Below are 67,051 nucleotides of genomic sequence, written 5' to 3'. Positions count from 1 at the left end.
TCAATTGTTTCACGAGTCTGATAAATAAATTAATGAATAGCAAGCTGAGAAGTTGAATTGTTTATATTATTACCAAATCTATCAGCGATTAAGAATTCAATGGTATCGAATACGCAGATCTCGACCAGATGTTTCAACGTCGAATAATTTGGTCTGCAGTAAATCTTATTTGAAATAAAGTATTCGTGTATTATAAACACTGAATCTGGGTAAACATATAGACAGGTAAATCAGAACCCCGAATGACTAACTATAATATAAATATCTGAAATAGAAAATTAGCAATAGCGTCTGGAATCGTACAATCTTTCGATAGTTTCCACAAAGCTCAGAATTTTAAAATGATCCGGTAAAGATCGTAAAATATTCGATAAACAGGGCGGGTATGTTTGCTTTCGCCAAGTTTAACATTGCTATTAAACAGTCATGAAATGGACAGAAATAATCGGGCCGATCCGTTATATCGCGTCATTCGTATGATGTCGGCGTGCGCGCACATTGCGATCGCACTCACGGCCTATTGCCATGCTAGTCTCCTCTCCCCGTTTTCCTACTTTGCCATTCACTCGATCGTTAATTCATTTAACATTACTTCATTACATTTGGCAAAAGGTAGTTTTAAATTAATTACCATGTCGATTGCTGTAGCGATCGTGCGTTTGGCATGCACGATGTCATGCATTGTATGTTGTGATAATGTGATGTGGCGTGACGGCGCGGCAAGTTGTGTAGGAAGCTCTCAGTGCGAAAGCTCGATGCGCGTGCGCAGCCCCAGAACTGCAGACGGTGTTTTTGTGAGTCGCGTCGCGCGCCGACCGACCTTACATTGAGGGATTGGCCGAGTCACTCATTCTATACTCAGAACTAGAACGTTTAGTCTTCACCGCATTTTTTAGAGCTATAATAACATACTCAGAATTAATATTTAAACCTTTTTTTGTCTTGTACAATTTATTAAGTTGACTTCTAATGTATGCAATATCTTGAATGGTCTGCATGTGAAAATATATAAAAAGGCTCGCTAATTTTGTTGCATAAAAAATTTAATCGTATGGTTACGTACAATATGAACGTTGGTACATTAGCAATTTGCAAGTAATATTAGTCATGCAGAACAAATATCCTCATAAGGTTATGTAACTATCATATTATGAAGCACATTTGATACGACGCAGACACAGCCGGCAGTTCAGAGCCTCCCGTGGCGAAGTCCCGGCGACGCAACTTTTTACCCACACATGCCCGGCTCGTGTCTTTTTCGCTCTTGCCGATCGGAATTCGTTGAGAGATCGCCGCTGCCGGTGGCAGACGTCTTGTGACATGTCAGCCACTGTACGTGCATTGCGTACGCAGCAATTAGCCAGTCATCTCAGCCTACCGCTCGCCCGGAATCTCCCCTGTTACATACGGATTCTGAGGAGCGCTGTCTTCATTCAAGGAACGACCGTAAAATGATTGAACAGAGGTAATGTGTTAGTAATTGCCAAAAAAGGCAATCTGATCAGTTTTTATAGGTACAAGGATATTGCTCAATTTAGTTGCAATTTAACGTAAGGGTTCTATTTCTTTTGGTTGTTTAATTCGATGATAATGTACACATATCCCGATAAATTATACGAATAAACAATTTCTCTTTATTAAAATAATACCTATATGAATATACAGGTACAAACTTCAAAAACTGATATTTTGATTGATCTTGGCATTTTTTTATTAAAATTGAAAATGACATTCACAAAATACATTCGCGTTACAAGTACAAAATTACTTAATTTAAAGTAATGTATATTTAGATATGAAAATAATTATCTATGCAAAATTCACATACTAGGTTTGTTAATAAGCATCCTACAATTTTCATTAAAGATATTGAACAATATATTTTCAATAACATACCAGACTTATTTTATACTATTAATAATGTAATAGCTAAATAAAAAATTATACATTTTCTTTTTGTTTAATTAACTTAAATTGAAAAAGAAATTAACATTATTTAGGACATACTATACTAGTATGTATTTGAGAAATAGTAAGAAGCTATTTTTTGGTATTCTAAGCAAGGTTTCGATTATTTTTTTTATGAGTAAATTTGCATCAAAAACATGTAATCATATTATAAATATATCTGATACCAGATTTTCGCTTAGTAAAGGGAAAAAGCAGTCTCGGGTTTTCCGTATACAATGTCCGTGGAATTTACGGGATAACAATTATTCTGTCCTTTACAAATTTCATCCAAATCGGTTCAGTGGCTAAGTCGTGAAGATAAGACAGACAGACAAATAATAGTATTAGTAACAACAAACAGTACAAATAATAATATAATATTAGTTTATATTATAATATTAGTATTAGAGCATAATTTTTAAACTATTTACTTATAAGTAGTATATATATAACAGTGACTGTGGAAAACTGCTTGAATACAATGCTATTACAAAAATAATATTTTCACATTGCGTCAAAAGGTTATATTTCAAAATCTGATTATATATAATAATATAAATTCATTATTGAAATTTCTGAAGTCGTGGGATGGCTGTCTCCAGCAGTGCCAATCTCTGCAAATATAAACACTATTTCATGGTACATAATACTTATGCAATACTTACATTCAAAACGGGCAATAAATCGTCTCTACTTGAATTGTAAATGACCAAATATTATTTATTAGTCAAAAACTGAGGCGAACATTTACACAGGAACAGAATTTCGTTAAAGTTTACGCAGTAAATTGTAAGTATAATATTGTGGCAATTATGGTAAAGGCTGGTGAAGGTGTCGCGATCGCAGCTACACGTGTTACCGACCACTTGCATAATGCTTTTAGGGCTACCTGTGCTCTCTGCTCTTATAATCGTATCCCACATTCATTGTAGCAGTAATTTTGAGCTTTTTTGTGTTATTGAAAAGGTAAAGTCCTTATACTTTGTCAATTAGTTGAAATGTGTAATGGTTATGAGATAATTTGCATTCGCTGACCAACGATTTAATGTTGGTAAGGCTGTTTATCTCCATTTCCTATTACATCTCCTGTGCAATTAATACGGACACTAAATATTTATGTGACTTTATAGTTATGAATGTTACTAAAAACGAAATATCCTATTAAAATACAGTATGAACACAGAACACGAGATACAATTTGGGTTGAACAATGTAAAATGTGTTTTGAAGACGAAACAACAGGTTTATAAGTCTAAACGAAACGGATAATAATGCTCAATACAAGGTGTCATTAATATTTATCTCGCTGTTTCCAAAGCAAAATATGACGGAATATTTCTTCAGCTCCTGCATAATGTATCCATATAAATTATTAAAAATAGAGAAATTAGCAAACGAATGCCCCGGTGGCAGCCCTTCCCAACAACAGAAAGAGAAGCCGCTTGCTCCTCCATTGAATCAAATTCATATATTTTGAGATTCAGTCGCCAATTTTATTTGTACCGTTAGCACAAAACGTTCCAATAAAGTTCATGCAGTGCGAGTAAAACTCGATGCATAATTAAATCAAATGTTATTGGAAATATATAATTAACATTCTTAATTACGCACAGCCGATATGCGATCGATGGTGCAGTTGGTGTTTAATATGACAAAGTGGTCTTTTCTTGCAATCGGTTGACTGCGCTGAATATAAATATCGAATAAGTATTACATTATACAATTTTTAGTGGTGATTATTTTAAGTATTCAATTAAATACTTTCCCATGCAGAATTACACTGTACCAGCAATGTCACTGTTTATTCCCATAACATGTATTAATACTTATATAAAAAATATATAATTCGGCTTTGCAAATAGATACAAGGCATTCTGACTGTACAATAACATTCCGTGAATTGTTTTATTGGATTATGCGACGAAGCCGCGAAGCAGCTATAACTATTCAGTGTCGTCTTTTGTGTTATGGAAAAACTTGTTCTTGAACCCATGTAGTGTGAAAGTGTCGTTTATTTTTGCAGTTTAATGTTACATATGTACACATATTATCACCTTCCCTGCGACTGTCATCACATCGCGCGCTGCGCTCAACAGACTATACGTTGTTAGCGCGAACAATGCAATGCTGCTCATTTCAACATTCACTATTTTGTTATGTTGATATTAGCCGCCATTGTCAGCCCATATCCGTACTTCACGTTGTAATTAAATTAGTTTTACATGAGTTCGAAAGAGAATGTTAATTAGATTCAATTACGATTGGATTCAACTTTTTTATTTTTGCGCTCTTATCGTGTAACGAATCCCGGCGTTTCTATGAATCCTTTCAACTCTGTCGATTCAATTCAATCATGAGGTATGAATCATATACTGTTGATTAACTAATAAATAATAAAATCGGTAACGGAAACGTGCAGAACCCTATCAACGCCTACACCACTGATCGCTGAAGACTAATGTTTATTTGGACATATTTATGGCTATAGTTCCGCTTTTTGTAGGGATGGAAATATGTGTGGCGGATCGCACGTCTGCGTGAGATTTCGGACACCTCTCCGCTTACTAAATTTAATATCGTCAGCCTTTACGGCGAGGACGAACCAAAAAAAAACTATGAAACCGCCATTGTGTCGGCGACACGAACGGCAGTTCGCGCCTACCGCCACTCATGAAAATCATTTTGTTTTTATTTCAAAATGTATGTTTATGATAACACCTGTTTCGCTGATGCCTCCGCGAACGGTGTCAGTCGAAGCTTGTCTCGATTTTTTGCCAATTTAAAGTCTATAAAGACGCCCGCATCGCGAGCTAATTTAACCACTGTTCACCGAATTAACGTATTCCCTTCGTCTCTGCTTAGATGACATAGGTACTTTTTACGCCTTGTTTTAACAAGTCCAACAATAGCTTTTTCTGAAAGATGAATAAAGGTCCTGCTACGTATAATAAATGTTTACAATTTTCATTTCAATAAAACCCGTTGCAGTTTTTAACCTACCTGCATGTTTAGTAACACAAGGGAAATTTTAAAATGTTTTAAGTGCACTTCACAATAATTATTAAGTCGGTAATGCATAATCACATCATGACTTTGGTTTGTTTTGGGGTTCCGTTTTGTTGTATCTCTGCTTTCTTAAATGCTTTTAGCCTGTTATTGTTAACAATCTAACAAAACAAAAAATTAACAAAAAATAGGACACTTCTAAAAATTTACATTTGTACCGATAAACTTACAAAAATTGTCAATAGATAAACCGTATTCCAATGGATTATATATTAAAAAAGGTTAAATACATTGCATCAACAATGTAGTTTCGATACTTACGCTGGCCTATTTATTTATATTGATTTATTGATTAAGTGAAGGCGCTTTGAGATTCAATGACCTTAATATAATAACAAGTAGCATATTTCATATTTACCTTCTAATAAATCAATCGCATAAATCTTAGTTTATGTCAACTATAATGATGCTGTTGTCAAAGGGCGGCCGCCTCGGCCATGGTCCAGCTTTTTGCATAATTACGCGGATGGAATGTCGTCCTTTTAATATAATAACAAAGAAAGATGACCGATTTTATATCAAAACAGAATATTATTCCTTTGCTTTATTTATTAATTTAATCCTTGTTGAATATTTTCTCTTTATATTTTGTCAGAATGAAAGATATTAAGGAGATTTTTTTATTTAATCTGCTCTCGCATCAAGTTATGGGTTCCGTAATTCTAAATATTTGAATTCAACATTTTTTTACAAAAGTGATAGCATTATACATTTGTAGTCGAGGCCTATTTCCTTTGTCGAATTCAATAATTTTACGGCGAAATCTTTCAATTTATCTCGTAAATAGCACAAACACGGACTAAGAGAAACAAATATGTCTATAGGGCCGTTCAAATTGATAAACCACATGAAATCGCAGATAGTGAGCCCTCCTCAGCGAAACCACGGGCTGTATATTATCGTAACACAATCCATAAGAAAGCGCTACAATAATCGTACATTTCTCTTGACAATGTTCCTTTGAATATAGAGAGTTAAGGCGAACAGATACAATGTCGAAGATTTGTTTACTTACCTCTATGAAGTCGGCGTCGTGTGATTACCTACAACGCGATCGCTTGAAAAATAGACTTTCATAGCGCGATATATAAGAAGCAATCCACGAACAGACCGAAGCCTCGTAACTCTGCTATGATAGCGCCTACACGAGTACTCATACTAAACTAAATTAGCGGTACTGAAATATCATAGCATTCATCGCTCACTTTGTTATCGCATTCAAAATTGACGTGGGAAATATACTCGTTTGTGAGTGAAGCAGAACTCGCGTCTATAAATTTTACAATGAATTATAGAACTGGTCGGCTAGAGATATACATTGCATAATTTAATCATATTATTATTAAATGCATGACCGTGAATACAGCCGGCCGATTGGGTTCGCATATGAATATTAAAAGCATCGAGACATCGTTTCATAGAAATAGGATTCGAGAAAAAGTTGACTGAATGTCTTATTAGTTAAAGAAATCTATGCAGCCATATGTAAAGCTGGGCAAAAAACATATGAGCATGATATGTGAATAACTGGACATGTTGAACCAGGTGACATATAAGTGTCCGGGTACGCATACATACATACGGGATGTGAACGGTATGACGAGCTCTAGCTTCCTGTTTTTAATTCCCAGTTTTTGCAAAGCGTGTGAGGTCGCATGCATTGCGGATGTCGACATCGGACAAGCTATCATAACTATACAGTACTGATGTATATATTCCTATCGAGGCAATCCTTTTGGCACATGTGATGCACACAACAAAACACCGTTAATGAGCATGGAGTTTATATTCTATCTTCGTTTAACCCGTTTAATTAAGAATCCAAATTCGATCGTTTTATCAAAGAACAGAAAAGAATGTATCCATAAACCATTTTATGACGGTTTACGTACCTGAACTTAAATATTTTAAACAAAAACAAATACAAATCCATCATTTTTAATAAGACAAAATGACGAACGAATAAATCTTCTTTGTTTCCATAACGATGGTATCTGAATGGCAAAAGGAATAAGTGTATATTTTGCATTACACACGGGAAGACAGATATACGCCCCGATGATATAATATATACATGATTATGCGAAAACGGAATGCATAAAGCTGAAACGACATGATTGTATTTTTTTATACAGCGACTGCACTTTGCTTTCAATATTGACATTCAAATCAGATTAATCCAATCAATGAAAATTTATGACGCACCCGAACCGAGTGTGTGCCATTCAGAGATCTGCGGCCCCACTAATCAGTTCTTTGGTAACAAACTGTACCCATTCCGGTTGCCATCATTTATATTTTTATTTTAGCGACTCGTTATAATTAACGTTTTTTAGAAGGATGTCGTGTTGTAGCATTGATTGACTCACGCTGAGAAAGTATACCTTAAAATTGAGATTTAAAAACTGATCAAGTGCGATTGCGGAGTGGCCACACTAAGGGTTTCGTACAAATAAGCTATAAGGCTATAGGGAAACTAAAAAATAATGTCAACTATTCAATTTTTTATCGTGCTAAACGTTACATAACCTCGATTTTTTATTACTTATTTTGTATAATTTGTCAATAAGATAAAAATCTGGTAACAGATAGACAGAAAGACATAGAGACAGACCGATGGACAGTGATGTTTTAGTAATAGGGTTCCGTTTTTTGGTTCGTAACCCTTAAAAGTATAAAAGGGTGCTAAATCCTTTTTGTCACACACTTAATTACTTCATCCAGATAATGTTATCTCGAATCATTTTAACTAAAATTTAACAAAATTACTATCCACTTCCGATATTCTACAAACAATTGATGAATTGTTTTATATTAAATCTGTTACATTTCAGGACATTTTTTAATTTCGGCGAAATTATTCAAAAATTTGCCATCGACTTCAAATATCACCCAGGGTGTGTTTTTGCAGCAATTACAAAGACGCGTGGAGCGGTCGCCTTCTTCGTAAACATTCTTTGATTTATACGTCTGCTTTCGACCGCAGAATGAGAGTAAAATATGAGCGGAGCCATCAAATATTCAGCCTTTTTAGGACGCAAAAGCGAGCCTCTACGTTCATTATAATAAAAATACGATAGTTCATTGTGAAACTTAGCTACCTACTTTATCTGTATAATAACTTCGTTTTTTATGCAACAGATGGGTTCGTTACAATAATTAAGAATAGTTGAAGAGAGAGGTCTATTGTCATTTTCTAAATCGATGAAAGTGTACATAAATGCATATATTAGTGTCTGTTAAAACTGTCACTATACCTACAACTAAAATACATCTGTTATACAAAATGATTGCTATAAATAGTTCAGAATAGAAGAAAATTTGATCACAACGTAATAAAGAAATGGATTATGTAAAGAACGACTCATTAGTTATTAGTCTATACACGTTATAATATAACGATATACAGTTATCGTAAATGAAACAAACGAGATGTTATAAAATATCTCTTGATAATATTTAAATCACCGTGAGCAGTGTGTCGATGCCCGTAAGGCCGTCGACTGCTGTTCACAGTGGGCATATGTCAATCAATAACCATTTATGAAAACCTCATTGCTTTACTTATTCGTATTGATTCAAATTATGATAATTAGTTAAATACGTTGATTAAATCTATCCTTATGCTATAAAGTACATGTCGTTTGTAAGTTTTGAGTTTGATTGTAGAAAATAATATCAGCATTTAACTAGTTTTTTTTACCACTACAAAAACTAAGTGAATAAAGGTATATATTTTTGTATTAATTTAAGGGTAAATTGCTGGAAGCAGAGTTATCAGCTAGAGATGTTAAATATAGAGGTAATACTGAACATATAATTATGGTATTTTCGAGGTTTATTATGAATTTTATCACTGTTATTTAAATACGCAATGATATAGAAACCAAAGTTAAATAAGCCGCGTTACTTTATATAAATTAAAATTTTTGATGTTGTATCTAGAAGGAACTGCATTTTTAATAAAAATCTCAGACACATAACTCTATACAAGAACTTCGCAACATCTTCGTCCGATATAGATTAATGACGAATTTTTTAAATTATTCCTTCAATAGTAAGCAATAATTTCTGCAAATAAGAAACTACGTCTGAGTCTTGTTTATAGTATGAATTAAAGATATTATCAGAAAGGATGACAATAGTACATTGATAACGACTCTTTGCAGCAGTTTGAAAATATTTAGGTTCGTATATAATATAATCATAGATTTGAGATAGCTGTTTCAACGATTTCACAATTCAAAAGAACTTTAATTAAGTAATAATAATAAAACACTTTATTGTACAGCGCAAAGATAAAAACATATATGATATAAATACTATTACCTGTACATATTGGCTCTCTTAGTGCTTCTACGAATGATCTACTTGTGATAAGTGTTACATAAAGTAACGACCCATGGTTAATTATAAAAAAAAAAATTAAACTTAAAAGTCAAAAACTAGTCGCTTAACCTTGATTTTTTTTTATTTGTTCTGATAGCGACAATAGAAATATCATCTCTGATAATTTAAACTGTCTTACTATGTATTAGTTTATGAAACGCAGTCTGGTGATAGACCGACGGACAGAAAGACAGACTGACGGACAAAAAAGACTCAGTCATAGGGTCCCGTTTTTACCCTTTGTATACAGAACTCTAAAAACTGACCGTGCTTTTATACACGACTTTTACATATTTGCATCATTTTCCTTTAGCTAATAAATAAACTTGCATTTTTTCAGTTCAAGATATCTTATGCACATATTTCCTTATAAACATGTAAAAAACGTTACGTATATCATTACCATATATTAAAACTTGCTACATGAAGTTACATTCATCAAAGATTAACTAGGACGATCCAAACGTATGAAGGTTGTAAATTAAACATCGCTTATTCAATTAAAAGAGAGATTAAATAACATAAAACTTCTGAGATGGTGTAATAAAATACATAGCAATTACTAGTCAATATCAGCTGTACACATATTTCACTTGTGAGACACATTTTTTCTGAAAATGGAAATCGGACGTTTCCGACCTATTTAATTGATACATAAAGATATAAATGGTTTTTATTCTATTTCACAATACTCAGGTAAGCACATAAATTGATCAATGGAATAGTTTTAAATTCTGTGTAACAAAATTTTGTTTACTGTATCTGCTATAAATGTTAAATTCTTTGCTTTAAGTATATATTAAGCCTGATTGGCTGGAAAATTTCATTGTATGTCATCTATAACTGATCTGTTCTAGGCAAAGTTACTAAGTTAAACAACAAGAGGATATTTATAAAAAGTATAAACCATAAATATTAATAATATTATAAAAAAACATTTAAGAACATACACTTATATGAATATCCACTTACAACATTTAAAATTAATGATTCATATTTCATTATTGAATACCAGGTCAAATACAAGGCTTAAATGAAGACCATGGGCAATTTATTGCCTTTTATATCAGAGCGGGCAACTAAGACTCTCAACTGAACTCCCAAAATAAACTTTATTTACCTTTAATTATCGGCAATATCTTAAAGATATTTGAATAATTATTATCAACACTAATTACTTTTAGTATTCGTTCAATACAGTATGAATACACAGTATACATATCTGTACCGTAGAATTCCCATATGGTCATTTACCTATTAGTCATGTCAAAACCGGGTCATATCAGTGCGTATGAATATTTTTACGATATATATGGAAATATTGCGATGCAAAAAAGTATTTAAAAGTTCAATATAAGATGTGTTCAGTAATAATTAGCATGTGTCAAGAGAAAGACAGCTATTTGTGAGCAAAACGTTAAGGCAAGTTTTTGTTTTGCCATACTCATGCCAGACAATAAAATGTGTCTAAAAGAGCACAATTAGTTAACTGGATTGTTTCACACTCCAATAGGCAAGACGAGGCTCAATGATACAACTATATCTCTTAAACGCTATGTACACCTGTTAATGTATTTAACACATTGTAAAAATTAAAAACAAACATCATACCGTTATTACTAATTATTTCGCTTTTTATGTGAATACCTTTCATATGCAGTCAGTAATCATTTCTGACAATTTGACATTAAGTTATGACGATTCTCGGTATCAGTAAAAAGAATCGAACGAGCCTCATTATTATCTTTAATTATGACAGTTCACCATATATAAATGGTTTACTCGATCGCCACTGCGGTCGTGGCAAAAAACACAACGATCATCCCTATATGAGCTCTCCCTTACAAGTAACTCGATATTACACAAAAACATTCAAATATCGTTTTGTTAGATGTAATGTGTGATCTTACAGCACACGTTGTAAATGCCAGTTATTAACATTACTCGCATTCGTGGGGACCACGCTAAGTAGGTACACATATTTCATGTAACTCCATATATGTTTACGTCATTATCGATTTATGGTTACGAATTTGCATGGCCTTTTTAAGTATTCAAATCAATTAGTTAATATTTGTGTAAACGGTTACTAGAACGCTCTCCATACGTTGCATTCACTTCGATATGTACACGCTTATAATATTATGCTTGATGTTTTTAAAAGACCTTCGTCTACAAATGAACGTATGTACTTAATTTTATTATATCTAAGGATTAGAATTTAGTTTAATGTTAAACAAAATTTGTCGATTAGACTTTCGACAAAATAGAATAGAATAGAATAAAATATCGGTAGCTAATATATAGCTTATGTATAGAATACGCAAAAGCAATACCTAGTCAATAATCAGAATAGAATCGATTCTTAAAGCCGAATGTTTAGTGTTTAGCTAACAGAGCTTGGACCGATGCTCCGACGACCATGTTTAATTGTAGCTATTAGAACAGATGGCTTATTCATTTGTAGAGCAGTCGGTCGTTGTGCTCATGTCGTAAACTAGCGATTCGTTCCCGTTCTGATGTTATTGTAGCGTTTTGTCTATGCTCTGCTATTTTATTGAACCATTTTATTGTCTTTAGAAATTCACTGACATCTATATTTAGTCTTTCCGTAATTTCAAGTGTAATTAAAACCTTCATAACAACGTGTAATTGGGAAGAATGCGGTATCCATGTAGGAGTCAAAATTTAATTCCAATTCCGTTAATAAATTTCTATATAGTCGTCATTCATTGTGACCTGTGACCGGGCGATCTATTTCAATTCAATTTTCCTCACGTGAGCTGTAAAAATAAATAAAGGAGAATGAAGCTATGATACGAGGTTGGTTGCGAGTTATTGGTCCCTATACGCCGCGGCCGCTCAATTTCTCTAATTAATTAACGATCTCGCTGATAAGACGCGCTGACAAGCTTATTTGTGGCGAACAAATCTTCCAGACATAAATTTTAACGTACATGCTCTAAAGTTGTAAACTCTATGCGCGATTAGCGGACTACCGATAAATATAACCCCGGATATCAATATTCTGTCCGAGAGTACTCGAGTCATTAGCGATGTATAAAAGTCCACTCGTATATCAGCAACTGATAATAGTTAAGCTTGACTGGCCTCTATGACATATTTACTGGCGGTCGCGGTACTTTTTACAGTCACTCCTTTTTTATTTTAAATAAATTATCAATTCAATATGCATGTGAATTATCAACTCGTATCATATTATATTCTTAAACGTTTTATTTACATCGATTGTAAAATGCTAATTGCTTAATATTTACTCTCTTTAGTACTTGAAATGTGCAAAAAATGTTTTTAATATACGCTTAATACACACATTACATCATTTAGGATTTTGAATAATGCATAATGACATATTATTATATTCGCGAATAAATTGGTCACGAGCATATGAATTTATTTAAACAAAACTTAAACAAATATCATTTCGTAGACCTCTCTACCCCTACCTTTAAGTGCAGTAAAAAAATTATGACTTTGGAGGCGGTATAATTTTATTGCAGTAATTAAGATATAAGGTTATAGTCGTGCTTTTAAGGGAGGGTTGATTTTATCCATCATCGAATACCTGTTTTCGTGTTTACATATCATAATTTATTGTGAGAATGATATGGATGATATGGATGTATTGAAATATTTTATAAGAGGTATGTTGATAGAGTGAGACAGGATGAAGGTCATTGTATTCTTAATCTGCTTCTCATAATCGTAGACATAAATTGTTCGCGAGTATGGTACTAACTCTAAATTACGCGGATTCATCGCACCTATTAAAATGCAGAGGATGAAATTACATAGAATGGGGCGCCTACATAACTGAGATACTATATGCTAATTTATGTTTTCTTCGCACTCAATTTTTTAATAAGTTTCTTAATTCTTTTTTACGCATTTATCTATTTTTTAGTAAATGACTGATATTATGATAAGACCAAGATTTCCACCGCGACAAAAGAGTCCAAACCAATAAATAATAGTTAATCACGCATGGCACGCATTCATCAATATACTCGTATTATGTGTGACAATAGTGAAAAAATACTGTTTGAATGTAATGAAAAAAGATTTTTAGTTAATTAACAATAGACAATTTTTGTTCTGTTTTACAATGATCCCTAGCATCAATATTAAAATATTATCTCGTATGTACCTAATAAAAGAATATAAAAATACAAATATTCAAAAATAACGATCTCTAAATGCTCTTGGGTCAATTCCCACGCTTATTGTCGTTTTCGAATAAAAATAACGACGTGACGACGCAATAGTCATAGTGGACAGGTCATCGCTTAAATAAATCAACAAGTAACAACTAATAAAATATTCTTCATACACGGTAACGGTCGTGCAATACAGACGCCGGCTACCGATTCCCTGAAGTCGTTTGGAAAGCAGGCTGTGATTTGCAAGGTCACGCGTATAACACGGATGTTCCCGATATTGAAATGTACAGACGTGCTTTATTCACCTACATATCAACATAAGCAATTTTAAAAGATCCGAGCCAAACACCACTCCGTCATTGAAAGTGGACCTTATGCGGCGGTTGGACGCTACCATTTCATTCGGTGAAATCTCCACGTTTAAATGTTGCCCAATGCGACAGCAGTATGAGAAACAAATACTCATATTGAATACGAAACAGACGAACGGTACGACAGTCGGTATGGTAAATTCCGTATTGCGAATTATTAAATTATTTATGCCGCATATCGCGGTATGCTGGCCGATCGCTGAACCACAATATCGGGAATCCCTGTTCACTGCTAATGCAATAATTTGGCGTATTTTGCAATCGCGTATTGAATATTGAATAGTTTGTAAATAGTTTATGTTCTCGACGAGGATTTCAGAGTACGTGATCCGGCGCGGCTCGTTGTGAAATTGTGTGACATACGTTAACAAGTGGTCGTTTCGAGTAAAATTTTATGATCTCGTTGTGTTTAGATTTATATGTGATAGAAGGTGGAGCGATCGATCTATTTCTTATTCACGAATCAATAACTCCTCTTGACTTACCTTTTAAGTGCGAGGTGTAAATCGATGTTCAATTAACACCGAACGTTCTACCCAGTGCACATAAGTATTAACTTATGTTTATAGTCGTAAGACGAAATGCCACAAGGTGTATATAGATCAGCATTGGCCATACTTCTGCTGCCTCCCTTAATTTAATTCTCACTTTTTATATTTTCGTAGTCAATTACTTAAAGCTATAATGAACTCAAATACAGTGACACCTGGAAGGCAGTTGTTATAAATCAAACCACATTACGTTTACGCTCTTTGTGTAATCCTTACTTCCATCAGGTTTATAGGCTATAACTAAGCGCTAATAACTAATACCCTTAATTGTTACCAGTATATGATAGGAGCTGGAATATTGATTGTGTATTCATTCTCGACAATGTATATGTATTTTCTAGACATGTTCTTGCATGCATTATACATTTTCCTATACTTATTTATAAAATCTTAAACATAACAATATAGCGTGATTCGTATGTTTAATTAGATAAGATTGCGTTGATGAATAATTATAAATCACCTTATATGGTTATAAATCAGATTTCCTTTGAACAACATATGTTCTTGATAATTTTGTTTTGTCATTTAATTGTTATTTCTATGCATTCAACGTCACATTATCTTAAAAATTATACATTTCGTCATCAAATTCAATGGACAGTTTGTCAACCTCTTTACTTCTTTACTTATAATTTCGTATTGCTAAAAATAATTGCAAGCCTTGTAGACCAATTTCCATATCTCCTCTTATATATCATCTCTACATGGTTGAAAATCTACTACCCAGGCCATATCTGTAATAAAAAACCTATTTATCGTTACATCTTAAATGATATATAGCTTCTCAATATATTCAAAATGATAGCGTAGTAATATTTTCAATTTATATAGAAGAATATGCACAGACAAAAATCTCAAAACACATAATCGATAGTAAATTACGAATGTCCATAAACACGTATCGTTGAAGTGCTTGAAAATCGCCCGCTAGAAAATAAAATACAGTACATATAAATGCCAATTAAAAATTCCATTTAAAAGTAATAAAGAATTAGTAGCTGAAGGAAATATGTTATCGCGTTGAATCTTGTCCTTATATTGAACCGTGTTCGTTGCGTGCAAGTCAATGGCAATCCAAATAGAAATGATTTAATTTCGCCCCCGAGTACTTCTGAGTTCTGAGGGATGATTTACCTGCGGTTATCACGTCATAGACAATATAAGTCGGTTCGTCAATATTTTTTTTATTACTGTCATTAATTTGTATGCATTATACAAAGATAACACCAGTGCCCTTCTGAATGATTCAAATACATAGTTTTCACTTATATGTCTCTACACATATGCTATTTGTTGTGTTATCTTTTTTGAAGTCGCCTTAGTATGAAAAATATACATAATAAACAGAAAAATCAGTGTAACGTGTTTGTTTCACAGTTTTACCTAATCTCAATCTTTCCCTGCTTTATAAAACTCATACAGCTAATATTTAAGTCATTTTTATGTCACTTGTTGCTTTAATAAAAATAATGTACAAAACTATTATAAAAATAAATTAATAGCTTCATTTTTGTATCCTGTGGCTTCCACGTCTGGCTCATTGATCGTTTGTCATCGACGGGTCGCGTCGCGTGACTCGCTAGTGTTGACTTAATGGAGTATTCGTGAACAAATTTAAAACACACCTCGTTATAAGCTACGGCTTTACCCATCGCTTTATGAGTTACTCCACGTTATGGAACAGCGTGGCTTCACGCGAAACCGGTAATGCGGTTACTATTTATTTCTAGGTGTTGAAAGCTATTTACTTTATTGCTGTGTTCTTTAGGTTTTATGTAACGCCGCATTTAGCGTAATAATAGAGTGAAAGGTTTAGTGGATAAGTTGTCATGCTTTTTTGGTTTCTAATACGATAAAAGCGAAATCTTTGTAACCTTTGCAAGCTATATTTTGTAACAATCGTAACTCACAGATTACAATTTTGAACATATTGTGTTACATTCTGTAATTACAGAGATTTCAACAATATCAAGTCTGATTTTAAATTAGTTTAGATTGCTGGTTTAAAAACAATATCTAATAATGGTATAAAAACAAATTGTCTAAGTGGAGCCAAGACGAGCAGCTAGAACTGACTGATATTACAAATGTGAAAGTGTGTTACTTTACTTGTCTTTCTTTAAAAATGCTAGGGAGCGATTTAATGATATCATTTTTGTCTCCTCATGCCTTCAACTAGACATTTGTAGGGTTTCCTTTGACAACGCGGACGAAGCGAAGGCGAAAATCAATAATGTATCAAAATAAACTATGAAACAATACAGGCAGCGCTAATCTTTCCTTTTCCTGCCTACGCATAAGAGCGACCCTTGAGATAAATTATAATAAAATGTATTTAACTACAGAACCCTTGAACTTAGCGCTGCAAGCACTTACATTTCACCGATTTCAAATGCAACATGCAAGATGTACTACGTAACCGAGGGTACAGTGTTAATTTCAATTCGTGTCTAATAAATTTTCAATAATAGGTAATAATCTAATAATGGAATAAAGGAGGATATGTTAAAAAATAAATATATACCGTAGGGTCTAGCAAATTTAACCCCAAGGCGCTGTCGGGACCGAGGGTTCGTAATTGAAAAATAAAAGACCTTAATAATAGAATTTACATTACATGCTTTTCAATGACAAATTTTGCTGTCTCTGGTTCTGTCAGGAGATAATGACTTTGTATTTTATTATTAGTACGAAAACACTTACTAGACGGTGCACGTGTTTATTGGAAAAGTGGCAAATAGGCTTGATTGAATTGTATTACTATAAATTTCACATCTCTAATTTATTGATTAGAAATATATTAATACAATATAAAACATCATATGAGATCGTAGCTAGTATCCTTATCGATCATGTCAAAGCGTTTTCATAAAAGCTACTATAGTACGCTTAACAGATAATTATCAGGAAAGTGTTGTTATCAAGCCCCTTAGACAAAACTGTTCTTGAAAACATCACCAACGAATCGGTAATATGCTATTTGGTTCACTTTAAATTGTACGATGGCAAAGCCACGCACGGCACCTAACAAATATTTATAAAGACACGGCGCGAAATAGTAAAACGAAGCTCCAAACATTTGTATGCAGATATTACGGTAAACGGTAGGATTGTTTCGTGCGACATTTCCGTACAATACATTTGCCGAGGCGTGGCGTAGCTAGTTAGCCGTAAGTGAGATGTAAATATGCGCTGCGCCAACGCAGAATCAGGGGTCGTACACGTATCAGAGTCTCTACCGCATTGCACTAATATATCCTCTCGATATCTACAAATCATTCAGTGCACCAATATGTAATATAAAATATCTTGCAATAATTTAATTCATATATTTAATTTAAAAATCTCTGATAATGAAATATTATTGAAACAACATTGAAATTAACGATATTTTAATATCATTAAGTACCTTCAAATGGTGTCACATTCAAACCATTCAACGTATCTGTAAAAACTTCGTTTTATTTCTTGCACAATTTTTATCCAACAAAGAAATAGCTATGCAAATCACTGTCCCGCAAAATATGGTATTTATTCACTAATACATTATTTATGAAATATCATGGTATGGTGTGATGGTAGGGTTTAGATTTAGCCCTTCGTATAATCAAACACGCACATTCACGTCAAAGTATGGAGAAAGAGGGAGCAGCAACCGATCATCGAGTGAAATATATAAATCGAAGCTTATCATCTTCAGGGATCACCACGGACGGTCGGCAGGCATTCGAGACGTGAAATAAATATCCATTTCCATACTCAAATACAGGTAAGAGTACAAAGACGTGCGAGTGAGGGGACGGCCGTCAGCCAACGCGAGCTGACAGCCTCCGCGCTGATCTATAACTCCTTATTATTATTTGAATGAGATCTATCGATTCGAAAGGTGTGGAGCTCGCGATCCGATCCTACGAAGATCATTTTGTTCGACTGGAACGACCGCTTTTGAACTAACGTGACGTTACAATAGCGGCCAGTGACGGCAATGATTTAAAATCTGTTAACAGGACGGTTCTCTTTTTAACGATTGGTATACAATTTCCATAAATGGTTTTCCCAGATGATCTCGGGATACAGAATGCATTACATACAAGAAATAACACGGTCACGGGGATTTATAAAATATATATTTCTTCTTCGATTTGAAAAGCCTCTTTGTAGTTCGAAGTAAACAATGGTGAGGATTATATGGAAGTGGAAATGAAATCCCCACCCTAATGAGGTGTCGGTTCATTGCTCCCCACATTATCTCAAGTAATTATCTACTATTTCTGTGGATGCTGTGCACGAGTTTATTAAGATATCCAATAATTCCTTTTCTTTTATTGCAGAATTGTACTCGAGGGTCTGCCATTGTTTGAGTATTATAAATATTTTCCTTTCCGTTAATTTAATTCAACAGACTTATGTTTATGCCAACCAATCATAGAAATTATGAATCAATAGATATTACAATAATGATTTGAATTGAAAGGCACAGACTTTATAACGCTTATAGTTTATGAAGCACCATTCACTTTGCCTTCTCATAGATTTTTTATTTTTAAATCATTTGATATCCAAACATCCAAAACAATAAATTTCGATATAAATATAGATAGGGTAAAACCGTATCTATGGTCTCTAAAATTTCTATCAGAAATAAAGTGGCGGGAAAAAAAACAATACTTACATCAAAACTATCAGGCTCTTAAAGCTCTCCAGTCAGTGTCGGTGTGCCAATCATTGGTGATAAAATAATGAGTTCGATGCAGGAAGCGCAGTTATTTCGCAACAAGCCGCCCGCGCATAGGGGCTTTTAATCAACACTTTATTGTTTAATGACCCCTCGTCCGACTCGTAAATTAAAAGGGTGACGGATCAAACCCTATTGACGAATGAGTAATATGTGAACGGATTGAGAATGAATTCGATAATAAAAGATAATAACAACCTAGTCCAAAACAGACTCGTTAAGATAATGCACGCAAAAATATCACCATTGTTATCTACATAAATACAAGGAATAGCGTAGCATTTGTAGATACGTAATTGCTGTTATGTTTTTAGCGTTTACTTAGTTGTATATGTGTACTAATCTAAGAGAAAGTAAAGCCCGTTTGAAATGCCGAAAGAAACTAATACCAAGTTTAGCCGATCAACTGTAATTGATAAGCACAAAAGTGTTTAAGGTAATCCAAAGTATCTTCACGACAAGTGTAATTAGCAAATATGAGAGGAGATTAGAGACGGGTGGAGCGGCGGGCGTCATTATAAGGGTATAAGGTATAAGGTAAGCCGTTACGTCGCGTGTGCCACGTTAAATACCTCACATATTGTTAGATATTAAAAAGGAATGGAGTTCCTCGTTTAGGTACAAAAATAAACAGTTTTTAAATTTGGTTTTTTATAATCATAGTAAGGTTTTAGTTGGGAAGTCAATTAGAGTTTTAATCCGCTGGCGGTCCTAAGCTTTTTTTCTGATAAGCCAAGTTTTATAGAGAACATTTAACTTGTTCGTAATAGTGAAAAATTCTGGCTGAAAATTGTATTCTAGTAAATTTAGTCACAGTCGTTTCACCTACGAGGGAAACTTCAATATTGAACCCATTTATTAAAATTGTTATTTTTTACAATGAAAAAAACAGAGGCGACTCAACTGCTTCCCCATACAGCATTAAAGGCATTTGATCCCTGACTTTTAATGCTTCACCCCGGCATTAAAATTATGTGTATATTTGTATCACGCTAGCGATTGTAGGGCCTCAATGACTGTCCAATGTCCAGCCTGTGTGTCCGACCGGGGAATCGAACACCGCGTGCAAGGTCTTCACCAATATGTAATTGATAATTATTTATTGTGATACCAACTTTAACTGGAAACTAAAAAGGCGTTCTTCTAAGATGTTGGACATAAATTATTTAATTTCTGAATTATTCTTTCGAAGAAATGCCGGTAACTTCTATTAAATAGATACAATATAAGATTAAATATTACTAAAATAGAATTCAAAATTTTGATTCATATTTTTTTAAATAACAATCAGCCTCTGGCGTTAATTACTCGGAACCTGATATCATTCATTAGAAGATACCCAAATTATTGCGCCGAACAAAATTCTTAATTATATCTCTTGAATTTCTAAGCAAAGTGTTGCCTTGAGCATCACCAGGGCAGCAAAATGATATGTTTGTAAACAGCGCAAAATTTTACCGTTAAATGTTAATTATACTTCGTAATAACCAGCTGGCCGGCGAGATAAAGGTCTAATTGGTAAAATTATTTCTTCAGCACATATCAGTGAAAGATTTTATGATTGCACGCAATGGTAACATAAATTTTACAGTTCATAAACTTACGTTAAACGTTGGATAATGTGTTAAAAGAGGAGCTCATCGCCCTTCCAATTAGGTAGATAATTACGGTGTTCTGTTCGGAGTTATTAATTTAATAAGTAGGGGAGGTCGGGTGACGCGTCAGGTGCGTCGTTGGCGCGTGTCGTGTGGATGTCATGCACGATGTTATGACAGCATTGACGTTTGATTCGCTGTGTCACGTTCCAAAACATACTTTGTACATGTATTCATACTTATTAATTCATAATATTTTCAGTTTTTAAATTCAATTCACAAATCACTAGCAAACTGACATTGCAATTTGATTAATCAATTTCGATCAAGATGAATCTTATGAATAATGAGTGATGAGCGATTTTTGCTTTTTTAGTTGGGCTATTGACGAATATGTCGATTCGCAAAAATAATATGTGGTAAATGGATGGTAAGGGATTTATTTCAGGGATACATTTATTCGAACCGCAGATAATTCCGGCAGATTTTCGATTTTCTTTGAAATGTTTTGCTAAATATAGCTGCAGTTAAAAAACATTGATTTTCCACATAGCATTTGAGTATATTACTCAATATTTGTGTAAAGCGAGTCGAAGCGAAATATTTTAAGCTAATATACTGATCGTGATTAGAAAAAGTTGGAAAAACGCTGTTTTAGCAGATAGCATTATATGTAAACGAGTAAGACACAACCAAGACTTCTTTTATAAAAATTTAATTCTCTAATTCACCCCACAGGGAGCGTTCGGAGTGCGAGTAATTACTGTAAAAGGTCTTAAGCATGAATGTTATGACGGTGTTTATGAAAAGTGTACAGAAATAGGTATAATGAACCATTCAAGCCTCCTTTTAGGAACTTGAATGCTCACCACACAATAAATTTTAGGAAGGAAAGATCTTTTATGAGTTTTCGTAACGCCGGCGTTGTATTATAAAGTCAAAGGATTTTTTAACAAAGTCAGTCAAAGTAAATACAAGTGAAGAGTAACTATAACTGAGCTTCCGTGTACACATTCTACTTTTATTTCAGTTTTCTTTTAAAAACAAATTGAAAACTTTGTAAAACAATTTACCGCTTTTAAATCGTAATCTGTTTTAGCTTACACACGACGGGCCTTAACATTTGACATGATGATAATTCGAAGGAAAGAAGTCGAATTTAATAGCGAGTTAAATGATACGTGCCCTGATTGGAAAATGTATGCTTATTCAGGTCGAGGAGCCCTCCCTCCCAACCCTCCGCACGGCTGATTTGAAATGAATGGTAATAATGCCCGAGAATCCCGCTCGCATCGTTTTGTATGATTATTCCAGATTAATTATTTGTCGGAATTTTGTTGGCTAATTTTTCGGAATGGGATTTTTCCGCTTTGACTGACGTTTTAATTCCAACTCCACTTGGGGTTACATCTTTGAATATCATATATTTATAAACTCTTACATATTACTCATCAATATTGAAGATGTATAACAATGTAAAACAATGTTCTTAGATCTGAATGGTGCGGTGTAAATTATTAGAATGTTTCTTTTGTTTAGGTTTGTATTTTTCCTTTACTTACCAAGCATAAAGATATAATATCGCAATGAATATAAAAACGTCTATCTGAGGATTTAGCCATAGAATCACGTCACAACAGTCCCGAGGGCCGGCTGTTGATGCGAATATCAAATCGCTGCCACCCCCGACTCTATAACATACAATCCATTAGACGACATGGGAAACCGGCACCTATGTCGATCATGTGCCATTCACCGCCTGTCAAAACTATGAAACGATACTTTATTATTTAAGACGGACGAACAAAACACAAAAATATCTCATTAACGGACCTACTGTCTTCATTTGGCGGCCGTATGCTTTGTTCTCGAGATGCGGTTGAAAATAATTTTTATTGGAAAGGTCAAAAGCAGATTTTTGTTTGGCAAGTAATTGGCATTCGTAGTCTCGACTGGACTCCTGGTCCCAAGGGGCCTGAGCTGGCGCATTCTGACGACTGAACTAAGTAGAAAGATAGAACAGAATTAAGCGGGCCAATTATCCCGTATTGGATTTATTGGTAATCTCTGCACGAATGGGCGCGAGGGTGCGAATCGAACCAACTTTTGATGATGCCTACATCGCTATTATGAACAAAGTTCTTGCAATTTTTATGTCGACGGATTTATTGTTTGTCGTTTGTTTGTCTGGCCCTTGAATGGAATTTACTGATAAGAAAACGTAACCGAACTAACATAAACATTAAGGAATACATTTCCTTTTCTTTTGTAATCTAGAATGAAAAAAAAACAAAGTGAAAGTTTATTTAAAACCACAGATTTCTAAGAATATAACATTCTTTTATAGTAAATAAAATTAAATCAAACTAGCTAGATATGTTAAATTCAGTGCCAAATAAATAAATCAATATTATGATTTCAATGATACCAATAAATAAATTAGAAATACGAGGGGTCAAACTTTAATAAATATCGAGAATCGAATTTTTATTGCGTCCACCCCATCCCAGCTGACCTACTATCGACTTTGTATCTTAGCCTGCCATAAGGGAGGGTCATCGCGAGATTTATAAGTACAGATCTCAGTGACAAAGCGCCAAAACTATGAAAAGCGACGTTTGGCTCATTCCGAGATATTCCTTTCATGTCGAATATTGACTTATCCCTAGGTACTATCTTTTATTTGTTATCATAAATCTGAGTGATAGGATTTTCTGAGTGATATTTTCTTTTATAGACGAACCATATCAATATTCGACACAGGTTACTAAATATAGCATTAAACATATTTCCAGAACTCTTACTCTTAAATTACTTCTTTCAAAAGTGTCTGAAAATAGGTTTTATTTAATTCAGATATATGTATTGCTTGATAAAAGTGAGGTTATTTATGTATATAGTTAAATGTTTTGTCCTTTAAATGGTCACACCATCAATTAAAGAAAATAGAATGAAGAACTACACACACACAAATTAAAAAGGTATTTAAGATCTCACCAATCGCTTTTATATTATGTGATATAAAATGTAAAAATAAGTTTGGAAACCCACATCAAGTGTCCGTATTTTAGTTTGTCTAAAACGTCGAACGTGACAAACAAAATTGATATATTGACATAAAAGCATATTTATGTTCTCTTTATATTATTGGTAAAAAAATCTCAGTGATACGTCATAGCCGTCAGTCGCTTACTGCCTCCTGGGTATTGTATAAAAAGTTTTGCGACTCCACATGAAGGGAATTTAGTTAGGAGGAAGGACCAAATGCGTGACGAAGCTGTGCACTATAAAATACATTAGGATCACAATAACGCTGTCAGATTGCTGCATTATTAAAAGCAATACAGTCTAGAAATTTATTATATCCTATCCGATAAATAATAGCCTACACTTACATACTAAACGCATCTTATATGTTTGTAGCCTCCATACAATATTCTGAAAGGTATAAAAATAAATATTATATGAGGAGGAAAGTTATTTCCCTAATGCTGCCATTAACTATAATATATTGATAATTATTTCAGCAAGTACCGATAAATATTCAGGGCACATATTGCTTGTAGATTTTATTCACGAAAATATACCAAATTGCTATAAAAATTAGTGGGTTATTCTAATGAACGACTTTTCTCAACCTTCTTTCTTTGTAATCTTTTTAGAGCTCACAATCAAGTTACGATCATTGATCATTATCGGAGGTTAGTTGGCATTCCATAGTCTTTGACTTAAAAGATCTGAATGACGATAAAGCACTGCAAATATTTTAATCGGTTTAAATAATAGAATTTTGATTTTTAATTGTACAATAACAGATTATAATGTTCTATTAATTTATCATATTAAAAAATAACGTGTTTCCATGAGTAATTTAGAATGATTTAATTATATATGATTAATAATAATATTTATTAATATAAATATTTTAAATTATGCAGTGCTATTTTGTGACGATATTGTTTCGTTCCCAACGATGTTTGCAGTTGCATTGTTGTCGTTTGAAATAGCATTTTCTGATATTGAAGAATTATCAGTATGAGTGGAATTATTTTCAAGAGTTACATTCCCAAGCTGAGTCCCTTCAGTCAGAACCTGTGAAGAATTCGTTTCTCCAGTTTGGGTTTTATTTGATGAAAAGGTGTCCGTTCCATTTCCATGAAAATCTTCAATATCACTATTTTCGACATCTGGATATGAACCGAGAGGTTTCTCTTCGGGTTTCTGTTTTTGGGCCCATATAGGTATCTTTGTTGTTGGAGCTCCTAATTTCCATTTCTCTTCCTGGCCCGGTACAAACGCACTGTATTTAGCTTTTTCTTTGTTAACGTAACAGGTGCAGTAACAATTTCTATCCGCATATGCTATATCGTAATGAAAATCTAGACATTTTTGGATGCAAAGATATGCTTTTTCGTAATTGTGACATTCTGAAGTTCGGTGAAATCCATAGCGCAGTATTGCCTTCTTATTTGTACCTAAGTAAAATAAGATTAAAAGTTAAAATGAAGATTAATTATTATATATTCTGTTACTATAACGTACCGTTCTCAGCCCTTCCCACCATTGCCAAATCCTCTGGCGAGATTGCTGAAATGAGGAATTGGTTTTTGTTATTGATTATTTAAAGGGAATATGTAACATTGTAATTAAAACCAATCTCACCTATAGTTGTATCATACAGACACAATGAAATGGGTTGGAAAATCAGAAAAAGTAGTAAACATAATTCCATTACTTCGTTTGGGGTTAATTTTTGCAAGGTGTCATTCGTTTAAATCTATCAAATAATCTTATTACATTATAATCAAAAGGAGCTATAAACTTTATGGCATGTTCATTAAAATTTGTAATTTCAATTAATGGGTTATAAAATTATGAAGTGTTAGTATGAAGCGAAATCTAACTATGTTATAAGGTTGGATGGATGTAAATATAAGAGTTATTTTTTGAGAAGATAACCATGACAAAACAAAGTTGTTGTATGCATTGCCACGGTTCAGGGATATGAAGCGTTTTCGAATCCCGCCTCGTGATTAAAATTTTATATTACTCATTAAAAATTTCTCTCCATGAATTATAACTAGTATACTGACCATTTACTGCGCTATATTGTTAGCCTACCTACATTAAATATGATTCTCATCTCAGGCTCACACGATCGTAAACAAAGCCTTTGCACTTGTGATAGTGCCTTTTTTTGTCTTTTGTCAATTATTAAAATTAAAAAAAAAAAACACAATATGCGTGCTTTATTTTTAGGTTATACAGAGCGGCTCACCATACCAGTCAGCTCACACGTAACAAGAGATGTAGCATATCAAAGCTTTGAATATATTTTTTCAATGATTCAACATTAATAAATTCATATATTCAATAGATAAATGAAAAAGAACAAACACATTTTCATGTATATTTAATAATTTCATAATTAATTAACTTATATTATTATTATTTAACAATTTCAAATAATATTTTGTAAACCCAAAATTAACGTTGTTTCTATTTTTTTAATTTCATGACTACCATATCGCATACATATACATACTACGGTTATTTTTTAATTTGCTGCAAGCTTAAACATGAGATCGTCTACTATTATTAAAATAAAAATTCACTTTTTCGAACATTTTATTGCAAAACAGGTTGGTTTATGTTTTGTCACTTGCAATTGTAGTGGCATTTCCAGTATCCGTACCGTTCCCATTTTTAGCCCCATCGAGTGGAGTTGTGTTAGATGAATCATCAATACGAGTAACATCTGTACCATTAAGCCCCTTATCAGTTGAGTCTCCTCCTGAACCATGAGTGGTCATATCCTCATTTGATGACAAACTTTCAGGCGGAAAAAGAGTCCCGACAACCTGATATAATTGAGGTCCAAACGTTTTGGGTATCTTTCTTGTGGTTCCATTTGTTCGCCACATAAAGAAAGGCAAGATAGTAGAAGTCTTCATTTCATGACAACTGCATTTGCAAGTGTGACTTAAACGGAATATTTTATAACCAACACTTTTACATGCAGTCATACATTTAAAAGTCTTCACGAAATCTCCACATTTATTATAAAAACTTAATCCATAATGTTTTCGTAAATCTCCGTATTCTGTATTATCTAAAATATTGAAATATTTAATAATTACCATGGAAACCGTTAACTAAAATTTACCAAAATATCAATTGATATACCTTCTAGACAATTAATAGTTACGCACATAGATATCAAGAACAAAACCTTCATATTAATACACACTTAAAATCGAACGTTGTTTTTAAAAGCAATTTTTAATAATTATTCATTTATTGCAAATGACGCAGGTGTCATAATCAGAAATACATTCGTGTTAATGGAAATTTTTATAGATCTCTTAAACATCCATTTATAATACGATATAACATTAAACTCGTACATTGCTAACACCACACCGTATCTTTAGCAATAAATTAAAACGCTGCCTTTTTTTGTTGAACGCATTAAAATTTTATTTGGAAAATTTTGATAAGAAAATTTTTTATAGTTATAATTTGATGATATGTATTCATTCTTAAGCAATATATTCACAGCGGATACATTCATGTTTTACTTTCTAAAAAGATACGTTTTCTGATCTGCACCTATCTAACGACTAATTAATAAATCAAGAATGTGATAATGGCCGTGCACATGGGTCTCGAACTAAATTTCTCAGAATGGACCTCTCTATGGCCACCCAAATGATGATTTCATTATCTGTATGATTTTGATTGATGCATCAAAAGAAGTTCAGCAGTCGGATTCCCTTCATAACGGACATATTTGCTTTGTTTATTACTCGGAACTAATTGATCTGCGGCGCCATAGTTTTTCAGCGATCTGTTTCGATTTGAGAATTTAGAACGTTACGATACATTTATGCATATAAATGCATTTTGTTCGATACAATTTTTTATTTGCGATATGGACGGAACATTTAAATTGAACAGATGCTTTGAAAAAAACGTATTACAATTTATCATTTAGATATTCCTCATTCACAGTGAGGACGTTGTAAAACCATCGTAAATTTCGGTTGTTTATGTGTGAAAAGGCAATAAAAAGGTTACAAGAGAAAGACGAAATGTCCAGAAGCCAAGTGACAGGTCCCCTCGGTTTACGCCAACTACGGTACAAATTGCGATATTAAGCACAGAACGTGATGAAAGAACACAAACTGAATATAAATTAGGGAGGAACAGCGCCATAATCAATATAAACGATGCTAAAGAAGATTAGAAAAATCCCGTAAGGAAACAAATTTGCAACGCTGGACGATTTGCGGATATTTGTACAGGTTATTACGACGAAATTCAATTTCATTTTTCAATCATATAGCGAGTTATAGAAAAGTTGTGGAGAACATAATGATCATTCCTTAGGTATATGCATATCTTCATTAGTTGTTTTATTAATATACTTAACTAGATTTAGGGAGGAAAGTTCCTTGATATAATACTAATAGTATTAAGGAAAACAATGAACAAATAGAATCTTTCTTTACTGTCTAAGTTCCCTTCGATGTTATTATATCATGTATAATTTGATATTGTTTACTACCAATGCAACTGATTAACATCCGATTCATAAGGTGCCTTCTTATATTGTTCTTACTTATTACCTATATCAAAAGTTAAATGTAAATGTATCTAAAAACTTTTGTATCAAATCTTATGCCGGTGGCCCGTTTCCTTTTCCATCAGGTGATATTTTATATTTATAAATTTGTACTCAGAACTTACATGACAATTTAATTACCAAACGACAAAGTTCCCTATACAGTAAAGAAACAATCATCACGCTAACAACCAGCTCGGTGGCCCGCTGCAACACAAAAAATCTGTTTTACATTAAATGAGTAGAATTCAAATTATTATGAAATTCTATGATACCACATGCATTTAATGTAACGAGAAACTTTCTATGAAAGTTGATATTTTTATGATTTTAATCATTAACTATATTGGCGTTCTGAAACGGTAAAGACGGTTTATAAATATTATTGTACCTACTTTACACGACACTTATTAAAATATTATTACTGTTAATATTATATTAAACAGGACATAGCAAAAATTGGTTACTCACCCAACTGATGAACACATTTCTATATATAGATAGATAATGAGTTTAGTACTACTATTTACGACGCACTCCTTGTAATTTAATTTGTTTTTGGTACATTAATATTACTTAAACTCCAATGGATCGAGCGGGAAAATAAAAGGTGTTAATTCAATTTGCCTTTCGGTATAGCAGCCTTAATTGTTCTTTTATTGAACTCCTTATACATCTCACAGCTTTTCATAGAATTCCTGCGTACAATGTACTTAGTAATAAAATCTAATCATAGTTGCCGTCTGCTTCAATACAATACATGCAATGCTTCTGATTAATGACTCTCGAAATGAGTTAAAACAACAGATATAACGCTTTTTATGTTTGTTATGTTTACATAAAGATTCTTTGTGTGGGGTGTTTTATGGTTTTCTGTTCAACCGATTTGTGTACGCATGAAAATAGATTACAACCAGTTTTTCTTGTTATTAGTCGTTATAAATCATTGCACATCCGTAGAGATCAATCCTTAAACGAGATCACACGATCCAGCCCAGCCTAAATATTGTTTATCAAATTGAATGGCCGCCGGCATTATATTTACAACCCTTATGTTAACCCACATAAAAGTGTTACCTGCCATTTGTTGATGACTTTGTAGAGAAATAGACAACGCTCGTGACTTTGTTTGCATGAGAAGACAATTAGAGACTTATGATTCATTTTTTTTCATTTAATAATGGAAAGTATGAAATGTTGAATATGATAAAAACTCTGTATTTTTCTTTGTTGCAGATACAAATCTACCATTTACCCGTGTTAATGGAATCAGTACAAATGAACCGGTAAGAATGCCACCCACAACATAAACGAATGAATCGAATATTAACCAATAAGAGACTCGAGGATCCGGATTATGCTATTATCACAAAATATATCAATCCACTAGAAACACAGCGTAATTAATCATTATTTTTACATTAGCCCTCGATCAAAGGCGCTGAATATGAAACATTTATCACTATGACAAGTCGACTGCTACCTATTTACTCGCAGCCTCCCCCCAGCTACCCTGAACCTACCAATCCAAGTTAATGCTCTGAATTCAAATCTTCCGTATCGCATTAATCCGGCTGAGGGTCGTGCCGTAATAAATTCCGTATTATACGCACGACACGCGTATTAAAATAAACATATAAACATGTTACACCCCCGCGCGGTACACTCGTCGACAAAATGTATTCATATCTAAATATTTTTCAATTGCAATCAATCCCATAGATGTTTATAGAACAATTTGTATCTCCGAATTATTAGTAGTTTGAGTCAAAAATTTATTCATAATAAAACAATACGTTTTACAACTAATATAATGTGCAAGATCACACACTATATATAAAAATAGTAAAACAATGTTCATTACAACTTTGTTATTTTTACTTTTATAACTTAAGAAAGCTCATACATAAATTTTAAATTTTTTCCTTTTCTTATTTTTATTTTCAATTATCTATTACATTACTACTGTTATACTAAAAACTATCATATACCAAACGAGCACATTGCTGTGTGACTGTACGCTTCATGCTCTGAGATGGCATTTTATTATAACAATAGGTGAGTCCCAGCGGAGGCTGGAGGCTGGGGTGCAAGTGTATAATTTACATGACACATTGTCGCCGAGTGCACTCATTCTCGTTACATCAATTATATTGCACGCCTGCGAATTAATATACTGCCATGACATTTGCAATAAAAATAGCTGTATGGGGTGAAGGAATGCTTGTCTTAAGAGTTTATTGTAAAAGAATCGATCTGCTTGGGCTACATATATTTGGCCAACAACTTATTCGATTATTTCTTCTCTTATTTTTTTTAATGGTACTTAAGTCTTTTATGGATATGATTGGAAGATAGATAAAGCTTGAAGGTACCTACATCATAAGTACAAGTTGAACCAAAAAAATGACATGGAATATAGAAATTGATTAATTATTGAAGCAGCACAAAATGTTATAAATAACAAAAATTATTAATAAATTAAATGTAATGATTGATTATAATAAATAGTGTTGCGAAACAGGCACAAACATTCATAAACTAAAGAAAACTAATGCTTTAATTTATGTTTCTTAATAAAAAATGTAAAAAAAAAACAAAAATTAATTAAAATTGACTTTATTTGTTTATTTGGAGATCCTATCAAAGCGGAGCACTCTAAAAGGCGTTTAATTGTGAAGCAATTCCAAATCGCGCTTATAATTTATGATAACGGAGACGTCCCTTAGCGCAACATCGTTTTGTAGATAGGTATCTATCAAATTACGGCCACCTTCCCCTTCATAGCGCCTATTGTTGCCTAACACGGAAAATATTCATTTGAATATTTACTTAACATGGATAATATTTTAATCTTCCCCTTTGAATTATACATTTTCCAACGGAGACAATTTCACGCCCGTTTCATTGTACTGTCGTAACGTTCTCCTTAAATGCAATCTATTATAATTCTCGTGTCAGAGAAAAATAGATTAATAGAGTTCAATTTTGCATGCAAGCCGGGGCAATATCAATTTAACAAGATATTCCTTTTGTTAATATTCGCACACGCTTTATCAAATTCTCTAGCGGGGGTGACAATAAGCCGCTGTAAGTACTCACTCTAACATATGGATAAAAGCTTTCATTTAATTCTTAGCTCTTTCGAGTGTGATATAGAATTCGATAATACGCATAAGTAATTATGTACGATATACATTTATTTATTTATCTCTTACATGTTCTAAATATTTGAGTCGTAAGTACTCTTCCTATTGTTGAACTTTAATTGAATTTTGTTTCGCTATTAAAAATAAGGACCAGTTTGTTTGTTAAAATTGCTTAATTTAATAGATATTTAACCTATAAATGAAATCCATTTTCCTATTTTACATTGCTATCAAAAAATTAAAAATCACAAAATTGTCAGAAAAATCATTCCATCATATTGGTAATTTTATCGTAATAGAACTCAATTATTTAATTATTAATTAAAAATATACTATGACTCATCACAAAAATAAACCTAAACTGAATAAAACAAAAAATGAGAAGTAATCTTATTTACAATTTCAATAAAACAGTGAATTATCAACAGCTCAGTACGTACAAACTCGAGCTAACAAATTGATTTATCCTCATACAGTCTTCGCGCTAAAACGCCTTTGTTGTGTCAAATTATATCATAATTCCATTGTGAAAACTGTTAACTGTCTTCTCGACGCCCTCTTCACAAAAAATAACTGGAACGGGGTCCTGCCCTCCTCAGTTTAATAACATAATAGCACAATTCCCTCGCCGCATGATTCAATTTGGATTTCCTCCAGCCTCCCTTGTGCAGTCTAAAAAATGACAACTTCATTATATTCTACGCGCTCCCGAGGGCGACTTGTTTGCTGGAAGGATTATAATTATTAATACCGTAAAATATTAATACCCATCACACCCGCGCTGCACACTTGCAATCTGTTAAAAGCTTATTGAAATTTTAAGCCACGTCTTTGTTAGCGACAAATTGTCATTTGCGTATAATGCATCATTCAGATTAGCAATTTTAATATTGCTTCTTATAAACACAAGGCGATTTTAAAAAAATTCTACTATATACATAAGAATTTACAAAAATATCACGAAGCTTATTTCGCAAAACTCCATAAAAAAGCAAATTATCATTAAATATTATATTGTGTTATTGTGTACTGTACTAAATATCATATATTTGAGCATAATTATAGGTTAGGTTACCAATTACATACAATTAAATAGAAAAATATAAGTATCATACAAACAATTCCTTACAGATCTTTGTCTGTGCAGTATAAAAACTTCATCTCGTTCCCCGAGGAATTTAATTTGGAGTAATGGAAGTGTTATATTGACTTAACAGGCCAGAAGCTCCCCTCGCAGTTACAGTTATTAAAATGGAGAAATTTATTATTAGCATTTCACTGTTACACTATTTACATTTTAATTTTATTTGTTCTGTGATTCCATTAGTCACAATCTGGTGCATTAATACAATAATGTGGACAATAAACTGCCGCCCGGGTGTGTTAGGTAATTAATTTTGCTTTATTCGTGTTTTAATTTTATAGGATGCATTTCATTGAATTTGCTTATTCCTCTGTTTATAGGTTTCTAAATTTCCAATATTTATTTCACATTTGATCTAATATAAGGCTGATAGTTTCGTCATGAAATAATACCTGTAGTAAAATACAAGATCAAAATTTAATGCCCTTAACATCAATGCATCTTCGTGAGAAGTGACAATGCTGAAAGTTAATACTTATCCTCATTTATCGCATATATTCTAAAAAATAGTTGTATTCAACAAATGATAAAGTTACATAAAGGGTGGAAGTTATAAAGTAGGTGTTGTTCTCATGTAACGAGAAATGCGACACGCACTTGCTGCGCGCGACCCTGAGTATATCATTTATGTGTAGTCCTTTTGTCGCCTAAATTATATTTACAGAAGTGAGCAGACAATTTCACGCTCTCTTCCCGCGCCCCCAATGTGGACTCTAATCAACATGTCGATGGCATAATGCGGATACGATTTCGTTAAAAAAATATTGTGGTTTTTGAACAAATTTTTGTATACAGTTTTCGCATTTCATTATAAATGGATGATTGATGATGGATACCACATTAAGAAAATAACAGGCAATTGCAGAAAATTGATTATTATTATCAATTAGATCGTATTAAAAGATACCGGTTTTGAAATTCAAGGAAATTTTTCTATCACAGTCGCTTCACCAAGGGATCATTATATAGCAAAGTTTTCATCTTACCGCCTCATTTTATACAAAAATTCTAACTTAATTACAACCACTTACTATTAAGTAGATCATTACTGTCAAACTAGTTTTCTGATGAACACTATAAACGTAAGCAGGAATATATTCGTAAGATATGTACTATAAAATACCGACCAACCCAGTTTTGAATCTGGGAGCAACTTTTCAAACTGCTCCGTTCATAATATTTGAATATCTTACATTCCGCTTTTTATCTGCATTTAATTATAACGACAACCAATTTTCTCCATCATACTTAGTGGATTCTGGAATGATGTTTATATTTGCCATTTCTGTATAGTGATTACTGATTACGTTTTATAAATGGTTTTACTTCAGACACGTACCTGAATAGCCCACTGTATCCTACACTGTTCGGATTTTCTCCATATTGATAAAATATAGAACACCTTTAATTTGCTCTCGTAATAAATATGAGCATAACAATATTTTCGCTTGTGTATTGTATATGAAACATGAATCCGCACAGCCATTCCACACTAAGCCATCTCTCGGATCAATAGAAGGGTGAACACAGATGAGCATGAAAGATTGTCCACATGTTCGACCGACACCCCGCGATTCGCGGACCGCTCCCGCTCTTATCTATCCGATGCATCAAATTATAACCTCCAGTCTCAAGGCTGTCCCTTCCGCTACATTCTCTCATATGTCACTTCTTAGTCCTCGCGCCCCAGCAGATTTGTTTTGCCCGATCGTGGTTGACTCTCGTTTATCTTTAATCACGTTATGATAATTTATTTAACTAGTTAATGGTACATTTAAACATGTAGTCAATGAACCATAATTAAGAATAATTTGTAAAAAAATATCTATTTCAATATTTTCGTTCTATTTGCTATAAGATGCGTTGCCAATTGACAGAGTACAAACAAAAATTGACCCTCCATGAACATCTTTTATAATATTATGTTTATTTATCGCAATATTATTGCAAATTCATGTTAATTTTGCCACTCGATTAAACTTCCCGTAGATTTATCGAGTTGATACGTCGCAAGCACCGAGAGCGCCGCGTGGCCTCTTCCTGAAATTGACAACCAAATAAATTGCAAGATCAAAGCTCAGTACTTAGAAAACATATCGCAGAAGGGGCGGTTCTACGTCATGTATGGAGACGATCGGAAACGGAAGTGACGACAGTCGGCGATAGGAAGAGATGCACGGCGCCGGGATAGCCCACTTCCTGAACGCTGCCTTCACTTATCTCCGCAGGGTGCGTAAATATTACCTTACTAATACATTTTCGTTAAATAGGTCAACAATTAAGCTTTATTTCACTTGATAACAAATACAGCGTAAGCGATGTTCAAAACATCAAATACATGATTAATTATATTCATTGTGTAGTAGTAGCAGGTATAAATTTTTTCCCTGTGTTTTTGTCACTGAACACCTCGTAAACGGCTGGACCGATTTTAAATTTTCTTTGTCTTTCGGTGGATTCGAGAATGATTTAGATTAACAATTGTAACGCGAGTATAGACGCAGAAACCAGCTACTATGTTCTACATATTTCGCATGGACATGGTAACTCTGATGGCGAAGAACACAGGAGTTCTTTAAGTAGGTGATTTTAACTAGGAACTTTCCCGAATAGTATGTATAATGAAAGGAGAATTTACAGTTAAACTATAATATAATTGTTGATATGAAGCGAGACGTTAACTTAATCGGCTGCTTACTATAATTATCTTATAAAACCACAAAGGGTGTGTACAACTGTACAATAAGCGCCGGTATCAGGAAATACAACTCATTTCCAAACATAATAGATGTTCCGTTGCGTGTTAAACGAAATTAATTTATTCTGTGTCAATTATTTTTGGAGTTCCCTGTAGCATGTTTTAAAACAAAACATTCTTACTCTATAGATATTACTTGAAGCCAGTAATTTCGAAGTTTTTTTTACCTTAAAATAAGGATATTACATGTAATATCTCAAAACATCTAAAAACATAACAAAATATAACCTATAAAAATCACAGATAACGTGGCTTTCAGTATCTACATCCAGAAACTACTCCCTACGTCACAATCTCACAAATACACAAACTTTACCTCTTCATAATTATGTTATAACAGTAAACAAATCCCGAAAAACAATATATTTTCTATAACAATCCTTGAAGTAAAACAATAGTTTTAAAAATCAAATTATCAATGAGAAATTTTTTCAATGCTATAAAACTTAAAATTTAATCAAATTCAATCTTGAATGCGGAACCCGCACCGTGAATTGTTATTTCGTTCTTAACTATACCCTATTTCTTCTACTACATACCGTGCTCAACACTTGTAAACAAACGACTCAAACTGTAATTAGTTTCACAAACTACAAATTGTACATTAAATAAGGCAATCAATTTCCGAACGTACCTGTATATGGATAACATCGACATAATTAAAGAAGGCATACAAGCAATTCATTTTTTGATATGGTTTAATACGAGGTACAATGGTCAATGATATCTTTTTAATAGAATTGATGCATAATTAACGTATCATTATTGCGGTAGAGTATTATGTAGCTCGTTTTAAAATGTTATTACAAAGAAGTGTATCGCATACAGGTTGATATAAATATGTCATATTCATAACTGGTGCGATGTCCGTATAAATGGGTCCATATAATAGGATAGTGGCACTTACGAGTATGCTAATTTGAAAGCTGGTGACCCGTACATTTTTATCTCTGGAAAACTATTTCAAAATTCTGTTTCTCGTAATAAAACTAACAAGTGTTGCCTTTTCATGGAACTGCATAAGAGATTTAGTTTTTTTAACATAAATCAACTAAGAAATAATTTAGCTCCACTTTTATTTTTAACTAGACGCTCGTCCCGACTCCGCCCGAATATCACGATTCCTGTTTTATACAAACGGAGAATTTATTCAGCATATAGAGGATTCTATCACCAAAGTCAGTTCCTACCTTGTCTTTCTACTAAATTTCATCGAAACATCCAAACAAAAAAACTTTCACATATTCTAAAAGTATATAATAGAAATAGATTATATTCTTAGTATGGATCAAAATGAAAATATGACTAGTGATACTTCAGCTTTTTTATTTAAAAAAATAAAACTCAAGAACAAATTATATAAATTTATGACACGATATTACTTCATTTGCATCTAGTGTGCAAATTTTATAATTTCTTGAATCACACCATAAATTTACATGCATCAATAGGTTAGAATTTTACACAACAATGAAGGTCTCGGTGTTTAATTCGAGATTATAGGGGAAGTGATGCAAATTGTACCTACAATAAGTGCAATGAGCAGAACTGACAGACAAATGACTTAGATAGACGGCGTCGATCAAGCACCGCCAACGGCTAATAGATGGTGCATCTTTCAGTTATTTACTATCATTGCTTGACCAATCCACAAAATAAGAAAAGTAATTTGATTTTTTTATAATTATAAAAATGTTTTAAAACTTATTGCTCTTAAAATAAATAACCAGCTCGAGTATCTCCACACCAGAGCAGAGCTTAGAGGAATACAAAAGATCATTTTTAAAGAGATTATAATGCCTTAAATTGCCTTAATGGTTAATGCGAACCTAATATGCTAAGCTCCAAACTATGTAAATAATTCAAGTGTTTATATCAGCTGTGTTTGATCATTTAACACTTTGGTATCTGGTAAAGAAATGCAAAGTCAGCCCATCGTTCACAATAGTCCTATTAGAGCTCCATAATTTAAACTTAAAATATTATGATTAAAGCGACTAAACCGCATAATCTCTGTTATTATCGCATTACATACAAAATTGCTTGTTGTATTCAATGCCTAGGCATTATCCGCACGACTCTGTTCTATTGGCGTGTACTTAACAACGCTTCTCTGAATGACAAGTCTTCTAACAGTAATTGTATAGTCAATTGCCAACATTGTGATTTCATGCTATTAATAAAATATTAAGCTTTGATGATTTCTAACCTCCTTTTATACATCTTCATTTGTTTTTGTCTCTTGTTTAAAACCGTTTATGATTCTACAAATTACATATTTTAACCCTTTCATGTAAGCTATAATTATGTGGTTGCACGTAAACGTAAAAAAGTATTCGAATACAAATGTAAAACTTAAATTGATTTTGCAAGTCTAACTTCTTGTCTTTGACTTTTTTATTTGTTCAAAGAAACACTGCATAGCTTTTCAACACGTAAAAGTTTAAACAACCAACAAAATTAACTCGCTAGTAATCTAGATTAGTTTAAATAGCCCTAAAGAAATTATCGGTACGACCGCAACAGCACACGGCGATATTTTCAAATTGGCTTTTTATTTTCAGTGTAATGGAATTTAAATTGCTGCATAGGAAAGCTTCCTTTAAACAATTCCAGCCTCGTTTACTGTTAACTCTTTCTTAGTCACGACTGTTAATTATATTTATATTGTTCGTGTCTATGGGGATTCATTAAAGTCAATTATTGGATAGAATCATTTGCAATTGAAGGGTTTTAGAGGCTGAATTGAATTTTATCATCTTCCTAAAACGTAGGAATTCTAGAACGATTATATATTAGTGGTTAATTAAAAATTTCCGTACCATGTCTTCGTTGCATAATTATTTTCAATTTCACTAAATCTATAATCTCTGTAACCATATCGAAAATACTAACTTACTTTTAACTTAGTAAGAAATTAACTGCCATTATTTTATAATAAATGAACTAAAACTAATACGAGTTGAGGGGTTTCCTCGGAGTGGTGCAAGCAGCAAGGTGGGCCGGTGGAGGCAGCAGCGCTCAGCGCGGTGCACGCGCCGCGCAACCCAATGAGCTCCAAACGGGTGCTACATTGAAATTGCAAACCCACGCCTGCCCGTATCAAATGTTGTTTTATAGCTAATTCCCAAATTCGGTTATGGCCTATAAACGATCGGCTGGAATAATTTAAATGCGAACCCGCCTGTATAATGTTCGTACTTTACTCCGAAATAAGGTATTTGTATGTGAAATGCGTTTTGAAATAGGATTATCTATCCACTTTTATTTCTACGTTCGGGAATTCCGCGACAATTTGGTATTTGTCATTGTTTAGGCGTGATTCTATAATAAATTAGTAAACGATTTAACAGAATGAATTAGGAATACGTTATTATTACCCCGACTACGGAAATACGTACTAGAATAAAGTGACCGTTAGAAATTCCTGCTATAATTAATATTTTAAATGTGAAAGTAACTCTGTCTGTGTCTCTACTTCAAGGCTAAATCACTATACTTGGATGAATTTAGTAAAAACATAATTTGTGACCCCAGATAAGATCAAATAGGATAGAAATCCAACCGAGGCGGGGAAACCTCTTGCTGTAATTTTTTCCTTACGACTTAAAAAAAAGAATTGTTTTAGTATTTATTTACTGTCTATTTTTCAGATATTTCATTCATTGCATAACTCATTACGAACACGGAACGTTTTGAACTTACTTCACTCGGCTGTCATAAAAATGTGAAAGTCTTTGTAAAGCCACAAAGAACATGCTAAATACATTAGCCCGCCGCTAGTTCCCGCCCGTTGCACCTTTTTACAATTTAAAACGTTTTAATATAATAAACGACTGACTTCTAAAGGTTTTCTCTTGTTCCGAGCTAATTTCCAGACAGACATTTCCTTTCATTCAATATGAGCGATTGTTTATTGGCTCGCTCCGTTTTGCGAGACAATTGAACGTAATTACTTTAACGGGACTGGGTGTCATTGTAATACGGAAAATAAATTTCATAATGATTTTAATGAAAAACCTGTGCTGACGAAAATAAAAGATATGGAATAATTTACATACATCTAAATATATCAACGTACTTATTAAGGGCTATAAGCTTGTTTTATAAAACCCAAAATTATATGATGATCTACTGCATTATAAAAACCGAAAAATTTATATTGTGTTGCAGGATGTATGCAAATTTGATAGTGTATTGAAAACATAATGCAACAAAGTTGACATTATAGAAAGAAACACAAGGATACATGGAAACATTTAATTTTATAATATTAAAATGAGTATCTACCTAGGTCGTGCTAATCTATTGATTTAACGTATAGAATCTAATGAATCTTGAATTATCCTTAAATTTACTCGTACATTAAGAGTGAAAACAATATAAAAAGTTACATAAACAATTTTGCAATGAAAAATCTATTTGTCGGATTATTAACTGCATTATCCGCTTACATCAGACTAACGGTGTCCTAATGGACGAAATTTAATCACGATAAATCGAATGCCACCCGTTTATGAAGGCGAATGACTTAACATCTTTTTAATACGATTCACACGTTAGCGGTTATAGTTAGTTAAGTTTTTGTATCGAAACATTTCACGGTACGATGTATTGAACTCTTATTATATGAAATGTGATGCCACATACCGCTTACTGATGAAATCTATTATTGTTGATCCACGGATCGATATTTAATCATCTTGCTACTTCGACATGCAGCATGAAAAAGTCAGTCTTCGTTCCACTGTATTTATCGTGTACCTACTTTAAAAACGTCTTATTAGTTGGCTACTTATTCGAGTATTTATTTATCTTCTCACTCTTTTTATTAAAGCATCCTAATGAGAAAACCAATACAAACCAAACCTAATCACCTTAATAATTACAGAGCACCTCGGAATAATCTCTTAACAGAATATAAAGTATCCTGTATTTTACCTCGCACATGAGATCAAATAAGTGCAAAGTGCATACAAAATCGTGATGTGGTCTTTTAATCGGTTTCACGTTCGTTCCCGTGCTAGTTTTTGTATTTGAATTTCATTCGGTCTGCCAATCTGCTAGTTCCAATGGGTTCGTAGGAGTTGAGCCAAGTGAAATCATGCTATAAGACAATAGCATAAAAGCTATGAATGAAGAGGAGAGGTAAGGCTTAAGTTTCATAGCTCGCGGCCAATACTGGAGTAATAAGATAAAGAGGCGGACGCATTTTGTTTTGCAGTAAGCTCACTCCAATTTACGCGGCGCAGTGGCTATTAGCATAAGTCCGGGCCGGGAGCGTGATGTGCGCGCGATTCGCGGGCGTGACGTCGCTCGCCGCGCCGAGCCGCCGCCCGCTGTAATTGCGTCCGCGCAACACATTTGTTTAGTATTGTAAGCCGTGAAGATGCCATCGTACACCGACACTACAGCCGACTCCTTCAAATTAGCGCGCTAAACGCTCCCACTCAGTTACCTTTTTTACTGCGTACCTTTCATGGTAATAAACAAAATGATTTCTTCTGTGTAATGACTCGGAATGTTATTAACAGTAGTTATCGTATTTCAATGACTGCATTTATAAAATTTAGTATGCGGCTTTAAATTGTTGCAATTTTTGTTGAAATCTACATACACGGGTAAGATATACACGGTATTTTAAAATACCTTCACTTAATAAATAAAAAGTTATGTTAATTATAACAGTTCAAGTAATAACAGTTTTGACATAAAAAATCTCTAAATCAAATACTTATCTGGTAAAGGTTTCGTAAATAGTGACGACAAGCCAATAGTAAAATCATTATTATGTTGATATTACTGCAATAATATGATATCCATCGATGAAGGCTCAACGTAGGCACGATATCAAAAAACAATCCTGTCAAGTCCAATTAAAACACGTTTTCAAACCACACCAATAAAAGGAAAATTGAATATTATAAAAACATAAACAGCTACTTATAGCGATCATGTTTGGCTCTTTAATAATATGTAGATAAGAACAGCTTATACCGTGTAGTGAAAGGTTTCTAGGGCTGCAACATCTATAATTTTTTTTATTCTCTACTGTGCAAATATCTACTAAAAAGTACAATTTAAAAGTAGATTGCCGCAAATCCCAAAGAAACCCGGACTCTGGTCGAATAGACGACTGTCTATTTTTCTATTGATAACCTGGGCGAAGCAGGGTATGAAATATAAGAAAAAAGAAGAAAAATATCATAAATCGTAAAAATGGTGACCATATAGCTCAGAGCCGCAATCTTTTTATTAAATAAATAATTTAGACGCTGAATAGATTAAGTTCTAAACCATTCACCGCACATATTATTAAAATGTGTTTAAATACTTTGAGTTTCGAAATAAAAATAATTTAATAAAGTACGGCGTAAATAAAGAAAATAAATCAATTTATAATGTCAAGTTATAATAAAATACACTATTTCATTTAAAATTATAGTTATATCTTATAGCCCACGAGGTTCATCTTCAAGGCAACACTATAGCATCGACTTGATTAAAATTATTAACAGGTAATGGAAGACCCTGAAGACCTAATTTTTGCAAAATTAAACCGTAAATGGTTATACAAAGAGATGATACGTAATGTCCGAGATTCTGTCTGTTGGTAAGTCGGTGGGGCACTTGTAGTTATTACTATTATTACAACAAAAGTTAGTGCGTAGCCCTACAGGCTGCGGCCCGCTGGGTAGCGGCGCACGCGCGGGCTCGCCTGCCGTCATTAGAATGTAGCATCTCGAACGATTTTCCTACTATAGACACGGTAATGATCGTAAAAACAACCGCGAAGGAAAAACGCACAGCATAAAAATATTGTATCCTTACTGCCTATATGCCACAGCCATTTCTGAAAATCATACGGAGCGAATAGCAAAAGCAAGTCGGTGCACATATTTTGCCTTACACAGCCACTACTAACGAATGCATCGAGGATTTTAATGTCACTAATGTGATTCTCGCAATACATACATTAATCTTATTTATGCGAGCATAAATAAGTACAATTTTATGGAAGTAATTTAATTTTGCACGGACAATGTTTAAATATTTGTCAATGAATGTTGAATAAAGTGCAAAGCAATGACCACAAATTAACAATCATCTCCACTGAAACCGAATTATGTTAATTATTTTTTGCCACTTTTGCCGTTAATAGGATTGTTAATTTTGAATCAGAATATTAATTGTTGTTCAAACATTTGTGATGATTGTTCAAACGTTGCTATGTATATTCCAAAAAATATATAAGTTTAGTTTTTCATTAACATTACTTATACAGAAGTTATGATTGCTTTATAATGAAATTTAGGAAAAAGTGTTCGCAGGCTATTCTCAAAAGCATAATCACTACTAAATACAATGCAGTAAATCGATCATTCATTTAGTAATCCTACAATTGTATTAAATTATGAATACGTTTAAATATTCTGCAATGATTCAAGAGGAGAATTTCCTGTGTTCTCCGTTAGCCCGCGTCCCGTTCTCGGCGGCTTGCAAGAAAAATAACAAAAAGCCGTCCATCAATGTACTGCCAAAGGAGGACGCGATCATTAGACCCGAGCCATAATCGCCGCATCCTGAATAGGTAGGTGGCAAAGCGTGCTCCATGCACCCTTCTGCTTCTCATACATTTCATAAACATTGGTTCATTCATCTCATACAGCTACTTTTTATAGGAAACGTAGGCATCGTTTGCGCTATTAGGTTTCTATCTTGTTATCCCTAATACGATCGGTTATGTTATGAATTTCATAAAGATATTGAATAAATATAAGATCTAAACATAATAGGCATATAGGTATAATAGGTATTAACATTAGTGATAGTGAAAAATCAATTTTATAAAAATTTAAGCAAAACGTGCATTTTGCAAACAAATGAGCATTACTATTGCTATTTTGAAAAAAAATAACTTGGTTTCAAATAATTTTGCATATTAAATTCACATCATTCACCACGCATTGAATTGCAAGGAATACTTAAATATTGTTCATTTAGAAATGTTTTATACGTACAGCAAATTTTTGTTACATTATACCATTTATTAACAATTTCAAGTTAATTTCGGTCTCAAAAAATGCAATTAATCAATAAGAATAATGTGAAACAAGTTATGATCAAATGAGCCAAACAACAAACTACTTAAAGTACATAGTTATACAAAGTTATATGCAAATCGGAGTCATTGTCGAAGGGTATAGTGATTATAAAATCTAATCAACTTCATAATGGAGTCACGACATGAAAGTTAACAGTCAAACATGTGTTAGTTGAGGTAAAATAATAATTAGGTAATCGTAAAAGTGGCGTGGGAGCGTGTGGGGTGGCCGAGGTACGGTCGGCATACAAATTGAAAGTGTCCGATCGATCGCTGGACTCTACTCTCACGGAACCGATTACCTTAAGACAATGGCCTACAAGCCTTGCATCTATTACCCTTTTTAAGCTTTAAACTGCCCGATGCCCTTTGTACGAAGAAAATGATATGGTCTGCTGGATTTACTTAACAATTACAATTGAAAATCGTAGCCTCTTTCATTGGATTCAATTTTATACTATACATCCTTCACTAGCTTTCCGCCCGCGGCTTTGCTCGCGTGGAATTCGGTTATATCGCTTTCATCTCCCTATTTCAACTCCTTCTACCATTTTTTTCGCGATGAAAATTATTCTGTGTCCTTTCCCAAATTCAGTTCTACCTTCATACCAAATTACATCAAAATTAGTTCAGTGGTTTAGGCGTGAAAGCGTAACAGACAGACAGAGTTACTTTCGCATTTATAATATATTGGATTGTGTACAAGTGCAATGATACTTAAACATATATTAGTTTTAGAAAACATGTGAGTTAAAATGAATTAAGTGAATTTTCCGTTTTACGTGTATTTTTATGGAGTTGGTGTAAAAATAATAGGATACTTAGTGTGTGCCTAATAACGCATTTCTGCCATTGTGAAATTATTTTTGTTAGTTTCATTAGTCATTAAAGCTCATTCGTAGTCAGCGCTTAGTAATTAATATAGAATGATTCTACGATAAATAATTTTAAAAAAATAACAAAAATCAGTGTGAAGGTTAAGATATCACATAATAAATTTGTTACCTTTTCGTGGTGCCCTTACTATCATATCAATTCTGTAACCGTGGCTTGCTTAGAACAATATGTAGACAATTATAGTGTCATTTGATATTCTGTCAACAATAAGTGCAATCGCGGTGCAGGGCGAGACGGGGGTGCTGGAAACAAACAAATGACGTACAGCGAAATGTACTCGCGCACCCCTTGCCGCGTTAAGCCCTATGCAAAATAAAACACTCGATTGACATCTCTTTGAAATTTATTAAAAATTCAAGCAGCTTAGACTTTAAATGGAGGGTTAAACGCTCAGGAGAAAGGATTACCGTATATCCAAAATGCCGCTGGTTTATTCGAAATGCTTGTAAGAAATATTGATTGACATACATTCACCATTTGCATGCCATTTCAGTGTGGAGTGTTTTTCAAACGAAATTAAAGCTACAGTTAACAATTCTAGTATTTAATCACTTTTAAGAACAAAATCGTTTCCAAGTAGCGTAAATTTTCAAATTATTTGCTCATACGCTGTGAATAGGGATTCAATTTTAGGTTATAAATTTGTCCAGTGTTCGGCCTGATGTTTAAAAAAAAATTAGTTTATTCGACTGGAATCTTCATTATAACTAAAAACCTATTCCTTGTCTTTACAAAACTATATAATTTCGAAACGATTCTGTTCAGGAAAAAGCCAAGGAAATCCAGGAAATTGCGACCTCTTGGGAAAATGATGCAATAAATCCATAACACGTCACTCTAACACCTGTTGTTGTGTCCCGTATTAAGATGGCGGGTTATCTGTTTATGATGATAAGGTGGCGGCCGGTTGCCAAGCAACGGGGGCAGTGGTCAGCAGGGGGAGAGGGTCACTCGTTCCTCATACTCGAGACTCGTACACACCACCCCCACCCTAATAATTATTCTCGTTCTCCACGTCAAGTTAAATTGAACATGCCTATTTATAAGTTACCATATAAGACTATTTTTTATTGGATATAGAGTTTCTTTCCACATGACACATCATTATTTGTTAAATTCAATATAAACATACTAAGATCAGAAGAACATTTCTTATAATCTTTTAGAGTATGAAAATATACATATGATATAAAATTAATATGGCAATGTAATAAATTAGTTTGCTTTCAATAATATACATAGCATTATGGCGCATAAATGACATGGCAACCTTAATCGCAAGTCATAAATAGGCTTTTATTACACCCATAAGTCGAAACCTTCTCTTTAGCAGTCAGTGAAAGCAAAACAACAAAAACAGGTAAATTTTAACTGACTTAAACTGATTTTGTGTTTTAAACGAACGAATTCACTGAACAGATTCTAATCGGAGCCACGATGAAGGGATCTCATCCGATTCTATTCGGAAGTTAAGTAGCGAAGGTTTATTTTGTGGTTAGAAGCTTTTTAAATGGCTATCTGTCTCCACAACTCTTTTTACGTTTATTTTCTTTGGGGACAATTGTTTAGTGTTAATTATTTCTACGACGTTTGAAATAACACTATTTTTTAATCTTTGACACTTTTTGTCACTCTTATGATATATTTACTACGGTGTTGTTGTATCAGTATTTAAATTATTACTGTCTTTGTATTGTGTTAAAATTGTGCGAAAAAAAAATTATTGACGTTAATTGTTTTATTCTAATGCAGCTGATGCAGTATTATTAGAAGAACAGCTTAAATAGTTAATTTTGTTTTTATTCGAGACAGCATTCCAATAATATGAAGCATTGCTCTGTGTAGTTACAATACAATAAACTATCGAACTATTAAGAGTGCATTCAACTCTAACACGGTACTATTATTAAACGGAATTCGATTTAAAACCGAACCCTCCTCGTCGTTTGTGAAATTGACATTTATTCTTCGTGTTTCATTGTTGTTGCAGTCGGATCCGATCTATTGTTAATTAGCTTAAACGGCCCATGAGGTACACGAGACAAGTTAGAAATTATTTTAAGAAAATATGACGAGTAATTTATTCACAAGTAACAAAGCCAACTTTTGTAGTAGAAATTTGAATAGGATGTTAATATATTATAATGTTTTCCAAGTTAACATTGAGGAAAAAGTTCAATAAATTATCAAAACGCCTATCAGTTTTTTTTTATGGTCTGTACATCTAAATATTATGAATACAATTAAAACGCATTAAGTTTTTTTATAAGAGAGAGAACCTTTATAATAATCTTTATAAGTTATTTACCTATTTGATTGATTTTAAACGTATAAAAGGAACTTTCAGTGGCGCTGCAGTGACTGCGGCAAACGCCCGAACTATTAATGAAAACGCGTTGTAAATAGCTACCCCTAGCGCCATCTGTTGGCAAATAGATGAAATAATTTACTATACGTTATAACAATACCAACAGATACACACTTAACTATATTGTATTTGCGAACTAAATCTATATATTCATACGTGCAGGAAAATTGTACCCATTTTTACGACAATTACACGGACAGAGGAGTATCAAAGTTATAGCTTATAATATTACTTACAGAAAAGGAGTGCAGATTTTTTTTAATCGTTCATAAAACATTAAACACTCTATACTCTTTTATTTATTTTTATCTCAAATAATATCGACCACTGGGCGACCATTAATTATTTATCTAGAATAGTTAGAGTTTCCAAAAATCCATTACTTATATTTTTGACTTGATATCGTAAATATCTTTAAATGCATAAAAATTTAATGTTATAATTAATCGTTTATAATATTTATTTTTAGTATATACCGAAATCATTAATATACCTTCTAAATAATAGGCTCGGTAACCTCTTTCAGTATATATTATACGTCCATTACTCTATGACATAATAGTTGTACCTACAGATGCTCTTTGTATTATCAGTGACTTATTAATTACTTATATGACTATTTACTTCAAGAACCACTGTCAAGAACGATTCGGACACTGTCATATTAAAATTAATATCTTTCAGTATTTACACAGAAATTAAACTATACAGAAGTTAACACTTGTTAAACGATAAATGAACCTTTATCGTTATACTACTTAAATAGTTTTTGAATGTATTTAAATTGATATGAAGTATATTATAACCAAAATAAAAATATGCTTTATATTCGGAGGCAGATTTTCACTTAAAATCTTGTTTATGACATAATATACAATAATAATACATGTAAACTCGATAATTTATAATTCCTTTAGAGTTATTAGTAGAAAATAATGTTCAATTTAAAGGTTAAATAATTTTTTTTCTGTATTTTGACGACAGGAAAGAGCTTTTAACGAAGCTTAATGGAAATTAATGTTTTAGTTTGAGTTTTGAAAGTGAAACCTACACTGAATATATATGTATTGATTTAATAATATGCGTGTGTTTTATAAATAACAAATTAATTAATTATCGTCTTACATTAGCGTCCAAATATACAGACTATGCATTAACGACACTTCAAACAATTTAAATAGATAACGCAAAAAATACACGTCTTCGAAATTTCGAAATAAAGTCACCAAACATACGTTTGGCTCACGAATTGAACTCGTAAAATGGAAATGTATTGAGGCTGTAGGTAAGGTTATTACATACGAGAGTTATTCGCTCCCCATCAGGAGTGCCTCGATTAAAGCCGTAAATACTTTGAGATTAATTATCTCGTAAACAGTCGCAGTGGCACTGCGCGACTCAAATCGCTCACCTACGCCGTGAGCGCGATACAAATTCAACTTTTCCAATTAAATTTCGTGAGGCATTAATAATTATTTGGGTACATCAATTTGTTTCGTCGCTGGCAAGCGCTGCCTTTAAGATGGTACATTCACATAGAGTGAAGCACTTTCGATACGTCTGAAGACGTGTTGTAATTTGGCTAACAACAAGAATATGTATTTATAATTGTATCATAAATAATAATAAAAAATCTTTATAAAATAGTTTCGTTTTGAAAGAAAAGTTTTCCTCCTAAGCCCTTTAACTTTTATAAGGCTATACTCACAATAAATTAACCCAACTTTAAATATAGCTTTAAATAAACCGAAAGCAATATCCGACGACGTATCTTTAAACGCTTTAAACTCTTAATAGCGGCCCGACTGTGGAATTAATTGAATTAAACTTGGAAATGAAATATTAACACTTTAACGTATAAAATTTAATACTGTTAAGTTATAACGTGATTATTCAACTCCCCAACAATTTCCAAAAACATCTAGGAAATTAAATTCGCGAGACGACGGCAGCGCCTCCTTTGAGCACAGCTTCCGCTTTTGTCGGAGCGAGCCTCACCACTCCGTACTCTGAAATTAATTTTCTTCGTCTTTATGTAATTTAATTATAAACATTTCAATATGCTCTGCGAATTTATACTCGAGAGAAAAGTTAAATAGAAGCGTTTAATACTTATCTTTTAATACCATTTCGTATAACGCCATGATTTCCGTGAAATTTAGCGCAATTGATCTTAATATTGGAATTTCTAAATACCTACTATTGATAATTGAATTATGTTGTTCATAAGTCAAGATGTGAAGCAAAAAGTATGTATATTATATTGTTTACGATGTCAATCTTTTTTTAATAAGATATTAATATAAATAGAAACAAAGACTGAAACTAATTTAAAGAATCTGTTTGAGAAAAAAAGAGATCTGTAATCATGAAATGTATTTATGGCTTCGAAGCCCACCCCGTGTACTTTTAACATTATAACTTTATAGTACACGAGACGCTCGTCCCGGCTCCGCCCGGATATCAAGATTCCTATTTTGTCCCAAGGAAGTATTTAATCGGGATAAAAATTATTATATCACACGAACTGACTTGGGTATACCGTCTGTATACCAAATTTCATCAAAATCCATTCAGAAGTTTCAGTGTGATTGACGGACAAACATCCAAACAAATAAACTTTCACATTTAAAATATTAGTGTGATAAAAAAACAGTTAAATATAAACATATCAACATAAAAATACTTATTAATAAAAGTAAAAACCAAAACTTATAAAGCAATCAAAATAGAAGCCATTCCCGAGATCACATATCTAGTGTTATTGAGTGCATTTTTTTATTAAAGCGTTCCATCTGCGAAATTAAAACTATCTATTTGTATGGAGTGCTCAGTTAACAGATGCCACTAGCGTTCGTGCAATTTTGCTCTTAAACCGTTCACGCTCCGGCGACAAGAGGCGACATCAAACATACGCGGTGCCTGCAAACCTTTTGCCAGCTTATCTCCTATTCACTATCTGAATCTTCCCAAAATATCTACAACCATCTCGATTGTTCAATGTTTATTAAAATTCATTTTACGTTCATACAACAACACTTTTGTCGGCTACTTTTTTGTAATCATCTTGGGACATTTTACGGGTGGATTAACTGGTGACGCATGCTTTTGTCAAACCGGCAGTGATGTCTTTTTGTGACGGTCCGGTATTATGGTTTGCTATTGCGCGTATTATGTCATAACAAGAATACTCGACGCACTCGCAAGCTTTTTGTTCCGCTATTTTATTGTAAATTGAATTCTGTGTTGACAATGTCATCGCCGAAAACATCCTGCTTTTTATGCATGTACTTTGGATAGCGAAATTAAAAGCTTCGACTGGCATTAAGCATTAGAAGTGCTCAACTCAAGTATGTAAGCCGGATGAGGCAGGTATGTTCATATAGTTTATGCTTTAAAAAAACTTATAAGCAATTAAGTTGGAGAACCATAATTGAATAATTTTAAGACGAGCAGAAATATCATAAACAGTATTGTGGCTGTGTCACTTTAATATTATCAAAGATCTTTGTGGCAAAAATATCACCTAACTTTTCGATAGTTATTTAGAATGTTACACCTTAGATTAAACGATGTAGCCCTACGCCGATACTAAAAGCAATAAGACTTACAACTCTGTCCCTACCGAAACAATTCTGTATCTCGGTGTCTTCACTAATGGCGTAAGTTCGACAGTCGAAGTTAGTTGGAGTGTTCCAGAGCTGCAATAAAGATAAATCCAGCAATAATATGTTCTGTGGGCCTTATGTGTGGGGTTGCTTGGGCACGAAATTGAATTTACATAGTCTTAAGTCGACACCGATTGAGTCGCGCAGCGCGTTCAACTGCCGATCGTGGACAATTACGAGCTCGCTAGTTAGATGACGATTACGCGGTGGCCCGGGTTCTTGAGGTGCCCCGGGACCCACGCTCGTTTGAATATCTAATTTTATCAATCACTAACCTCTAATAGCGATTATACTAACTAACCGAACTTGCATAAATAGTTTGTTAATTGTTATTAAAGGGCTTCTGCTAGAAGTTTGTAGGATAACTTAGTGAGTTTATAATATATATAATCATTACAAACTGACAGGGTTTTTGTACATATTTTCTATAATATTATAAATTGTTCTACTTTTAATAATATCGTAAATTGAATTTTGTAAAGTGCAGTTTAAAATTCTACACGTGACTACATTTTGTGAGTTTTACAAATTTAACTTGTAACTTCTAGCGTTTGCATCTTATTAAGAATTTTTTATCTTTATTTTCTTTGAGTATTTTAACCCTAACACCTAAAACCCAGAACACAAAAGCGAAAGTTAATTATGAACATACAATTAGTACATAATCCCATCTCTATCTTTTGTACACTTCGTTGAATACAAAGCCTTCAACCGTAAATGGACCCATTGGCCATTACGTACATAATACTCGCACAAATCTAATATTCCCATTACACGTATATACTAAATTCGTCCATCTGTGGTAATATGTGAGACGCGTGCAATCTTCCTCCAAGTCACTAATCCTGCAGCCGGAGGGCCAGCTCCGTATGAAAGGACGCTCCTTATCCCTTGATCCCGTTGTTTACCAGACATTAAACAGATAACAAGTCCGCGCCCTGATAACTTCGGAGCAGATTAAAGCCTCGCAAGCTGCCGTAATCCTGACTTCGATTAATTTCATCCAATACTTATTTGGGTTATACTGTGTACTCATTAAGCTAAGGTTCGCTCGACATGTCCTGAGAGAACATTCATTATTGATACTTGTACATAAGGGATACTAAAATGTAACGTAACAAAAACTCCATACAAAAACATAACGTAGCATTCTTACTGAATTGATTTCTGCGATAAATGGAGTATAATATAATTTAATAAGATATAAAGTTAGGCGCAGCTCTTACAAGGGCCTTCAGCTATTATGCATAGTTCACAACTATTCCATTTTCCTGTTTCTATTCTGTTACCAGACCGGTCATTCTATAAGCATTTTGTGTCAAAACTAAGAGCATTTTTTAATGACAGCAGAGGCCTAACCGTGTAACCGTGAAGTCTATTAAGTTCGTAGAAGAAAAAGAGTTTGTTACGGCCACATCACACCCTCTATATTTTAAATAAAGACCTTATGTAATAAAATAATTATACAAAAACACCTTAGTGCAAAATACGTTTTTTTTTTTACTTTTATGTAAATACGTCAAATATACCTCAAAGATACAGCCCACATTGTACATAAATAAATAAACGTTACAATTTTCATCTGATACATAATTAAATTTCGGATTGTACACAGTTATTAATTAACGATATGATACATCTGTCGTCGCATCTATTTACAGTGAGTTAGCTATTCGCCGCGACGCGACGCGCTAAGCCAACAAACGCGACCGTGCATGAAGAGTGCAAATGATACATCCCCCGGTATCATCTAACTGTGCACATACTAACCGTATGAACAACCCCTTACTGTAGTAATAAATCCGTGTTTACTTTACACATCAGCGATAACACGTGTGGAATGAAAGTGACAGTCAATTATCATGTCGAATTCCAGATTTATTAATTTGCACTAACATTGAAATAAAAGAGCAAATGGATTTGGAAAGGAAATGGAACATTTTGAGGTAAAAATTCAAAAATTTGAAGTAGATGTGTAAACAAAAATCACCAGGAACCCGCCTCACTTTTTCCCAATTAACATTATTAAGTAACTATTCGATAGAACATCTAATTCGACATTCATGAAACATACTGAACTGTTTGGAAAGGCATGACAATTGGAATCTATTAGAATTTACAGCAATGATACTGTACTATTCAACATATTATTTTATAGGCAATAAATACAAGCACCCGGAATTAACATGACTCAACCCGAGCATCGCTTATACAAAACAAGCAAACGTAATATTGCTAACTGGAAACTAATATAGCAGGCTAATCAAGAGAGTGCATATTCATGAACACTCATTACTATTCAGTATGAATTTAGTCCACGCCTAAATCTAATTAGATGTTTGTGGAAGCGTACAAGACGTATTCCAATATTTACGTAGAACGTCTTAAATTGCATTTAGGTTCTGTAACAAGCGGACAGGTATATTTGTCGACCGATAAAATTTAGTTTGGTCTGATGAAATTCAAGTCATGTTTCCGTAGAGCCGCAACGTAACCACAATAGCAACAATAGTAAGAGCACATAGTAGCTATAACGCTTACGTAAATTTCTTTACAGGGTCCAATTCACAATAATATTGTATATTTGTATAATACTTGTTTCAAGGAAAATTCTTCCAATTATTGAAAGGTAAGAAAACGATACGTATATTTTTTTTTTATTTCACATGTATTATATCTGATACAAAAAAATAGCAATCTTTCATTTGTAATTATTTACAATAAATAAATGTTTCAATTTATCAAATAGTTTTAATTTGTAGGTGTAAACATATGTAAAATTTTTCTGCGAGTGAAAATTTTGTGAGTAGGTATACTTACTTATTCATCTGTCAATCCTTATTCCTGAAACGCTTTATACTGAATCTACTTTTAGATAGAAAGCAAAGCATACGACTTTGTTTATATATTCCCAAGTTGAAAGTTCAATTAAAATAATATTTGCAAAGCTCCAAAATCAGTTGATCCATATATTTATGTATTTTATTTTATTTTAACAATTTTATGAACAATTTTGTATACATACATATATAGTACAAAAGAACAATTTTGGTGGAGGGGAATTTACTAATACATATATCGTTATCGTCATTTAAATTCCTTGTAAGTTTTAAATGCTATTATTATATGTGAATAGAAACGATATTTGTATGTTTATCAATATAAAAATATCCATCGAATCCATTTAGCTTTTTATTTGTAATCTGAGCGATGTCTTCTTATTTAAAACAGAATATGTAACGCATAAAAAACTTTTTTAAATTTTATTTATTTATTATTCCATTACTGCATTAATTATCACATAACTTTTCAACCTCAGTCAAACAAATGATAGACTGCGGAGCAAAGTCTCAATCTGCAAACACAAATATAAAGCTAATTAAAAAGTTTCAAACTAAATTATAAGAGGGTTGTGCCGATGGCCTCCGTACCAAGATTGCAAAATAGATTTAATCAAAGCGGGTTGTCGCGTGGAATGTGAAGCAGTACCAAGTGTAAGTATGCACGAGTAAGTGTAACGTAATGTGATAAAGTTTCATGGTAAACGGGAGCAATGTTTGCAGTTGACAGTTGCGGCACCAAACATCGGTCTCGCACTCACAGAATTCCAAATTTCAATTACATATTCATAACAGGCGCGGAGAATTTGTTCATTTTGTAAATCCCAACTGACACCGTTAGTAATAGATTAGAAATAGTAGGACGTATCTGATTTATTTTCGGCACCGAAATGTAAAACAGTCCGTTACTTTTGGACCATAATGCGTAAATATGTAGCAGGTAACTCTTTATTATGCGAGACAAACCAACAACACTTGCGAAAACGTTATGCGTGCTATTATATGGTCATCATTAATAACTAGTAAGTAGTAGTCCATAAAATATGCATTTTGAATATGTGTTATAAATAATCAGGTTCACATCTAGCCCATAACGCACATGTATTCTCCAAAAATAATCATGGTCCATCATTCTATTTTGGAAGCGATTTTTTCCTAACGGGCTATTAAATCAAGTCAACTAAGCGACAAAGGCAAGTCAAGTCATAAAATTTATAGGCGATCGAATGAGATAATATGGTCGACGTTAAGAGCTTAGACAGTTTGAAAATTTAAATGTGAAGTAAGTTTTGCGAGATTGCGCGGTGTAAATCAGCGCGGAAGGCGGGAGGCACGCGGCTCCGCTCGTCAGCCGCCAGCGATAAATCCACTGCTCCCTCGGGCTCCTCAACCTCCGTCTTCATATACCATTTCGAAAATCTTACATTTGTTCATAGTTTATGCTATTCTTTGGGTGACGGAACTGCTGGATCTAGGACTTACGATTTATGAGTCTGTTACTATGGTAGGTATAGGTATAAAATATTTGGATAATTAACTACAATTCTATAATCTAGTTCTTATACCTTTGTTCGAGTATTCATTAAAGTGAATACCTCCTCATTCCCTCTAATTTAAGTATATTATCATATCCATTCTATCTTCAAAGAAAAAATGTACAAACAAAAACTACTTTTTTATACAAATAAAGACATCCATTTTATTTGTAACAACTACTTACAAAATAACGTTAAAATTACACTTCTGCATAAGTAATAAAATATAAAATTTTATGACCGCGTTTAATATCAAAACATAAAGTAAAAAAGCTTCGCATAATTAGTTCGTTGACAATCAAATTATTCGTGTCCCAGCCATCTATCAGGCCGTAGCATCCGCGGTATGTTTCGCCAATTTCGCCCAATTTCTTTTTCACGCTACATTTCAAGAATCTTATTTTTGTAATTACAAAAATGTCTAGCAAGTCGACGTTATCCTTAATTGCTGGACATAAAAATTCCATTTAAATTTCCCTTTTAAATATCAAGGAGGAGCGTCTAATTGTTATAATACACTCGTTTGCGTATTTTTATTGTCCTTACAATAATTAGAACATAAGGCTACGTAGCTTTTTAAAGAGGGTTGTAATTAAACTTTTCTTAAGGAAAGCAAAAAAATATAGCTGATGCGAACGAGGGGGCAGGTCCAGTGAGCGGGGGTTTGGGCAGTGGGTCGGTTATTTAAGAAATGGAAAGAAAAGCAATTTACTGCTTATCAAGCGAAGTAGCAGCCCGTGGGCCGTGGGTCACAACAAGTAAAAAAGTAATAGCGAAACGGCCAATCAAACAACTTCGACACCGGCTTTTTATTCTATTCAACTTGCATTCATTATATTATTCGTTTATTCGACATTGTTTCGTTAAATATGTATAAATCACTCGAGTCTCTGGATCAACTTGGAGCGGAAGATTGGATATTCGAGATGCTACCCCAAAAATAGATTAATCAGGAAAGTTGCTCTATTATAAGTTGTTAGTGAAGTTAAGGCAAATTGGTTTAAGTCTACAAATTCCGTTCGTAGTTGTCGACGACGCGAGCTTCACTAACTTTGCCGAGAGACAGTTTTCCATGACAGCCCTCTACGAGGCTACTCGTAAATAATACAGAAGCTACAGATTCTTAACGTAGCTTATCGTTACAAACAAAATATACTTTAAGTTTTGAACCTGTTTACAGTTTTTGGTAATTTTATGTTTTATTTACGGCCGCCCCGGTGCAGTAGTTGTCCAGTACTTACAGTACATGTTATATATCGTATAATATGCAGCACGGGTGAAACACTAAAAAATAACGTCAGGTGAAAGAGTCTTTGAAATCGGAAGCGCGTTCAAACAGAGTCTTCATCTTTATATTATTATGGTATAGATTTTGAAAAACACATTTCATATATAAACTTCCAATAAAGTGTACTTCATTGAAATTATGCAAGTGGTTGTTAAATTTTATCTTATATTTATTTATGAAAAACAAATATGCAACATGTATCTTGGTTCTTACACCTACATAAGGGAGGAACCCCACCCAAACCTAAAAAAAATTGAAACTAGGATTCGCTCAATCACTTAGAGCCAATATAAATTCTGCTTGTGTTTCATGAAACGCTTTGTCAACCTATCAATCAGTTTAAAAATTCCCTGTTGATCCCCTTAATTTAATCAAAAGATCGCTCCGGCTGGTCATGGACAAGAAAAAAACGGAATGACTTAACAGACGATACGGTAATATAAAATTTTCAACGAACACAAGGTGGTGGGCTGAGGGAAGGGAGGGAACTCCCTCTGTAATATCCTAGTCGAGCCGAGTAACCGATAAATTACAATTTGACATAAACAAAACCCCACTCTGCCACACGTTGTATCGAATTATTTATTACAAGCCCGGGTGCATTAATACCTTTATGTACCAATTCCTAATAAATGTTTTATTGACTTATGTTGCAAAAGTTACAGTGTGTTATATACACATCGTAAATAACTGTAAGTTATACTAATAAGTGTACTTCTATATAATAAAATTCATGTTTCTTATGTACATTAATAATAATTAATGTAATTTCCATTGAAATTGGATCCATTTACAAAATGTTATACTAATAAGTATCTTACGTATGCATGCTACTAAATTGTTTGTTCGCTGCTCCCTTATGTGGTTGAATTTCAGATTTATTTGTTAATGTAAACAACAGGAATAAAAAAAACAGATTATATTAAACGACTTTTACGTTATTTTGTAGGGAATTATAAACATGAAAGATAAAATTTGTTACAGGTAGCCTCGCCCCTGCATACGTTCAAAGATTTCTACATGCGACCCATTACCAGAAGCACGGGTAAATATGATAATTATAAGTGTTCCATCAATTGTTAATAATCTCAGTAACAGCTTATAAAAGACATTCAAGATTGATACTAATTACATTACAGATACGCGTTCAGATGACCCCAATCGGTACGTGTGTCCCCATCCGGCACCCCGAGGGATGTAATAAAATTTGCATACTTTTAATCAAGGGCCGTGTCGCGGAGAAGTTTGCCAATATCGGACCGCCGTGATCGATCTCATACCCGCTTGTCGTCGCATTACAACGCTGTTTACTGAACAAACGATGTGATAATGTGTCATCATAAGGCTTTTGCACATTATGTCGCTAAAGCTTGTTTTGAAACTATTGTTATTGAGATGTGCTAACAGTTACAGCGACTAGTAAGGAAGAAGGGCGGAGGTTTAGATAATATTGACTTTTTCCTTTTTAAGTAGGCATATTGAGTAAACATGAATGAGATAATAATTGTATAGTTTCAATTTTATGAATAATTAGATTTGTAAGTTTAATTAGAGTTTAGTTAAATTTTACAATCTCGGGTAATCTTGTAAATTATTAAAATATATAATGCAAGAGAATAAAATTATACTGGAATATGTATGTAAACATGAATGTAGCTTTCCATCATTATTCATCATTTTTATCTGCGTCTTGTAAGCCATATTAGATTACTTGATTGAATAAAGCTTAAAATATTGTCACTTCTTTAATATTGCAGAGGATTCCCGTAGCGCAATTTGCAATAAATTAGCTGCCTTCTAATATAAAACGACAAAACGACTAGAGAGCGTCACGGCCCCAGCGCCGTCCGCCCGTCTGTCCATCTCCGCTCCGCATTAATCGTGTTTAGTTAGCGGATATTGGCGGCGGAAATTCAAATGCAATCAAATGAAAATAGAATTCGTAAAAAAGCAAAGAAAACAAACCGACAGGCGTCAGTCTAGCGGGAGAGAAGCGTTTCCCGCGCTTGATCGTCCCCGCCGCACGTTGACCGTACTTACACGATTTTAAATTGTACATATCTGAAATTCCGATCCGTCGCGCACCCACCCTGCGCTATGAAATGAAACGAAATAAAACTAGGACGACACCGTGCGCCCGGAAAAATCAAAATCGAAATTAAAAATAAAAGGTTTTTCCAGCGAGCGAGGGAGGCGGATGCAATGTTTGCGGCCGTCATTCGATGGAGTCCGCAATAAAAACATACTCGGAGCGTCTATGTATAAATATGTGTCGGATTGATTGGAATTGAATATGTGGGGGGAGGGTGGCGCGCTGCAGATCGAAGGTGAGCTCGCCGTGCTGCTAAGACTGTAATCGGTTTTGCCCGGGGCCGGCAACGCCGCACCGCTCACAATTAAACTTTGTTTGTACATGTGTCGCTGGAGATTAGCCACAATGCTCTTTTTAAGTGGACCGTCTACTCCAGTCCCACAAGCAATTTAAGAATTTAGAGCACTATTTTAGCTATTACAAACACGTTTTGGTGCATTCACACGTGCTTATCGTAACTACATACCAGCTACACGTTGTTTTCGTATACATGATCAAATTAAAAACAAAATTATAGTACATCAATTTGAAATTTAAGGATTGATTGAAAAAGCAAGCAATCTTTTGATAGTTAAAGATTACGCTACAAGTTAGATACCGACAAAGCACTTATTAAAGACTTAAAAGTTCTGCCTGTTCAAAACTTACTATATATCTGTTATTATATTAGGATCAGTTAAAACAAAGTATGAATGTAAATACGTTTCAAAGAACTGAACTGACTTTTATACATGATATTAGTTGAGAGGTACGTAATATAAGGGTCTTTAAGTTGAAATTATCTTAAAATTCTCAAGTCTTTGAGTAACTTCATTAAAAATAATATCTTGAGAAGCCCTTGAGAAGAAGAAGAAACATAAAAGATATTCACATTTGATTTTTTCTGGAATATTCCATATCACATACATATATCAATTAAAATTCATTGCGCTCTGTTGTTAGTTGTTGGTAGTTCAGTAAATTCTCAACACAGACATTGTTGAGCTTTAAAGATTATTTTTCTTATCAGTAATTTAAGGCAAATAGAAATGAGAAATTAGTAAAAAACAAAAAGCGCAAGAGCATCATTGGCGGCCAGTTTTCGTGATGGTGCCTTTTTACTTTAGTCATAGTATAATATACTGCGACTTTGTGAATGTAGTCAGTGCTGCCATAACATGTAAGGGGATAATTGTGATTTAAGTTAATTTCGACCATATTGTCAATGTTATTTTTGTAATATCGGATAGCATAGTCATTAGTGACTTCCTATAATCTAATCTAATAACTTATTCTCTATAACCTTTCAGTCAATAAGTCTTACAAATTATAAACAAAGAATGAATACAGGTACAGGTAGCAACAGTTGAATAGAAAAATATGATAATTATCATTTTACATTCCCAAAAATTAATGCTTTTTTGTGGCTTTTATTTTTAAAATTATTTTATTTATTTTTAAACTGTTTCAATAAATTAAAGCTATTTTAATAATTGAATTTGGTTTTACAAAGGTGATTTATATAAAATGCGTTACATATTTCATTACGATCATATATGAAATAAATGCCGCAAATTAATAATAAGTAAATAAAATATTATCAACTTCTCACACTGTTATTTTATTCATTCACAATAAAACGAAGAAAACTTTGATATCGGAATATGTTCAATAAATTTTATAGATACAATATAAAATGAATAATGACCACCATTGAGCCCCGAATCTGTTCAGAACGGATAGATAACGCAAATGTTCAAAAGATGTAAATGCGACGCGCGGAGCGGTGCGGTAACTTGCTATATATCATCGGGAGGGGGCGCTGATTGCCAACAATTATGGCATTTGCTTTCATGCCTAATTTTATGTGACTATCTTCCCCCTTAACTTTTTTCTACGTATGGTTGAGATACACAATTAATGTGCAATTATGCGGGATTCCAGTCTGAAACTAGCTTTGTGGGTATGCTTATATCCATCGGTATGACTATATCTTTATGCTCGTAAGATAGTAATTAAAAATATATTGCGGCAGAAATGTTTTTATAAAGTTTTATGATGAATGGGTTCACTGGATAAGAATAGAATACAATTGTTATTGTTATTGGTTTAGGTTAAAATATATGTTTGAAACAAATATGAAACAAATTTAATCACAGTAAAACAATGCATTTAAGTATAATATGAAAATCTTTGTTTTTACAGTATTGGCTTTACAGTGGTTTTTACCATAGTTCCTAGCAGTTTCAGATGAACCAACGATAAAATTCAAAATAACTCTGGATAGACATCCATGAGTTATAATAGTTAGATTGATAGACATCAATCTAACTATTATAACTCATCATATGATACGAGACTTAACAAATTGAAGAAAAATATGCCGTTAACAATTTTATCATTTCTATTTATTTATGTGACTATAACCATAATTATTAAATCGTTGAATTCAACGATGTAAATAAGACCAAAAAATATAACACTTAATCAATTTGATAGTTGTTTATAATCATTTGTATATGTATATGAAAAATTATCCATCAGTTACGTATATCACAAATTCCTATTTATACTGATGCTCTGTGTTTAATTTTGCCAAATTTACAAGTAATAATCAAAGAGAAATGCTTAAACGTACGTTAAAAAAAATAACTCTCGCGTTATTTATTGAATATCAGCAATAATTTAATTTGACTATAGGATGATATATTATTTGATTTGATTATAAAAAGTAAACAGAATAAAAAGTAGCACTAAAAAACTGGTCATTACGATATAAAATATGGGATCTCCAGGTCCGAAAAATGTTACGTAGCTACCAAACATTTTATTTTAGTGTCTGTGTGCTTATACCTACATAATGTTTTGATATTGAGATTGACCCAGAGCCAAGAAAGAGACATTTTTAGTTTTTAACAAAACCCATGAGAACACAAAAAAACACGACCGTATTTTTTGTGTTCGTTACGTCATAATTTTTAATTGGGTGAATTGATATTTATGATTCTTATTTTATTTGTCTTGTAATGTCTAATAGTCAAATTTGGTCTATATCTGACTATTTGAAAGCGGAATTGCGAAATAATATTTAAGACTTATTATTCGCGATGATTTTGCAGATGAGGTAGAAAATCTCGTAAAAGTAAATGTTTTTTATTTCGGCTTCGTTCCAAGATTGACAATTAAGCTTTGATAATTCATTATTATATATTCAAATTTAAAATTCATAAAAAATGATACGACCGGATTGTATGTGGGTTAGTAGACCAAAGCTCAGCAGAGTTTGAATAACCTTCATTCGAACTATCAATCACAGCGGCATTGCAGCCGTGAAGTCATCGGGGGCGAAGGGCAAAGATAATTCCTGCTTAACTTCCGTTTTCAACTTATCGAATAATTTAACTGAACATTTATTTTTGCGAGCTCATCAATCAACCGAGCTCGCTTTCCACCGATAAGCCTCGCCTCGACGCCGAGAAATGACTAGGCATTACATAAATCCCCTCGGATGATGAAAAGTGAAGTCTAACAGATAAGAACCGGCAAAAAGTTACGATGAGAAATGAATCGCGATTTGTATTCGCTGGGAACGCCCAACGCCGCGCCACGCTCTTGCGGCTACGGGCTGCACCCCTACACCAAACTAAGAAGTACTACAGATCTATAAGGTAACAACATAATATACTCTGTGTAGTAAAGCAAATTAACGTTCGAATCATATAAAAAAATCATCCAAAATACTGCCGCTGTATTTTCAACCGAAAAAATAAAAACAACAAAAACCCAAGTTTAATCGAAACTTTTCTCCTGGCAGCCATTATTTAGATAAACAGTACAATACATAAGCCTATCTCGACATTTATTTTATCACGGGTTCACATCACGCGCCGCTATTCCCTGTTATGATACGGCCCGTACCTGAGTGGAGCTGAAAGAAAAGCTATAAACCTGTTCGAAGCGTTTCTTCCGGCGCGCCGGAGCGTCGCGTACGCGCTCCGACTCACCAAGCAGTCCCCCCTTCCCTCGCGCGCCTAACCCCGCTCACCCCCGACATCTGCCGACCATATTTTCCACTTTATGTGTGACAGTTGAGGTAATATCGAGACTCTCGCCGCTCTCTGATTGGACGAAAAATACACATTAAAGGAACCTGCTGGTTACGAGCGAGCGATTCGAAACTGTATTCCCGTGGAAAATGTCGGAAAATATTGTATTATGGGGGTGGAAAATTGCCACCCCCAGCCCGCTCGCTCGACTCCGGCAAAAACTGTCGAGTATTTGTTTTTGATGAAAACGATTTATTATTCTACGTGGGTTGGAGGCAATAAAGATAAGCCGGCGAGGTGGCGGAGCCTTATTACGGCTAACCCTCGCCTTTGTTTCCTTATAAAGAATAATAAATGAGGCCACCACGCTTATGTACAAAGTTCCTTAATTATTTATGTTACACGAACGCTGTTGATATTTGATCCATAAGTTTGAACTGTTGCTGAAACAGATTTATGCTACGTCGAACGCGCAGACCCTCAAACCAATCTCTCTTTTTTGTTTGTAGTGTAACATAATACACAATTTTGTTTTAATTAAATACAGCAATAAATCATAGTCATTCTCATGATCAATATCATGGTGCAATCTGAAATGTATGTAGTTAACTAGTGTTCTAATAACCCCTGCGGAGAGCTCCCTTCATTTTCTCTCCATTATCAAGCATAATTTTTACATGTTTTATTCATCTGTTGCGGTTTATGTTTTATGGCAGACATATGAAGCGTTAATGATTTTCATACTTTTAACTTACTATTTTTGTTTTTTGATAACAAACTTTTTAACTACAGATCAACCTTTAAACTGGTTATTAAAGCAACATGACTTAGACAACAGAAAAACTCATCTAAAATTAATAATATAAAACCTATTTTTTATTAATATTATAAATCTAGACTAGCTGCACGCCCCGGCTCTGCCCAGGTAGACATTTATCGTTATTTAAATAATATACACTATACCACCTTTAAGTTAGATAAAACTGCACATGGTATGCAAATTTGTAATAAGTATTATGATAAAAGACATTGATGCACAAAAAACTATGAAATTAAATTGAATATGAACAATTACAAAACGAATAGTAACCGCAATCAATTGCAACAGTTCCCTTGACTGACAAATTTGTACAAACAAATTGGTTGTGCAGCGCCCTCCCTTGTCTGTCTGGGCGACGGCGACGCTTAAAAATTTAAATATCGACAAGCAAGGGAGCCTCTAAATGAACGGAGTTTACCAACCAAAATGTTTATACGACGCAAAATATTTATTACACATGAAACATTCATGTAAAATACATGATTTCATTCAAAAAAAATATTGATTTTTACATTAATGTTTAAGAATTGCTATGTTACTTGTCATGTCAATGTTCTTTAAATGTTGTATTATTTCACAGTAAGCATGCATTTAAATTAACGTTGACAACAATCATCATCATGCTTCAAAATTAGGTACATGTTGTTTCCAATAACAATTGTCCAAAAGCGTTCTCTGCTCCGCGATTGCAATATTTAACAAAACGTTTATGCATCCGCGATAAAACAACACCCTAGCAATATCCACAAAGAAAGGGATGACACTGCGCCACTAGTAGTATAGAAAGGGTGGCATGATAATCAACAGAGCATAACTCATAAATAAAATACAATATGGTGAGCAAAACATTGAATTATGCCGGTATTATGTCACATTTGGCCTTTGTGAATTAGTCACAGCAAATCGCGAGGGGTGGAGATTGGGTATTTGACGGTCTTGTTAACGGTCCGTGCTCGCTAGATTTATTACTTATAGCGCTGATGCTCTCATTAATTATATCTTATTTTTTCATCTTCATGTATTACTTTTTGCTATAAAGCAATTTTTATATAATTAAAAATAGAGTGTATCAATGATTTAATATATAATACTACACGTGTATAAAAATTCTAATTCAACATAAACACGTGAACAGGTATCAAGTGGAGGTAAACGAGTAAACATATTAAAACACTTCGATTTATAAACAAAATGTTCTCTCCGCTAAGCTATAAAGGGAAGCGGTTCGATTCAGCAAAATCATAGAAAGCACATAAATTGGCGCGCATTAACATTTCCTTTATCCTACGTGTCGGCGTATGACGGGGGCGCCGCTACCACCGACGGGAGCCGCCCAAGACAATAAATTTACATATTTCACCCCTCAAACAGACCTTTTTTGCCATTCCACAGAATTACGCGCATATGGGAATATTCTGTTGAATATATCAACAGTAAGGCGATATACTCGCGAATAAAATTATCTCAGACACATTTGCGGATGAGAACCCCCACGGCGCGAAGTAATGATGAAAGTACAAAATAAAAATAGAATTTCGTTGAATTTAATTATGGGATCGTGACATATAAACAGCTTTATACGAATTAAATGGCAACATTGTATCTTTATCCGATAGTTAAGCAACAGTAATATATAGCTAATATTTAATACTTTTTTAAGTTACTATGTGTTACAGATGTAATATTCAAACTTTTAAGAGTTAATATCAGATATTATGTTAAAAACGTGAGTTCTGTAAAATCATAAATAGATTATATTTAAAACTGTAGAAAATTATATAAGATTTGAAACAATAAGGGCGATAGGTTTGCATTAATGAATACTGCCATATCTCAAATATAAATAAAGTGAAACTACAGTGAATCGTCACAGATGGAAATGTAATTTTGCGGTAAAAGCACCCTCCAAAGGGTCAAATCAAAATCATTTTCACAGACCAGTGAAGCGACATCCTCGTACATACGGATTGTATGGTAGAGTTGACCACTCGGTATTACCTTGTGCCTATAAATGAATTTTGTAATTATGTATTCACGTGTAGGCGTATAGTGACAATAACAACCAGGTTTCCATCTAAATAAGAGAGTAAGTAGATTAGAATTATATAAAACAATACGTAGGTATTATATTATCATTAATGACAGAATAGTTTAAAATTTTATTTAAATTCGATTGCATAAATAACTTCAGGAAATATAATATTGTAAACTGTAATTATCATTATTATAAAATAATTTTAGGACTCGTACATACTTTATGATTCCAAATGCATCACCAAATAATTTCTAACTGTGCTAACGCTATTCATGTTACTCGTTACTGTTTTGAAAATACACAGTGCAAATCTACTTCAAACAACGCCTGATGCAGCGGCTCAATGGATGCGGTTACAAGCAATGTAGATTAGTTTACGTTAGGCGTATGCAACCAACTAACTAATCTTTGCAATTGTTACCATCTATCTACATATAAACCAACATTTTTAAACAACATCGCAGTACTGTCTAATAATATTAACGTAATTAAACTTGTGCTCGGGTATACGTGTACATTAATCTCATTTCATTGTCTCGAAGAGTGTGTAGAGCGCTGGGAAATATCGCATTCTGTGCACGAATTCCACCACAATCGATAAGAGAGATGACCACTAGCCGCGAGGAGAGGGGGTGAGGACGGCGATGGGGAGACTGTTATTTGATTAGTCTTGCCGAGAATGAGCTCGCCTTTACTTAATGGGGTGAGGGCATGTAACTCGACCACGTATAATTTTCTACGTTCGCTAACTATACACCGGAAGATATTAAAATCGATCCGAAAAGACATCGCGTTTAAAAGATTAAATAGACATTTTGCAATCATCGCTTAATAGACACGCATTTCGACATAAATGAGTTTCGCTTCAAATTAATTAGTAGTACGTTTCCATTATAAGGACAAATGTAAAAGCGACCGCTTAATAGCGTGGTGGAAAACTCGCTAGTTTTAGCTCGCGCGAATAGGGCCGGAGAGAAATTGCGGATAGACATAATCAGTCTTCTGGCTTTGAGGCCGCAGCACCCTAATGTGGCGCACGCCTCTTCACCTGATGAATACACACGCATTATCCGCGCTGATACAATTCAATAACAACGTTTCATTTGCTCCTAATTGAAATTTTATCTACACGCTTTTGTTCTGACTTAAAGTAACGTTAATGGTATGTTTTGTATAAAAAAATTAAAGGAACTTATACAATATTAAAATTTGTTATTCTTTTTTTAAAAATCTAATTTTTATCAGTCTAAATTCATGTTTATAATTTTAACAACTTCGATAAAATTATTATTTTACATTTGTTATAATATATTGCATCGGTTAGAACTTTCATACGAAGGGCTGCGCTATTAGAATGGTCTGTAATGACCCCATTTCGATCTTACAAAAAGCAATTACAATAAAGTTCCATTCGCATGCTCGTTAACTGGACGATATATCTGAGAGTCCCTCAGTCAACTCGCCTTTTGCACACGTTTCATCTTACCGACATACGATTCAGTTATAACCATTATTATCTACGTTTCGTTAGCGTGGAAAATTAAAGTTATTTTGAAGAATAGGAAGATATCCTAATATTCTTCAGGAATGTTTTGTATTGATATATTTATCAATAATTAAATATTAAATACAATATATCTATACTCCATCCTCCATTAAGTAAAAAGAGTCTAGCATGCTTCGGCACAAATTCCTTTCCTTTTAAGTTCCTACAAAGTTGGCAATCCATTGATAGTCGCTTATCACCACCAGCTCACCAGCTACTCTGTCAATTGAAACATACTTAACATAAAACATTACATCATAACAAAATTTAGTAATTTTAATATAAATAGATCCTTTTTGCTCCTTTAAATATAC

At 33.5% G+C, this 67,051-nt stretch overlaps 1 long non-coding RNA gene across 1 annotated transcript; it reads left to right on the top strand.

The window, feature by feature from the left end:
* The first annotated feature begins 34,755 nt into the window (after positions 1 to 34,755).
* LOC119829656 lies at positions 34,756 to 57,733 on the top strand. The gene is made up of 3 exons (XR_005287815.1): positions 34,756 to 34,990; positions 57,204 to 57,264; positions 57,359 to 57,733. It is a non-coding gene; the product is annotated as an uncharacterized LOC119829656 (long non-coding RNA).
* Positions 57,734 to 67,051: the final 9,318 nt, after the last annotated feature.

Source organism: Zerene cesonia, chromosome 1 (genome assembly GCF_012273895.1).
Source record: "Zerene cesonia ecotype Mississippi chromosome 1, Zerene_cesonia_1.1, whole genome shotgun sequence".
Taxonomy (NCBI): Eukaryota; Metazoa; Arthropoda; class Insecta; order Lepidoptera; family Pieridae; genus Zerene; species Zerene cesonia.
The sequence above is the reverse complement of the archived record's forward strand: the minus strand, read 5'-3'. Positions and strand labels throughout refer to the sequence as shown.